General features: G+C 41.1%; 3 protein-coding genes across 3 annotated transcripts; 1 reads left to right on the top strand and 2 right to left on the bottom strand.

Moving 5' to 3' along the window:
- Positions 1–6,577: 6,577 nt before the first annotated feature.
- LOC121412450 lies at positions 6,578–9,151 on the top strand. The gene is made up of 2 exons (XM_041605261.1): positions 6,578–6,944; positions 7,323–9,151. The coding sequence occupies exon 2, from the start codon at positions 8,009–8,011 to the stop codon at positions 9,149–9,151; it is 1,143 nt and encodes a 380-aa protein (XP_041461195.1). The 5' UTR covers positions 6,578–6,944; positions 7,323–8,008.
- Positions 9,152–17,918: 8,767 nt separating this feature from the next.
- Positions 17,919–20,615, bottom strand: LOC121412525 (cytochrome P450 1A1-like). The gene has a single exon (XM_041605318.1). It carries the CDS (start codon positions 20,149–20,151, stop codon positions 18,595–18,597), a length of 1,557 nt encoding a protein of 518 aa, XP_041461252.1. The 5' UTR covers positions 20,152–20,615; the 3' UTR covers positions 17,919–18,594.
- A 4,354-nt stretch (positions 20,616–24,969) lies between these two features.
- On the bottom strand, positions 24,970–64,881 carry LOC121413291 (5'-nucleotidase domain-containing protein 1-like). Its single transcript, XM_041606062.1, has 8 exons — positions 64,802–64,881; positions 34,533–34,617; positions 33,345–33,519; positions 32,672–32,769; positions 31,773–31,891; positions 28,118–28,267; positions 26,723–26,951; positions 24,970–25,676 (listed from the first exon to the last, which is right to left on the bottom strand). Exons 1-8 carry the CDS (start codon positions 64,850–64,852, stop codon positions 25,579–25,581), a joined length of 1,005 nt encoding a protein of 334 aa, XP_041461996.1. The 5' UTR covers positions 64,853–64,881; the 3' UTR covers positions 24,970–25,578.
- Positions 64,882–72,089: the final 7,208 nt, after the last annotated feature.

Raw genomic sequence — 72,089 nt, 5'->3', positions numbered from 1 at the left:
TGCATAATCCATTTCATTTTTTTTCATTGTTTTTGGAAATGCATCGCAGTATATGAAGAAGTGTTATTTGGTTATCACCTTTTTAAAACTTAATTTCCACTGATATTTTGGAAAGAGTTCATTGACCTCTGACCCCTAAATACATTCTCCATGACCATACTTCAGACTGAAATTATGAAACCTCCATGTTTTCATTACAAATTAGCCATCTTTATTTACATTGTCACAAATATGAACACATAGGATAATTTTTTTTTATTTTTATGTCATACAGATTATACAGACACACATATGTATGTATGTATGTATATAAATATATATATATGTATATATAATATTTCATCTGAACTTGGAATTCAAGGGTGAAACAATATTCTGTATACTGATTTTGGTGTTGTTTAATCTACTGGTACAAATCTTTGCATTTTGGCACCAAGATTATGAACCTGTGATGTTTTATCTCAGAGATACCATTATCATTATCTTATGTTAAAAAGGACATTGACCTTTGTCCTTGAATTTTAAAGGTGAATGTAAATTCTTGATGCTTAATTTTATTTTATTTAATCTTCCTGTAAGAATCTGTGTATTTTGACACCAAGAACACCAACCTCCGCCGTTTTATCTTAGAGATACCATTATACCGTATAATATGGTATATAATGTATAAAAGGTCATTGACCTTTGGCCTTAAATTTTATGGGTGAATGTGCATTCTAGGCACTTAATTTTATTTCATTTGGTCTTCTGGTCAGAATCTGTGCATTTTGACACCATGATCACCAACCTGTGCCTTTTCATCTCATAGATACCATTATACCATTATACAGTATGGTAAATATAATGTAAAAAGGTCATTGACCTTTTAAAACCTTTGACCTTAAATTTCATTGGTGAATGTCAATGCTAAGTACTTGAATTCATTATATTTTATCTTCTTGTAAGAATCTGTACATTTTGACACCATGATCGCCAGCCTGTACCTTATCATCTCAGAGATACCATTATGCAGTATGGTATATAATGTAAAAAAGGTCATTGACCTTTGAAAGGCTTTGACCTTGAATTTTATCGGTGAATGTGCATTCTAGGTACTTAATTTTATTTTGTTTGATATTCTGGTAAGAATGTGTGCATTTTGACACCATTATCACCAACCTGCACCTTTCCATCTCAGAGATACAATTATACAGTATATATGAAAAGGTCATTGACCTTTGACCTTGAAAAAAAGCACTTTCCCCAACCCGTATTCATCCTAACTTTTTTTTGGTAAATGTTGACACCCATACCTACTCAAATCAGTCAAAAAACCATTTCCAATAATTTTATTCCAGATTGGCTACTCTGAGGTCTAATTTAGGGATACTACTACTTCTCTTTCTTCTTTTTTATTCCTATTATTGTGTCGTCTTATTCTTCATTTTCTTCTTCTCCTTCATCCTGTTTTTCTTCGACTTTTCAATTTTTACCTTTATTTTTAATTCTCCAATTCTTCCATTTATCCTCCTTTTTCATTTCCCTCCTCTTCCTTTTCGCCCCCTTCCTTTTCTCTTTCTTCTAAGTCTTCCCCCTTTTTTCATCCTTCTCTTCCTCTTATTCTTTTACATCCTCCCCTCAATTTTCTCTTCTCAGTTTCATTTTTACTCCCCTTATATCGTCCTCCATCTTCTTTTTTTCTTCTACCTCTCCTCCTCCTTCTTGCTTTTCTTCTTTAGCACTTTTTTCCTCTCCCATTTTTACGTTAGTGTAGAACAATTAACAAAGAAAGGGAGAAGTAATTATTAATAATGGTATTATGAAATTGGAGCACCTCACTATGCTTTTATGAAGGATACCACAGACTTCAGGAGAAATCCTCCAAAGCAAAATCGAGAGTAGCCTTTCCTCCTTTTTCTTCTTTCTTCATTCTTTTTCTCCTTTCTTTCTCCTTTCTTTACTTCTATCTTTCTTTCTTTTTTTCTTTATTTCTTTCCCCTTTTCTCCCTCTCTCTCCCTTCCTTTCTCCCCCCCCCCTCTCTCTCTCTTTCGGGGGAGCCCCTCCCCCGCTTCCGCGACCTATGGCTCTAAGGTTTAATTTGGCGTGCAATGGTCAATTTACGTGTAGGAATCATTTCACCAAATGAAATAGTGAATGCTTCCAGATTGTTCCGTGTTCCAGTAAAACAGTATTATGATATTCGGCCTTAATCATGAATATTTAATATGTCATTGAAGCCCTCGCTGGCGCGCTCATTCATTGGATGATTTTCACCGACCAAAAAACAAATACATAAGAGATTCAGTGAAATTCAAGTTATATAGATGTCAAGAAGCTAAGAGTGTCTAGAGATCAAAGCACGGCCAAAAAAAAAAAAAAAACACGGCTTGCACAAGAACCTTTTTAAGGATAACTTAGACCTTAAAACTTCATGTGTTTGTGACCAATAACTTCAGTTCAGTACCGATACCAAATCGAGTGTGCGGAGAGAGAAGTACATGTTGGAGTATATGAGAGATAACGATGTGGGATGTAAACAAAATCAACAGAAATCAGGTCAAATGTGTGGAATGTGATTATGTTTTTGTTATGTTAAAACAGCAGTCGAGTACATTTTATTTAAGGCACTTAATTGCCGGCTTAAAACGAAACTCGACTTTTAATTTCATTTTTTATTTTCCCAGCGTATTTGTCCCATTGAAGACACCTACCTTTATAAAAAAAAAAAACGTCAAAAATCCAAAACCCGAGAGATTACGAACGCGCCGGAAGCGCGTTTCCGTTTTACACCCTGGCGAAGGCATTTTCCGGAAAAGTAGCCAAAAAGCGACTAGTGAAGAGTCTACACACGTCGCTGGTTGCACGCAGCGTGCGACACAGGCGAGTCCACCACCGCATGCAATTTGCACAGTTACTGATCAGAGCACAGAGTTCCTCGGCACTTCATGTAGGGAGAGAGCGGCAGTCAGGAGTGAAATCCGAACATGCTTTTGCAGTCGCGTTGTTTATGATAGTTTTTTTTTCTAAAAATAAATTATTAACTAAATGAATAGAATGACAGACAAAATCAAAATAAACAGATACTTATAATGGAAAGACAAATTGAAGTTTGATGGATTGATACACTTAGAAGCTGCCGAAAGATAGATATAGAAGACTGATAAATAGATAGAGACAAGATAGACAGATAGATAGAAATAGAGAGGGAGAGAGGTGGATAGATAGAAAGAGAGAGAGGGAGGGAGAGATGGATGGATAGATAGATAAATAGAGAGAGGGGGAGAGACAGAGAGGTCGATATATAGAGGGAGAGGGGAGAGAGAGAAAGAGAGAGAGAATGATAGATAGATAGATAGATAGATAGAGAGAGAGGGAGAGAGATGTTGTAGATAGAAATATGGACGGACAAAGAGAAAGAGAGAAAAAAGACAGACAGATGCTCGAGAAGGAGAGAGATAGAGAATTTGAGAGACAGATAGATAGATGTTAGATAGAAAGATAAAGAATGAGAGAGACAGAGAAGATTAACAGATAGATAGATACATAGATAGATATATAGATAGAGAGAAATAGAGAAAGACAGACAGATGGATAGATAGATAGAGATAGATAGATGAGAGATAGATAGATGTTAGATAGATAAAGAGGGAGAGAGACAAAGAATATTAACAAATTAACAGATAGATAAGTTAAAAAATAGATTAATAGATAGAGAGAAATAGAGTATAGACAGACAGATGGATGGATAGATAGAGAGAGATAGAGAATTTAAGATAGATAGATGTTAGATAAAGAATGAGAGAGACAGAGAACATTATTAGATAGATAGATACTGCAGTTATAGATAGAGATAGAATTTGAGAGATAGATATCTAGAGAAAGACAGACATCAGCAAATCGGCAAGGCAAATGATCAAGGCAAACATTCGTATTGAACCTGGAAAGTATAAGCTCAGCTGCAATTGCAAGTACGGTATGTTCTGCGGATAACTTCGGTGCGGACTTTGGATCGCGCGCCCAGCTGATAATGTAAACAAACAGACTCTTCACTAGTCGCTTTTTGGCTACTTTTCCGGAAAATGCCTTCGCCAGGGTGTAAAACGGAAACGCGCCGCCCGGAACGGGTGCTTTTTATATTGGGCCTTTTCTTTGTCCTCTGCTGCATTTTTTGTACTTTTAAATATTTCTCTGGGGGTGGGGGATCAGTGGGGGGTTCTCGCAACTGCAATGGTGAAGAAAGCCGTGGACGTATTGAAAATTGCAAGTCAAATCACTTTGAACAACTAAGCACGTTTTATCGAAAACTAGTCAGCCGGAAAAAACAGTTTCGTCCGAAGTTTCGGAACCGACGAAAAAATGTAAATTTTCGTTTGTCCAAAGTCCAGGTATAAACTGATGTTTTGATTTACTTTCTTTGTCCTTTGTCATGACAGGCATTTCAAAAGTAATTTTCTCTTTCTTGAATTTTGCGTTGGTTGCTTAGCGAAAACGCCATATGCCGTTATTTTTGGTCCTGAACATAATTGTTGATACTGACCTGGGTCCATCTGCGAGCCATCTATGCAGACGAATGTACCATTCTCTTTCTCGTATTTGCATCCAATCCAGACATTAATTCTGGACCCCGACTCCTGTCGTTGTTGAACGTAAGAAGATTTGGCAAACTCCACCTCGTGGTAGCCGTTTGGAACGAATAGATGGCCTCCGATCAATTCGCATATCGTAATTGCAGAGGCATAGTCATTTAGAACAGACGGCGGAAAGCTATAACAACCAGATCCTTCGCTGTCCCATCCACGAGGACACGTTTTGTCTGGAAGATCAAAGTAAAATCCATATGAGAGAGTTTTCGAATGAGAAATATAATAATGATAATAATATGCAACATTTATTTAGCGCTTAATACCCGGGGGGGGGGGGCCAGTTCCATTCACGAGTGGATACCATGCGCGACCATGGGGTCTCGAAAAGCACCCTAAACACGTAATTTCCATATTCTGAAAATGCACCCCTTAACAAGTATTGGCGTGTGAAACCCTACCCTTAACAAGTATTGGAAACAAAACGATACTCTTGGCAAATATTCCCTGAAATGAACCCCTAAACAAGTACAGGAATTATTGTTACGGGTCCTTTGGTTGTCGGCTTTACCTTATTTGGTTTAGTACGACCCCACTTCTACACCTCGCGCAAATCGGACTCTAAACACGTAGTATTGGGGCAAAAAGGACATCCTTTATAAAACATTTTAATTTTGTTTTATCATCCACGCTAATTTGACCCTAAACACGTAATTTTACTAGCGAAATAGATACCCTTTTTTCATTATTTTTGTGTTTTTGACACCCTTTTCACGTTACGTACGTAACGTGCCCTATCGTGAAAAGGACATCCTTTTTACGTGTTTTTTTGGTCGCGCATGGTATCCACTCGTCAATGTAAGTGGCCCCCCCCCCCGGGGCTTAATACTAATGTTTCTAAGCGCCTCTTACTATTGCCGCGGCTTTAGCGAGGCTAACCTGGTAGGGCGCATCGAGCATTCAATGAATTCCTTCTTATCGGGTACCCATTTACTAATACTATACCTAGATCGAGAATGGTAAGTGTAGATATATGCCTAAATAATATATTTAATCGATTGGAATTATCCACCATCTCTACACCACAAACTACAATACACGTTCTTGATGGAAATATGTTAATTACAATGAAATTTATATTGTATTAATTACTGGATATTTCTTGTAAACTCATAGCAGGTGAAACTGATTTATTGTAACAATATGACCTAGGTTTCGAAGTACTAGACGTTTAACAATGCTACAAAAACTAAAACAAAACTAATGCATGGCATTTGTATATGTCATTGCAATTATCCTGGCTCAAATGATTCATAATTCAAGGAAAAACTCCATAAATAGAAACTCGCACTTGATACCCTTTACTGCGCATTGTGTAAAATAGCCATTCTTAATGTTTTGGTACAGAGAAACAAAATTATCTAAACTCTGAAAGCACTTCCTCAAGACTTGCAGTCCGAGAAGACAAGGTGTACGTATGGTATTTTCCTTGATTTTGATTTTAACCTCTTCATGAAATGATCTGTCAAGATATGACTGTATTTATTGTATGTATCATGTGATAATGAGTTTATAATTGTGTAATTATAACTGTGTATTAATTATAAGACTGTTCATATTATGTGTTATATGAAATGTTATTACTGCAAATGTATAACATTCTGTTATGTATTTGATTTTTTCTATATGTATCATCTATGATATTGTATGTTCTATAATGTAGTAGTAAACATTCCAATGTTATGAATGAAATTCATACGAAGGAAATAGAAAGCTTCCGGTGGAAGGTTTTCCCAGTAATTATGACGATGGTCAAACGTCATACAGGTACCACTTGTGAGTCAGGTTTTCTTAGTATTTATCCCTGAATAGGAAGCCTCATGACCATAAAAGGAGAAAGGCCCAACATCAATGGGGTAAAACGTAAACATTTACCGTTGAACGGGTCAGACACTTTCCAAGAAGAATCAGAGTTCTGTTTCTGACCATTTCCGGTGGTAGAGGGTAAATAGCTCTTAACCAATCAAATACAAGGGACAGAATGAGTGACCCAGCATTAGCCAATGATATTTAGAGGGGCGTATACTTCAGAAAACTTTCCAAGAATATCAGAGTTCCAAACTCTTGACCACTAGGTCTATGAGATAAAATTATTATAAATTTAGCTACAATTTGATTCTAAATCAGAAGCTGCTGTAATTCAACAGAGATACTACTTGTTAGAGATACTGCACAAAAGTATTACAAGTTTTCATCAGAATACTATATTCAGCTCTCGGTGAATACAACAAGGTGTTGTTAAGGACAACCTGATAGTCCGGGTCTTGGGATTCCACATTGGCAAAATTGGAATCGTTATAAATCAGTAACACCAACGAGAAGTTGTGAGTACACACTATTTTAATATTATAGCATTGTTAAAGTTATGCATTGTTATTGTATAATGTAAAGGATATAATATCATTCTGAGTTTACTGTACTGAATATTGTTGTGATACCTTTCCATGTTACTACATGTGTATTACATACCTATGTTTAATTATTATGTAAAGAATATTGTGTTAGTATCATTTACAATGTTGATTAATAATTATCATCATCTACTGTAAGAAAGTGATGGATGTGAGGAAACATACTTTTGGAAAAGAATATATTCTAAATAAGATGTTTAACCTGTCAAGATTTAACTTGATATATCTATAAATGTTTGGGGTTTTGAACAAATCACTAGAAGTGGGTTATATTTATATCTAATTTGACAGGGTGTTTAGATTTATGATCTGTAACTGGAGTTAAAGAGACGGGGACGGAATCATTGGTCTAGGTCTATATCCAGGAGACAGGAGCTGACGTCAGACAGATAGTCATCGTCAGGGAACTCAAGAGTGAAACCAAGAATCAAAGAAGAAGAAGAATAAGCTAAGCATCGTCATTATCATTGAATTGTAGAAACTGTTAATATTTCATATGTTTATACTTCGTTCATAATCTGTAACCCTTGTTAGAGTAGTTTGTTGTAATAAAGGTTTTCATAAACCTAATTACTGGTGTGAATTGGTATTCTGTTTAACAAGTTTATAAGAGTCTGTGGGGTGGAATAACACTGCAGTTAAAACGATCCCATCACAAGGTGGATCAAGTTCAAATTGAAAGTAGACCCTGTGACATTTGGTGGAGAACCTGCGGGCAGTGTTTTAATCCACTAGTAATTAATTACTAAAACAAGGAGTGTTTTGAACCTCTTTACAAATTCCCAAAACAGACTTATAACTTGTGACAGGAAACCAAAGCAAACTTTGCAAGTTCCAGCTATTATAGTGTTGACAGAATTATACCACTTCCAGCCAGACCATACTAATTCATTGAAGGTTAACAGTGGTTGCCATAACAACCGGTTTCAACTTTGTGTAGTAGTATTGAGGAGGGAGTTTAACACTAGTAGGGCATCATGGAATTTTCTCAATACATGGAGCTGGGTAAAGAGGCAGGTTTGTCTGGCAAAGAATTGATAGACTTTGCCAAAGAAATGGAGAGTAAACAAAGGGATGAGAGACGAAAGGAAAGGGAACATCAAAAGGAACTAAAAGAATTAGAGCTAAAGCTAGCTAGTCAAAAAGTTCAAGATGTTAAAACAAGTTCTCATCCAGGTAGGGATAATTTGAATATCAAACTTCCCTTGTTCAATGAAAAGACTGATGATATGGATTCTTTTCTTAGACGATTTGAAAGGTACGCTAGAAGTTTAAATTGGGAAGAGTCCCAATGGGCTTTGCCCCTTAGTACTTTATTAACTGGCAAAGCGTTAGAGGTATATTCCAGGATGCCTGATGAAGAGGCATGTGAATATGACACTCTGAAGGCAGCACTGCTGCGACGTTATGATTTAACAGCAGAAGGGTTTAGGAGTAAATTTAGGTTTTCGCGGGTAGAAGCCGGTGAAACTTATACACAGTTTGGAGACAGACTAAAAAGGTATTTGCATAGGTGGGTTGAGCTGTCAAGTATGACAGAAAACTTTGAGGGCTTAGTAGAGCTCATGACTGTAGATCAAATCTACGCAGGCTGTGGAAAAGAAATGAAACAATTTCTGAAGGAAAGGCGTCCCGAGGGATTGGGGGATTTGACAAAACTTGCCGAGCAATATTGCGAGGCCCATCCTAACATGAAAGAAAACAAGGCTAAGGACTCAAGCTCCAAGCGCCCAGTAAATGGACAGGCGACCTCTGGAGAGCAGAGGAAGGGGCATAAATCTGGGTCAAGTGGATGTTTTATATGTGGGAAAGGGGGGCACTTAGCAAAAGCTTGCCCAAGTGCAGCAAGGTCAAATTTCAAGAAAGGGGCGGCCTTAGAGGAAATACCCTCAAACTCAGAGGAGAAGGGGGGTGCCTGCAAAGAAATGAACACAGTCATGTACTCAGAAGCTCGGCAACCAGGCTCTTATGTAAAATTGTCTAGTGGGGACGAGTTGCCCTTACTAGAGGCTGGGGGAGTCTCGGGGACTGTGAAGGATGAAATGCCTGTCGTTCAAGGCAAGGTAGGGGGCATATTGTCTCTGTACTTAGGGATAGTGGATGTAGTACGACGATTGTAAAATCCAAGTATGTAAGGCCAGATCAGTACCTGAATATTAAGAAGAGGGTAGCCTTAATCGATAGGACGATAAGGGAATTCCCTGTTGCTAGGATATGGGTGGATACTCCTTACTATATTGGGCAGTTAGATGCGTTAGTGCTAGAGAACCCACTATATGAGTTAATACTCGGTAACGTCACCGGGGTGAGGAAACACACCGATCCTGACCCTGATTGGACGTTAGAGTTAGACGATGATGATGATTTCGATGCCGAAATCGACATCGATTCGGAAATCCCATCCGAGGGAGGCGCAGTAGAGACGCGGGGTCAAAAAGCACAGAAATTAAAGCCACTAAAGCCATTACCGACTGCCAAAGCACTTTCTCTTGCTACGAGCAAGGCTGATTTTCAGCACGCGCAAAAGGAGGACGAGACACTTGGTAAGTATTGGAAAGCGGCAGAAACAGGGGCTCTGTCTATTACTGGAAAGGGTAATGAGACGCGCTTTTTGGTAAAACGCGGACTATTGTATCGAGAATTTAGAGCTGCCAAGCAAACTCAAGGCGGGCTGATTACTCAACTTTGTGTGCCTAAGGGATTTAGGGAAGGAGTTATGGCACTAGCCCATGATGGTATCATGGCTGGTCACCTTAAGGGAGAATGAAACCATTGGAACAAGATAGCTTGTGTGAAAACAGAAAAAACAAAGAAACAGATCAACGAAAGTTTGAGAAAAATCGGACAAATAATGAGAAAGTTATGAGCATTTGAATATTGCGATCACTAATGCTATGGAGATAGCAAATTGGCAATGCGACAAAGATGTGTGATGTCACTTGTGAACAACTCTCCCATTACTTCAGTAAATATTTCACTAGAATTGCCTCTTTTATCACATCTATCCATAAATAATGTGTTCTGTTTTCATGAGGGCATGTAATACATATTTTTTAAGAATACATCATGGATAAAGAGTTTGTATCATCATAAGAAAAAGCAAAAAGAGACATTTTGAGGGTATTTTATAGTCCACCAAAGGGAAAGTTGTTCATCAGTGACATCACACATCCTTGTCGCATTGCCAAAGTGAGGATCACCATAGCATTAGTGATTGCAATATTCAAATGCTCATAACTTTCTCACTATTTGTCCGATTTTTCTCAAACTTTCTTTATTCTTATTCTTTGATTTTTCTGTTTCTACACAAGCCTATTTGTTCCAAAGGTTTCATTCCCCTTTAAGGTACAAAAAACTCTTGATCGCCTACAGCAAAGTTTTTGCTGGCCGCGCATGGCAGAAGATGTGCGCTGCTATTGTATCTCTTGCGACATTTGTCAGAGGACAATAAAGAAAGGAAGTGTTGGTCGCGTGCCACTCGAGAGCACACCCCTCATTGACACTCCCTTTAAGCGCGTGGCCATTGACCTCGTAGGGCCATTAGATCCGAAGACTGACAGAGGGAATCGCTATATTTTGACATTAGTTGACTATGCGACGCGATATCCTGAGGCAATACCATTGCCTAATATTGAGACCGAGCGGATTGCCGAAGCTCTTCTCGAGATTTTCAGTAGGCTAGGCCTACCGGATGAAATTCTCACCGATAGAGGGAGCCAGTTTACGAGTGGGCTTATGAAGGAGTTAGGGCGGTTGCTGTCCGTCAAACAGTTAACCACAACTCCTTACCACCCAATGTGCAATGGGCTGGTAGAGCGCTTTAATGGGACGCTTAAGACGATGCTTAAGCGCATGTGCGCAGAGCGACCCAAAGATTGGGACCGATACATTCCAGCGCTACTATTTGCATACAGGGAGGTGCCGCAAGCTAGCCTCAGCTTCAGCCCATTTGAACTTCTATATGGTAGAACCGTGCGTGGGCCTCTCTCCCTAATTAAGACTATCTGGGAAGAAGAGGATGCATCTGAGGAAGTTAAGACAACGTATGAATATGTTGTAGATCTGCGTGCAAGAATGGAAGAAACTTGCAAGCTTGCGCAGGAAGAGCTGAAACGCGCATCAGCTCGTTATAAGAAGTATTATGATACCACAGCTAGAGATAGGAAGTTTGCCGTGGGGGATAAGGTCCTTATTCTCAGACCCACAAGCGCAAGCAAACTACTGATGCAATGGCAAGGTCCGTATGAGATCAAGCAGAAGGTAGGCCGATGCGATGTCCGTATCGAAGTTAATGGTAGGCTAAAAACCTACCATGTTAACCTCCTGAAGAAATACATTGACCGAAGCGACGTAAGCGATCTCAACCAAGCCGCATCAATCTCTGTGGTCGAAGAAGAACATGACCATGATAGGCCATGTATTGGATTTCCTGCGCTAATCCAGACCGAGGATCTCCAACATGTGGTAATCAGTGACAAGCTGACCGACACACAAGGTGCACAGGCTAGACAGGTATTAGCCCAATTTGAAGCACAACTGACAGATGTGCCAGGGAGAACTAATACTATGCAGTGCACAGTCAAACTGACAAGTAATGACCCAGTGGTAAGCAAACCATACCCACTACCTCAGTCAACACGCGAAGCAGTCAAGTCTGAGATAACTGATATGCTCCGACTAGGTGTGATTGAGAAGTCGGAATCGCGTTTCGCTTCACCAATCGTCTTGGTGAAGAAGAAAGACGGCACAAACAGATTCTGCGTAGACTACAGGAAACTGAACGCGGTAACAGTTTTCGACCCAGAGCCAGTGCCTAACGCGGATGACTTATTGTCGAATCTAGCAAAAGGGCGCTACTTCTCGAAGCTAGATCTGAGCAAGGGGTATTGGCAGATACCAATGGCAGCAGAAGACAAAGAGAAGACTGCTTTTGTAACTTCTGAGGGGCTATTTCACTTCACTGTGTTACCTTTCGGAATGGTCAATGCACCAGCTACATTCTCACGTCTTATGCGACGGGTTCTATCTGGGCTAGACGGGGTAGTCAATTACATTGACGATATCTTAGTTTATTCAGAAACCTGGGAGGGTCATGTCAGGACATTGGTCCAAGTGTTCACAAGACTTGCCGAGGCTGGACTGACAGCAAAACCGAGTAAGTGTCAGATTGGATTCCAATCTTTGGATTTCCTAGGACATGTTGTCGGGGAAGGCACACTCAGGCCTGATCCAGCAAAACTGGATCAAATTCTGCATGCAACTCCTCCAACTACCAAGAAGGAGGTACGCGCATTCTTAGGTTTGGCAGGCTATTATCGGAAGTTCATCCCAAACTTTGCGACAATCGCGGCGCCACTGACCGATCTCACAAAGAAAAACGGGCCAAATAAAGTGGAATGGGGTCCAATTGAAGAGCGAGCGTTCCAAACACTAAAGTCACGTCTGACTTCATCACCGATCTTGCATCTCCCAAATCAAGATGAGCCATACATATTGGCAACGGATGCTTCAGATGTAGGCATAGGGGCCGTTCTGATGCAGCGCGTAGGGGAAGAAAAATTTCCAATCGCATACGCGAGTAGAAAACTGTCCGACACAGAAAGACGCTATGCGGTAATCGAAAGGGAATGTCTTGCGATTGCTTGGGCAGTGAAAAAATTCAATGTCTACCTCTATGGCACTGAATTTGAATTAGAAGTAGATCACAGACCACTGATGTACTTAGCACAAGCGAAATTGCAAAATAGTAGAATTCTGAGGTGGGCTCTTGCGCTTCAGTCATATCGTTACCATGTGACTGCAGTAAGGGGAATAGATAATGTAGGGGCTGATTTTCTTAGCCGTTGCCCTGAACAATAGGCAGGGGTATCCACTCATATTTTAACAGAGTAATAATTTGGTATCTAATATGTATTGATCACATATCTACATGATCATACAATGTTGTAGATAGTGCTACTATCTTAAAATGGGGGGTGGTGTCAAGATATGACTGTATTTATTGTATGTATCATGTGATAATGAGTTTATAATTGTGTAATTATAACTGTGTATTAATTATAAGACTGTTCATATTATGTGTTATATGAAATGTTATTACTGCAAATGTATAACATTCTGTTATGTATTTGATTTTTTCTATATGTATCATCTATGATATTGTATGTTCTATAATGTAGTAGTAAACATTCCAATGTTATGAATGAAATTCATACGAAGGAAATAGAAAGCTTCCGGTGGAAGGTTTTCCCAGTAATTATGACGATGGTCAAACGTCATACAGGTACCACTTGTGAGTCAGGTTTTCTTAGTATTTATCCCTGAATAGGAAGCCTCATGACCATAAAAGGAGAAAGGCCCAACATCAATGGGGTAAAACGTAAACATTTACCGTTAGACGGGTCAGACACTTTCCAAGAAGAATCAGAGTTCTGTTTCTGACCATTTCCGGTGGTAGAGGGTAAATAGCTCTTAACCAATCGAATGCAAGGGACAGAATGAGTGACCCAGCATTAGCCAATGATATTTAGAGGGGCGTATACTTCAGAAAACTTTCCAAGAATATCAGAGTTCCAAACTCTTGACCACTAGGTCTATGAGATAAAATTATTATAAATTTAGCTAAAATTTGATTCTAAATCAGAAGCTGCTGTAATTCAACAGAGATACTACTTGTTAGAGATACTGCACAAAAGTATTACAAGTTTTCATCAGAATACTATATTCAGCTCTCGGTGAATACAACAAGGTGTTGTTAAGGACAACCTGATAGTCCGGGTCTTGGGATTCCACATTGGCAAAATTGGAATCGTTATAAATCAGTAAACACCAACGAGAAGTTGTGAGTACACACTATTTTAATATTATAGCATTGTTAAAGTTATGCATTGTTATTGTATAATGTAAAGGATATAATATCATTCTGAGTTTACTGTACTGAATATTGTTGTGATACCTTTCCATGTTACTACATGTGTATTATATACCTATGTTTAATTATTATGTAAAGAATATTGTGTTAGTATCATTTACAATGTTGATTAATAATTATCATCATCTACTGTAAGAAAGTGATGGATGTGAGGAAACATACTTTTGGAAAAGAATATATTCTAAATAAGATGTTTAACCTGTCAAGATTTAACTTGATATATCTATAAATGTTTGGGGTTTTGAACAAATCACTAGAAGTGGGTTATATTTATATCTAATTTGACAGGGTGTTTAGATTTATGATCTGTAACTGGAGTTAAAGAGACGGGGACGGAATCATTGGTCTAGGTCTATATCCAGGAGACAGGAGCTGACGTCAGACAGATAGTCATCGTCAGGGAACTCAAGAGTGAAACCAAGAATCAAAGAAGAAGAAGAATAAGCTAAGCATCGTCATTATCATTGAATTGTAGAAACTGTTAATATTTCATATGTTTATACTTCGTTCATAATCTGTAACCCTTGTTAGAGTAGTTTGTTGTAATAAAGGTTTTCATAAACCTAATTACTGGTGTGAATTGGTATTCTGTTTAACAAGTTTATAAGAGTCTGTGGGGTGGAATAACACTGCAGTTAAAACGATCCCATCACAAGGTGGATCAAGTTCAAATTGAAAGTAGACCCTGTGACAGTTTCTAACAATACATGTATCACCAATAGCATTATCACTACCATAACTAACACGGCCATCGCCACCATCATCATCATCATCATCATCGTAAATTCTGCTCTCATCATCAATTACAACAAAGAATAAGATCACAAGAAAGAAAATATCTTCTGATACATACTAGTAGTTGAAATTCCACATGACTGCATCGCAAAAGAAAACAGGGCTATCAAGATAAACACAGCTGACATTCTTGGAATGAATTTATTTTGACAGCTATTTCGACTGTCGTTCGAGAGAAGAGTAACCTACCTGATTATAGTGAAACAAAACATTAAACAACATTTATATTTAAATCGCATCGCCCGAAGGAAGGGGGTGTAGACACGATTTAATACACATAAGACGAGGGGCACCTCAAGGGAAATTAGAAACTTGTCATCATTTGAATTGCATCATTTGAGCAATACGATTTTTCTACAAATAATATTGACGCCTTTTCGAAATGAAAAGAAAGTAAAAAGAGTACACAAAAGAAACGTCAGGCACCAGAATATCATTGATAATGCTTTACCATACGACCTCAAAAAAAATAGAAATAATACCTAGTAGAATTTTGTGCACTTTTTTCCCCTTAATTTCTACAAGTATCAGATTGAATTATAACAGGCATTATTGTTCTCTTTATGTATTTGAAAAAATGTGAAACTAATGTGTTCGATTGAAATAAAATAAAATCACAAGCGTCATGGATTGAATTATTCAGCATACATAGTGTGATGATGTTTATGAAACGTGCAGTTGCATAACTACCGCCATTTCCTTTTGTATCGAACGTGTCATTTCAACTTGTTCTTTCTTCATTAATCATCCGATTAATTCAAGTAAATAAAACATATTTAAGTGCATTGCACTTGGCATCGTCTTACAAAAAGTTAAAATGGCTCTGATCAAATACAACTATGGAAAGCATGCAACGACAACATATAAAATGCATGTTTATTTAAATTGTTGTGCAGATTTTAATTTTATTACTCATGAATTCATCTCCGTCTTGATAATGCAGTTGGCTTCCATGTTGAACACTGAGCGAATTTCTGGTCGAAAAAAAATTATGAAAGTGATGCATTAATTTCCACAGGGTTGAGGTTGATCGATTTAATCGCAACTCTTCCTAAGACGGAACCCGCGTGGCATCAGTTCATGCGATGAAATAAGCAGCATAATAATAATAATAGGCATTTATATAGCGCCATCTATCTAGAAATATTCTATTCCGAGGCGCGTTGTCATTATTATTATTACCCCGGCTTTAGCTCGAGCTGCCTTTCAGCGCTCATGCGTTCAAGGAATCAATCCTGCCGGGTACCCATTCACCTCACCTGGGTCGAGTGCAGCACAATGTGGATACATTTCTTGCTGAAGGAAATTACGCCATGGCTGGGATTCGAACCCACGACCCTCTGTTTCAAAGTCAGAAGACTTATCCACTGGGCCACAACGCTCCATAAGTATATAAGTTTCAACAAAAAAAGGCCCGTGTTTCTTGTTTAAATTGCTTGTAAAATACACGTCTTTACATGCACAGAGTAAAAAGAGTAGGCCTACATATTTCAAAAGGTTATATCAAATTCTACCGAAAAAAAATTAATTCGTGTTGGTGGTAGCTTTCATCCCCTTTTGAATCGGCTCCCATAAAGCACGCATGCACTCACACACCCATATAAACTGAGGACTATTTTGTTAAAGGAGAATGAAAACATTGGAACAAGATAGCTTGTGTGCAAACAGAAAACTCAAAGAAACAGATCCAACGAAAGTTTGAGAAAAATCGGACTAATAATGAGAAAGTTATGAGCTTTTGAATATTGCGATCACTAATGCTATGGAGATAGCAAATTGGCAATGCGATAAAGATGTGTGATGACACTTGTGAACAACTCTCTCCATTACTTTAGTATATATTTCGCTTGAATTGCCTCTTTTATCACATCTATCCATAAATCATGTGTTCTTTCTACATGAGGGCATGTAATCATATTTCATAAGAATACATCATGGATAAAGAGTTTGTATCATCATAAGAAAAAGCAAAAAGAGACATTTTGAGGGTATTTTATAGTCCACCAAAGGGAAAGTTGTTCATCAGTGACATCACACATCCTTGTTGCATTGCCAATGTGAGGATCTCCATAGCATTAGTGATTGCAATATTCAAATGCTCATAACTTTCTCACTATTTGTGCGATTTTTCTCAAATTTTCTTTATTCTTATTCTTTGATTTTTCTGTTTCTACACAAGCATATTTGTTTCAAAGGTTTCATTCCCCTTTAACAAATTTTCGGCATTACTCCTATAGTTTGTATAAGATCAGTATGCTCGATCTGTAATGAAAATCATAAGATCGTAAGTCAGAAAAAAATTGGAACCAGTGGGATTCGAACCTGCCGTCTACTGCTTTCCGGGCAGCGACTCAACCACCAGGCTATCACTTTCATGATACCTTCTATATCATAGCTTGTAAACAAACATTCTAATCCCCCAAAAGCTGCATGTATGATTTCAAATAAACATGTAAAACCCGGTCTCTAAGATTCAATCAAAACGATAATTTAAAGACAGACATTTTATATTTTATTGGCATGTTTGAGCACAAAAATATTAAATAGAATTCCTGTACATTCATGCAGCATAGTGTAACTATATTACACAATCATAAACGATTATACATGCTCGTTTTGCACTGTAAGGAGTGTTAATGTAATTCCACTTGTTAATCGATCAAACAAAATCGAATAAAAAAAAGATAAAAACATACTTCTACTTTTGCTGCATTCAAAGCTAGACGAGTAACTTCGGCCAACACTCGACCTGCGAAATAGGTAAAATATGGCTTAGCTTTCGACATAGTTCCCTTTTTTCGTTCCTCGTAACAGTCAAATACGATCTTACCATAGAGCTATCTGTAATAGCTCTATGCTCTTACCTTGTCAGATTGTGGTAGAGTACACGTGGGTTTGATTTTTGTCAAGGCATCTGAACAACTCTCCCCCCCCCCCCTCTCTCGCTCTCCCTCTCTCTCTCTTTGTCATTCACTCACTCTACCTCGCATCTATACACATGAACACACCCTCACATATCAAATATCCTTCCTCATTTCTAACATTTTAATATTGTTTGTTTTATTCAGATTTCAGTTTACACTGTTTGTGTATATCATACATGTAGTTATAACAATGCAGATAAATAAAAAAGATGAAAATAAAGAAGCATAAAATGGAGAGAATATAAATATTCAAAAAACGACTTGATAAGTAAAACCTCTAATTAATATAACTGATAACACCGGAAAAACATTTTGGTTAACATTATTAAGATTAAGGATTCCCTTGAGCAAAAAAAAGAAAAGAATTATGTAAATTCATGCAGTGGTTATTTTAAGGCCTCAAATTTATTGGAGACATGCTGAACTAGCTTTATGATGAAGACCAAATAAATGTCAGTATGTCAGATAATATTGGAGGCCATGAATATGAGAAGTCTGTAACAATTATGTTAACATTACGGAAAAGCAGCTTTCATGTCCAAGAACTGGCCAAAGTAAAATAGGTTAAATACATGATACAGAGGAAATAGACCAGATGTTAAATGGTCATAGACTTTATTGGTGTAAGACATTTTATAATGCCCTTACTTTCAATGAAAGAATATAACTTTAAAGCAAACACGTAACGTATATACCATATTCCTACTAACCTGGCTAATGATTCAAGTTACATCACTAAAACAATCATAGTTTGACAAAAAAACTAGCATGGTTTAAAGTGTTTCCAAGATCATGCAATTATTAGAATAATCATAAGATAAACAAGCCAACGGCCACTGCCCATACAAGATTTGACGTGAGTACAAAACAGTTAGCACACGATTTTACAGGAAAGTGAAAGCCTGATAAAGGCCTATCGGGATTCAATGTGTACGTTGAAATTCACCGGGCGTAAGTTGAGCCCATACTCATAACCCATATTGATTTCTTCATCTTCATGTCGAGTAAATCTTAATTTTTGTAAGAACGTCGTGAAATATATAAACAGAGACAGTCGTCCCAAGCTTGATCCTATACACTGTCTCCGACCTAGACCGAAAGCTATCAAAAGATTCTCTTTCTCCTTGTCAAATGTTCCATCCTGCGACAGGAAACGCCGAGGGTTAAATACGTCTGGCTTGTCCCAAACTTCTGGGTCATGATGAGCTGAATGAAGATTGAGAAAAACTAGCATGTCCTTAGGAACAAAGTAGCCATCAAGAATAGTATCCTTGGTTGTGCTATGAGGAATGGTCAAAGGTCCATCTCCTCGGATCCTCAAAACTTCAAGAATACAGGACTGCGTCAATGGAAGCTTGTCAACGTCGTCCATGCTTGGCAAACGATCACGACCTAATACTCTGTCTATCTCGCGTTGAATATCAGATTGATCTTCTGGGAACAGAGCCATGTAAACCATGGCCCACTCCATGATTGTCGCTGTAGATGTATATCCTGCTCCAAATAATTCGAACGCATTCTGAAGAGCTTGTGGTCCCGAAATATCCATGCATTTAAAATCGTTATCGTCAGTATCCTGGTGGGTGGTTTGTACTTCCTCCATAAGATACTTAAGTGATTTCTGATCATATAGTTCATGCTGTTCATTGATGAGTCCACGTGTGCCTTGGTTGAACCTCTTCAACGCTTCTAAAAATACTGTGGATGGTTTGAAAGGAAGAAATCTAAGCCAAGGGAGATAGTCTATGAGTTTTCCACTTCCGGTTTCCTTCATGAATTCATCAAAAAACCTCATAAATTCTATATACTTCTTGTCGTTGTAAGCAGCACGCTTCTTAAACATAAACCAAAGCATGATATTACTGAGAGATATACGAATTAGACATGGAATGTCTGCAGTTGTCTCATGTTTAGAAACTGTCAGGTACCTGATCAGCTCTTCAACCTCTCGTTGCGTGACTTTTTCAAGGAAATATACCTGACCTCCTGTAGTAAACTTGTGGAGGGTTGTTTCTACAATTCTCCGATGGTCTTTCCACTCCTCGCTGTATGTCGTAAAACTGACGGTGGGCCCATAGCTGGTAGCTCTATTAATAGCTTTAAAATTAAACAGGTAAGGGCGACCAGAAAATACGACTGCTTGTTTTGCAAATGCATTATAAATCGCCTTTCGTCCGTTCAATACAAGTACTGGTTTGCTACCCAACCGAATCTTACAAATGTTTCCGTAGACTTTGGCCAGTTTCATCAAGGAAAGGTGTGGATTCCTTTGGTCGAAGGAGAACAAGTTCCCAAATACAGGGATGCCCCATGGTCCCGGCAACGGACGCCCTTCAAAGTTGCCACTCTCTGATTTTCTATTGATCCAATACCAAGTTATGACAATGGAGAAGATTAGCACAAGACACGTTGTAACTGAGACAGAATCAGTGAGGAGACTAACTACACCATCAGGCATAATGGGATCCATTTTAACAGGTAATTTCCACCAGAGTGATTTTTGCAGCTTTCATCTGTTGAGTAGTTGTTTGTGATACAAATCCAGAACTTTATAGACAGCAGGATGAGAAAGAATGGCAAGGTCTTTGTTATAAATGACTAACTTCCGTCCATATTTCCCGTTTATGCTTCCGAGAATAAGGACGGTCAGGTTTTATTTTCAGGGCCATGGGAATGACTTTTAAATCGAGGGTGCTGATTTTGAAACGTTTGACAAGAAAAAAGGGGGTTCACTTCGAAATAAAATAATTTTGAGTTGATTTCCATTGCTTATCATACCTATCACATTTCCAGGGGGTGCTACTTATGGTAAATGACACACAGAGCACCCCCATTTCCCAGGGCTATAATGTTTATTTTGTTTCAGTTTATCTCTGAATTCTCATGTCGATCACTCTTTTGCATTCTAGAACAGCAACAGTGAAAATGTAAGTAATTGACGTTTATTACAAAATATAGTGTTGGAGAATGATAAACCTACTATCCATTATTCATTTCTCAAGTCATTCTCGGTAAAAAAAACCAAAGTTGATAATGTCGCAAGTGTGGAAAAATATTTGTGATTCCCTTTCTCTATTTCTTTAACCCTTCCCCTCTCATTCTCTCTCATAATTAACATTCTTTCCATTACCCACCCCCCACTCTCTCTCTCTCTATTTCTCTTTTAATAATCTTACAATATTGTTCATCACAATTTCTTTTCAAAAATCCACTATTCATTAACATAGTGTACATTCTGGTAAGAATTTATTCACATTCTGTCTCACCCATCAGCTCATTACCGGTGGCAAAATTTTACAAATACATCGTCAGTGTTTTGAAAAACAGCACAGATTCTAATAGGACCTGAAATAGTATATTGTACACTAAAAACAATAACATTATTCTCATTGCAAATTACATGTACATGGCGGGTCCAAGGTTTGGCGAATGGGGGGGGGGGGGGCGAGTGGTGCAAATGTTTTTGTGTATCGGCGGCGCCTATCACAAAATCGTGAAAACATTATCATATCGGGGAAGGGGATGCCAAGTGTCATTAATCAAACAATACAATATCATTCGATTGAAGCAAGACATGAATATACACTGATTAAATGTAAACCCAAAGGAACAGTAAGGTAATGCGAGCGCGAAGCGCGAGGTCAGATCTGTGGATATTTCTTCTTCTTTTTTGTCCTGAAAATTAAACTTTGCGATCGCGGAGCGCGAGCCGATTTTTAGATATAATATCAATCTGAAAACTGGACATTCTAATCACTTTTTGTGATTATGAACAAGATAGGCATGTGTAACTGACATATATTTATATATAGACCTAAAAATGGGGAGCCATAGTCACATTTCGTAATCTTGAAAAGAATCTTAAATTCCTCTGTGAATATAATGGGTTGACCAAGTGCGAAGCGCGAGCTGGAGATTATTTTTTATTTTCCATTCTCAAAATAAGAATTTTATATGAAATACACGAAGAGGTATAGTTCTTTGTGGATCAAATAAGGCGAGCTGAACAAAACAATATTTTTCAGAAAATAATGGAAGCTCGGTGTTCAAGCTGAAATACGCCATCAGTTTTGGAATTAAGTTGCATCAATATGTTTCCCTGTGCCGTTAATTATCATTACCAATAGGCGAGGATTGGTTTTCATAATCATGAGACGCTAATATTTTTTTTTCAATTAGCTGCGTTGCTGTTAAAAAAGGCGTGGTTTTGACCAGCACCGTTGTTTTACTCAATAGGCGCCAATTAATTCAAACCAGCGCCAGTGTTTGAAATGAGTAGCGCAATTAAGTATCCACTGGCGCCGATATTAGAATGAAAATCTAGAGGCTTTGAAAAGATTTTCTCGGCTCTGGTTGAGAGACAGGAATGAAAGTTTTCTTGGGAGCGACACAGTCTTACATTTAGGTGGCGCTAATTTTTCGTGATCGGCTCCGGTTCAGACTCAAGCAGCGCCGATTGTTATTGACCGGAGTCGGTTGAGATGAAAGCGGCGCCAGTTTTATTTCATTTTTATTAATTTTTTTTGAGCAGCGCCGACCTAAGTGGTGGCGGTGGTGATTTTTTTTACCTGATTGCTAAGAAAGCATGAATGCTTGTATAAAACAAGCAACGAGAGGACCGACGGCTTAAAGTCCACTCCGAGGGAATGCCTTACCAAAAACATGTATTTGTTTTGGGGTGGTGGTGGCGCCAAAGGCGGCGCCGATGAAAAAACAATTGGGGGAGCGACCGCCCCCACCTGGATCCGCTACTGAAAGATGATATGCCTATTAAAGTATCCAAAGAATTGGATTGAGATTGCTGCAGTTTTTCTTTTGTGAAATATCATAATGTTCCTATTACTAACAATTGACCCAGGGTAGCTATTTCAGCTCTTATAATCTGTTCTTCCAGCAGGCTATAGATAACACAACCATATGATATTACTACCCTTTTCAATGCTAAAATGCAGTGTGCCAAGAAGACATAAGGACCCATCTTTACAGTCTTTAGTTGGACCCAGCCAGGGATTGAACCATTGACCTACTTGTACATGAGGCGGGTGCTCATCTGATTGACCCATCATATTCAGTTAGGAATGAGTTCACTTAAAATATTTAGAAAATACACATTTTGTTTGTAGCATATTAATCTATTCACTTTTAACTAGATTTAATAGCCTCATTGATTTTCAACCTGATTCTCTTTGGTGTTGTTAACAAATGAAAACTGTTGATATTAAGAAGAGTAAATGATAGAATGCCTTTAGATATACTATGTGAGTAAAAAAAAAATGACACCTCATTAAACCCAATTATAGGAAAAAATATGTCATGATCACATAATATATAACATATTGCAGGAGAGGGTATCTTCTCCCAAATGTGGTATGTGTTAACGCTTGGATAGTCAGGGGATATTTCATACTGTGGTGTAAAGTAAGGCACGACTGCAATCAGTGAATCCAGATGCCAATGATGTCATAATCCTACAAGGGTTGCATTAACATCAATTGTAAAAAATAATTAAAATAATTGTCTAATAAACACTTTTTAGTATCAATTCTCAAGTTAATTTCATTGAAAAGGGACTGGCAAATATGTTTACTAGTTCATTAGGACATCACTGGCATCTGGATTCATTCATTGGAGCCATATAATTTTTTTTTCTTAAATTATTGATTAGTGAGGTGTATTTTTTTTTACTCACACAGTATAAATCTGTATAATACTGACTGAAAATGGTCAGGAGGGTTTGAATAAAGTTATATCTTATATCTGCTTGACTTTTCTTAATTGTAAAGGATGTTTGACTGTTCTTAATATCTAACTTGAAAATATAAAAGCATAGATATTTTCATCTCTTGCCAATGGGATAGCTCACTAATTTCCAGATTTGTTTTTCTGTGTACATACTAGCAGAGCTGCCAACCTGAAAAAGAACATTTCAGTATTTTTAAAGCTGAAAATCAATATTTTGATGATGACATCAGTATTTTCAATAAAATACCATAAAACACATAAAACAGAAACTTTAGAAATCAGTATTTTGCATGAAACCATCAGTATTCTTCTTATTTTTCAGTACGAAATACTGAAAATCCGTACTACGTGGCAGCTCTGACATAGTAATAGCTTACATGCATTCAGGTAATGGATGTTACCTTTAATAACGAGCCTTGACACATAAACAATTCTAAATATGTCACAGTCTCACCAGCGAAACAGAGTCCAGAACCGACTTGGAGTCCATTTCATAAAACTTGTAAATATAACAAATTTACAATAGCAATCAAAAGCTACTAAAACCCTCCAATCTGATTGGCTGATAGTTAAATTGATATAGAAATTGGTCATTTGTTATTATAACAAGTCTTTATGAAATGACACTCAAATCTGTTATGACATACCATCAGTCTGTTTGGAGTCTGTTTCATTGTGTGACTTAGCACTATCCTCTTCTTTCTTGTTAAACCTGGGTCCCATCTAACAACCAATCCAATCAATCTCAACTCTATGGAAATCCATCCATACCATAATTTTTTCTACATGAAATTGTTATATTATGTATTATGCATTATTATAAACCAAAACCAAATTGTATATCTTCATGTCAAAAGAAGATCAAAGATATATCTGCCTAAGCGTCAAGTTGTTCAGACCAAGTTCTATGGGGAGAGATCATTTTGACATGTGGCCCCTAAACTTTGGAATACGTTCCCTTCTTCCATTAAAGAGACATCTACATGCTCTGAATTGAAAAGTCGCCTCAAAACTTATTTGTTAAAGCAATTTTATGATTGAGATGGTCATCAAAATAGTTTTAATCCTCTCTCTTCGTTGTCTATTTTCTATAAAGCGCATAGAGACGCCCATGGGTAGTGATATGCACTATACAAGCAACATCGTATTATCATTATGAAATTGCAAAATCTCCTACTTAAACAAAGAGAATCACACTGAATCTTCAAGAGAATGATGAATGAATGAATGAATGAATATACATCTTATCTAGAAAATATTTTGAACAAACTTGCATTTTAGATGTTGATGTTGGTAGCTGTCAATAGTTGTGGTTGATCGGATCAAAGATGGGCCCCTGGTTGTATTTGAATATTAAGATCTCTTTAGATGTGAATATTTCACAATTGATTCCTTGTTTTTCTTGCTCAATAAATAGTGGTAACAATAATAAATTATTATAAACCCAAACCAAATTGTATATCTTTATGTCAAAAGAAGATCAAAGAGATTAGACCTTCATATCCCCCCCCAAAAAAAAATAGACTTGAATAGTTAGGGGAAAATATATTTAATGATTATTAAATTAGGTTCTGACATACCTAATCAAAATTGGAAATTCATTACCTGATAATGTAGGAGCAAATATACCCCCTTCGATGACCCTAACTATAACCCATCAGGTTTCATACAATAGTTCTTAAGTTAATCTTTCTTTCAAAAACGAAACTGTATGGAAGGCTATTGCATTCTGTGAAAACATACAATTAAAACACACAACATGATATTGATACACCAATCTGAACCAATCATTTACCATTGCTGTAACTTTTATTTTAAAACAAGGTACAATTATTAACCTGGGGGCTACAGAAATCTAATGCACATGTATGTGATTCAAGGCTTAACACCAAAATAGCGAGGGGGGGTGGCTAAAAAATCCTCCATCACATTCCATGATAAATCTTGTGATGCTAAATCTTCTGATAATGCTGTTCAAAAAGGATTTTCCAGCCTAAAAAATTACCCCGGTCTTATAAGGATAAAGAGAGCACCCACTTTGAGGTAACTACAGATCATGAGCGATCAATTAATGCTGAATAAAATCAATGATTACTGCTAAATGTAATCACACACCAAACACAAGTACTGTTATCTTTTTTGTTTTGGTTGACTTTCATTTTTTCTTGAGAGTTTCTGGAGGTTGAGGGTAGAAGCCTGCCGAATGGTGTGTGGTGTCTGCAAATGTACCAAACTGGTGGTCAAGTGGAAGATCTGTAAAAAGGGTTTAAAAAAAAGGATTTAATTGATTATGACTGCTAAAGATTTCCCTTTTAGAACAATGCAGAGAAGTGACATAACTACATTAAAGTAGGTTTTCATATCTTTTTTTTATCTGGGTCCCACAAAGTGATCTTTTTAACAAGTGACCACGTTTCGACAAGTGTGCTCTTGTGGAGACAAGAACACACTCAAGGAAACGCCAAGTTTGGGTGGTCATTTTTCAGGACCAACATATGCCCACGAAAGAATAGATGGTGTCAAGGGTGGAAATCTTTTTCCCTAAATGTAAGAGGGACCGGGGACTGGAAAAAAATTTCGACAAGCAAAAAAAAAAGGGTTATCACCCTAAATGTCTGGCCATTTCGACCGACATTAATTTGACAAGCAAAAAAAAAAAATTATCACCCAAGTGTAAGGTTATCACGTCCAAAATACATGTATTATTTTTATTTTTAATGATGTATTTCTTTCCATTATAAAAGACTGAAAATAGTAGGGGGACATTGAAAAATTGTGTCCCTTCCCCCCCAGGATTTCCACCCATGTATGGTGTACCGAAAAACCACTACACTCAGTGGGTTCATAAAGAGGACTCTGTATAGTACTTTAGCAGTGTGACAATGATTTCAAATTGGTTAATGCAGGCATGATATTCATATATTAATACACCCATCTGAGTAATGAACCAAATTTACCATTGCTGTATCTTTTTTCAAATTGGTTAATGCAGGCATGATATTCCCCTTTGAAAAATAAAATCTGAAAAATAGCCAAGGGTCGCTAAGTCACCGACGAAGTCGGTGGCGCTCCGGTGGAGGTTACAAGCTTTTTCATAGTAAAGAAATCAAAAGTGATTTTCAAGGTGAGTCTGCCAGATAGTTTTATCATTCTACTTTAAAAAGCAGTAAAACAGCATGAGAATGTTCTTGGGCAAAGGATTTTGTAAAAAAGAAAAATTATTCAAAAAATCAGAATTCCAATTTTAGTAGAGAGAATATCATGCCTGTTAATGACCAAAACCAAAATCATTCACTTACCTGCAATATAGTCAAGCTGTGGTATTGCTACATCTGCGTATGTTTGGATGAAATAACCCCATAATGTGTTCAGACTCTCAAACTGACGATCAACTTGACCATTCATACCATCCTGTTCATCCCCTCCAGTGTGAACGCTCCCATCAGGTAGGTTTAACACTGTCTGGTCGGTGAAGAATGACCCCCATATGCTTGATGTAATGAACTCTTTCTCGGTTGTTGATGGACCCTACAGGTTGCAAGAGGCAGGAGAAGAAGTGAAATATGTAATCATCTTTTAAAGGATAAATATTCTGAGTACATGTCACAAAGAATTAAACTTAAATGGCCACAACAGGTTATTAAAGATTGAATATAATGTTTTCGCATATAATTCATTATTATTATTTATTCAGCCATTAAAAACATGCAAAAATTGTACAATGTAATTACAAAAATACAATCTGAAATTGGATAGTTGAATATGGGTAAAGTAGAAATGAAAGAAAAGAAAAGGTCCAGAAAACGTTTTTTCCATGGGCCAGGGCTCGCAAAAAATTCAGTACTATTGCCCAGAGGCATGCGAGCCCTCATGGAAAAACTGTTGAGAAAATATTGCACATTCCAATATATATTAATCTACACATTATCAAAATTCAAATAAAATAATTCAACAAACATTATTTGAAAAAGTATGTGATACCAGGCAAGATGAAAAAATAAATGAAAAAAAGAGGGGTATCGGAAGAATTAGAATACCTATGCTGGACTGATTATGTGAGTAACATATAATTGACCTTTTAGCAAAGCAACAGATGGGCTTACAGTGATCTTGACGGTTATCGGGATAGGTTAGCGTTAGGGTGTGAGTTTTGACACACAGGCGTTTATAATTTAAGAATTGGAAATATTAGTTTTCACTTTCAAGACAAGTTAAAATCATATTTAAGTTACTAATAAAGAACTCGTGGACATGGCTACATCTTCAGCAAAAGTTTGGGAAAGATGCAGGTTCATTTATTACTTTGATTTACAATGAATATATATTACTTGACTAGAAATATTTTCTGCATGAACAAGAATGATCACATACTGGAAATGTTTTCAACCATTATTTTGAACTCTTTAATGATGAAAGTCAAGGTGGATTTCAGAAAAGCTGGGCATTGGACTTAACAAGGAAAAGAAGAAGTGGGTATCAGAAGTTCAATGCCGTTACTAAAACATTTGGGCTCACCACATCAATGCAGAAACAACCTTTCACAATGCACTTTTGCACGCAGTGAAAGGGCCTTTTTGCTAGATAAGACAGGGTTAAATCTTGGTTAAATTATCAGAATATCAGCCTATGAATATAAACGATAGCAAATAACATGTTTTATGAATAAAATTCTGATGAATACGTTGATAACTCACAGTGATCTTTCCTCTCTTAGTTGGTGGTCCATCTGTTTGATCTTCAATCAAACCTTCTGCTTCCATTTCTTCTAAGATGAGGAATGGGTGCCATCCAACGGATTGAGGCGGGAGAACATCGGAACGGACACTGTCACCAAAATATGCCACCTGAGAGAAGATAATAATGATACACTCCTTAGGAATACACATTCATTTGGCCAGAAACTCCAAGGTCAAAGACTAGACGTCAAAGGTCACGGTCAAGGGCCTGGAGGAGCATCATACTGACATTTGGATGAATGCTTGACTCTGACTTGCCTGTGTTCAACTTTTGTTACAAATCTATGTTTCCTATCCATGAACATAGGTTGGGTAGGACCTACAAGTTTCTATCTTCCAAATCTAGGATTTCAATCTATGGTGCTTAATTAATTTTGAGAATTCACTAGTCCTTTTTGCAAGAACCTACAATTCTAGATTTTGTAATAAATTGCAAACTGTTAACTGGAATATGGTTCTTGAATCGCCAGATGTTGATATTAAGTACTTCTAGATTTTGTAATAAATTGCAAACTGTTAACTGGAATATGGTTCTTGAATCGCCAGATGTTGATATTAAGTTTGATGCATTTATGTTAAGCCTTACTAGTATTTACAATGAATGTTTTCCTCTCCAAACAGTAAAACAAACTATATCTAATAAAAATAAACCCTGGTTTGATTCAGGATTAAAGAAAATGATTAATAAAAAACATCTTTTGTATAGGAAGTATCTCAAAAACCCAACAACCTATCGAAAAAATGCGTACTGTACTTACCGAAATCTAGTAACTTGTGAAATTCGTAGGCACAAGAGAGAATATTATTTTGATTTATTTAAGAAATCTTGTAATAACACAAAAAGTACTTGGAAAATAATTAATCATATTTTGAATCGAGTGAAGAACAAGTTAGATTGCCTACGCATTAAGATTAACGATGTACAAATTTTTGACAAAAATACTATTGTAAATGCATTTAATAACTTTTTCGCTGATGTTGGGAATGACATTGAGAGAACTTTACCAGTTGTACAGAATCATTTTTCAGAGTTCTTTCCTAAAAAATATTACATACATTATATGTTTATGAATCCAATTGAATGTCATGAAATACTGGAAATCGTAAGACATCTAAAATCTAGTAAAAGTCCTGGATATGATGATATAGACATTGACATTATAAAAAAGACTATTCTTTTATTTGTAAAACCTTTGTGCAATATTTTTAATTGTTCTTTACAAAACAGGATTTTTCCAAGCAAGCTTAAGTTAGCGAAAGTTATTCCTGTCTACAAGAAAGGGGATAAATGTGTATTGAAAAACTACTGTCCAATATCAGTACTCTCTACATTTTCTAAGATTTTTGAAAAACTTGTTTATACTCGCCTCATGTCATTTCTATGTAGTAATAATATTTTGTATAATAGACAATATGGTTTTAGGAAAAAATATTCTTCGTATATGGCATTACTTGATTTTATCAATACCATTTCTGAAACATTTGAAAATAAGCAATTTTTTATCAGAATATTTTTAGATTTATCAAAGGCGTTTGATTGTATCAATCACAATATTTTAATAGAAAAACTGAAATTCTATGGAATTAGAGGTTCTTGCTTGGATTGGTTTGTAAGTTATTTAAATAATAGACTCCAGTATGTATCAATTGACAATGTGTCCTCTGAAATAAAATCAATTTCTTTAGGCGTACCCCAGGGATCAGTATTGGGCCCGTTACTTTTTCTTTTATACGTTAATGATATTCAATATGTAAGTGATATACTCAACCCAATTGTTTTTGCAGATGACACCAATTTATTTTTAACAGGGGACAACGTACAGACGCTGAATAACACTCTCTCTACTGAATTATCTAAGGTTAATTTGTGGTTTTTAGCAAACAGACTTAAATTATATCTTGAAAAAACTGTTTGTATGTTATTCCAACCTAAAAATAAAAATATTAATTGTAATGAAATAGATGTATGTATCAATGGTTGTAATATACCATTTGTTCATTTTACTAAATTTTGGGGGGTTACCATAGATGATAAATTAACTTGGAAAGAACATATTAACAGCGTGTCTTGTAAAGTAGCACAAACATTAGGTGTCATGAACAGACTTAAACATATATTACCTCTGAATATCCTTCTTAATCTGTATTATACAATGATTTTACCTCATCATAACTATTGTAATATTGTTTGGGGAAATTGTTCTGATTGCCATCTGAGTAGATTAAGAATACTTCAAAAACGTGCAATAAGAATTATCACAAACTCTAACCCTCGTACACACACTGCACCATTTTTTGCCAAATATAAAATACTCACTATGGATCAAATTAATAATCAATAAACTGCTATTTTTATGTATTCTTATTACAATAATCTCTTGCCAAACTTTCTTAATAAATGTTTTGTACAGAATAAATCACTTACTGGTCGTCTAACTAGACAAGCTAATGATCTTTTTATTCCAAATTTCAAATACACATTTTCACGAAACACTATTCAATATGTCGGACCTAAACTTTGGAATTCTTTATCAAATGAACTCAAACATTCCCCCACACTCCTGTCTTTCAAACGGAAATATAAATTTTATCTATTTACTCCATAAGATAGTTTTATATTTGCCTCTCCCTCCCCTTTATTTGTCTTTTACTTTCTTTTGCTTTGTCTGGGGTTTTTAGGTTAAGTATCTTTTTTTTCTTATGTAATTTATGTATTCCATTTTTTTTTTCTTTCATTGGGGATTGACCTTGATAGATCAATATGGCCTTTGTCAATCCCCTCCACATTTTGATTTTCTATCTTCTTTTTTATGTATATATTGTTACTATTTATACTTGTATTTGTTATTATCTATGTATGTGCTCGATTGTAATGTTTATTACATGTTTTTTACTCAATATGTGGAAATAAATTGAATTGAGAACCTACAAATATGGATAAGATCCAATGGGACGCCACTAAAGGTATGTATATCAGGTATTTATACAACTCCCAAAAAATGTTCTGTAATCTGATTGGTCCAAATCGGATAACGATATTCAGCGAATTGCACTATTGCATTCAAAATGCACTATCCTACACTCTGACGTCATACCAGAAGTACTATCCTGCACTCTGACATCAGAGTGCTGGATACTACGAGGTCTGGAATGATCTAGAATTATTTAGAATTTAGATCAAATATAGCATTCGGGGAAAGTAAGTAACATGGGAGAGGAGGGGGTCGTATAAACAAACAATGCACGCATTCTTGTGCATAGAGGACCTAAGTATGAACTCTGTACTCGACTCCCCAAATGGATATATCGCACTCGGTCCTGTGGACCGCGGTGCGGTATATCCATTGGCTCTTCTCGCACATCGTTCATTATTTGGCCCTGCATGCATGCGCTTACGTGCATTATTTGTATAATGGCTGCTTCTCATTTAGTTTATTCCTTAATGACACACCAAAAAAATGTATACTTAATTATTTCCAAGCAAATAATTTCTTATTTCTACCACTGCGATGGATACTTCTGCCTGATATAAAATTAATACATAATTACAAAGTGAATCTGCATCATGTTTGCAACAACAGTTTTTGGCTGAATGAAATGACAATACACTTACCTTTGGATTTTCTTTTCCACTCATTTTCTTGAGGTATGAATGAAAAGTGTGAACACTGCCTTGTAGATACTTGCATCCTGTCTGAATCTCATTCACCTCGTCTCCTTCCTTGTTATTAACTAAAAACATAACAAAAAAGGGACAATTTGTTAAATTGTATCATAAATTCTTGAAAACAATGTGTTTCTATTTTACAAGAAAACTTGTATCACTTATGTTATAATTTTTTTATAGAAATGTGCACACAATGCAATCAGCAGTGCATTTTCATTCATTTGCTGTACAGAAGAGCAATGCAAAAAAATTAAATACCATTCCTAACACTGTGATTGAACCCCAGGCTTTTCATGTGTGAAGTCAGGTGCCTTTGACCAATAGGCTAAAGTTCTTCAACTTTTTTTCCATAACTGATAAAGAGAACATTATTTATTGACTTCAGATTTTGAAACAATTGGTGAAATCCAAGACTCAACACTTATAACTGAATCCATCTCTTTCAGGGATGAGTGGATCCCTATTCTTGTTATCAGAACCTACCGTATTTGCCGGCGTAAAGGCCGCGGCGGCGTATAAGCCACACCCCCGATTTTGCGAATCATCTTTGAAAAAAAAATGCATGACAGAATTCCCGGCGAAGTCGGAGACAAAATCTTGGTTGGAAAATTGTTCAACAATCGCCGCGGAATGGGAAAAACTAAACACGCATGCCTTAATTCTATATATGCATTTAATGCAGTATTGTTGATAGTTACCCATAGAATAAAAAAAGTATGTGCCAGCTCTTGGGCGGAGTATCTTGGAAGCGTTTCGTGAAACAAGATTTTCAGTGATTTTCACTTACAATTTTTCTCTGAACCAATCAGAAGCAAGGATTTTAGTAGCTTATAACACATAGTTACCAATAGAATAGAAAGGTCTCTCTGTTTGCTCCTTGGTGAAGTATCCTGGTTTCCTGGCATACATCATAGCAACATGGAAGTAATCTTGCCAATCTTTCCTGTAAAAGGAGGAAAAAAAATTATTGCATGACTCAAATAGAGGTCAAAGTAGGTAAGTCTGCTACACTCTACATGGGACCTTCTGGAAGTGATTTTATTATGTTGTATGTCAATTTATTCATATAGAAGTTATGATGCTCTCAAAATATAATGGTTTGGGCAGTTCATGAAGTACATGTACGAATGACCTACTATTTGAATCCCAGCTAATGGGTACTTTTCTTCAGCAAGAAAATGATCCACATTGTGCTGAACTCTACCCAGGTGATGTGAATGTGTTATTCCTTGAACGCTTCAGCGCATATAGGGCGGCTAAGCTACAGCCGGAATAATATGATACCAAGCATCTGAAAGCATAGTTCATTATATGCACACATTGGAACAGCGCTTTATAAATGAACATATTCTTTGTATTATTATTATTACATTACATTCCTTAATTTAGAATTTTCACTAATAATGACACTTTATATGGTAAAAAATTCATGACCCACAAGAATAAGTCGGAATCTAATAATAGGAAACGTGGGTGATGTTTGTCCTGTAAAACACAAAAATTATGAAAGGAACATACCCTAGAATATTTTCCAGTAGAGACTCTGCGTAATCAACATGTGAACTTGTGAGTAGGAATGTAACCTTCCCAGCATCCTTCAGCTTCTTAAACCAGCCTTTCACTGCATCACTACAGGGTTCAACATACTTTAATGGATCTGCTTTGTAGGTTGGAAAGTACCCTCCTTTACCATCTTCCAGAGTCAAAGGAGAAAAAAATAAATGTAATTATAACATACTCAATTACTCTACCACATTAAATTGAAATATTTTAAATGTTGATTGTTCCAAAATTGCTCTCATAACTCATCTGTTTGTACTTGCCTTCCATTAGTTTGCATTCTTTTTCAAATCCCTCTCCTTGTATTTTTTTCTTCACTCAGTGTTTTAAGCATGCAGTCCATATGGATTAACTTGACGCTTTAGAAATCCTTTACATTATCATGTCTATTGTTATTTCATTTATAGCAACATTCAAATGTAAATTCATTGAAACTGTACAAGTATTCTGAATAATTACGGGTGTCTAATTGATGTGGTTCACTTTATAATCACCAGACAATTCTTACAATTTCCTTTATTATACAAAAAAAGTCTTTTAAGTCTGTTCAACATAAAGTTATCACCACATGAAAAATATGCGTTTTTCCAAAAAAGACGCAACCTCAATCTAAATAATGACCCTACTACTTACCCTCTGATCATTTTAAATCAAATACCCCCATTATAATCCTAAATGAGTTCCCATAAATAATGCCTTTACTGACGGTTGCCTACTGAAACCAGGTTTCCTACATTGGTAGTGATATTTTACCTGATTGCTAAGAAAGCATGAATGCTTCTACGCAAGCAACCAGAGGACCAACGGCTTAATGTCCTCTCTTAAGGACCTGGTAATGAGGATTTAAGCATTTGGACACTGGCACACTAATTGGAATCAAGCCCGGGTCACCAGAATATAAAACCCCCGCTCTACCAACTGAGATATCGCGCCTCCATTGATATGGCCATTACAGAACTCGGAAGTCAACAGGTTAAGTGTTCTTTATCTTTCTTAGCAAGAACTATCATAAAACATGAACAGACATTCTAGTGTTTAGTAAAGCCCATCAGATAATAATCAGAAATTGACACTCTACAAATTCCTGGATTGGATTTCATTTGACCAAACAGAATCTTAGAGGTATCTTATTATTTCTCGACTTACCAGCAAAGTTTTCCCTCTGATATACATGGCCAAAGCATTCTAAGACATCAGGCCAAAACGTGTACTCCTCTTGTCTTTTCCCTGCCTGAAGAATAAACAGAAAATCAAGGATAGATGCAAGGGGAAGAATACAAGTAATGAAGGTAAATGACGATGAGGGTTTGAATAGCACATAAGTGGTTAAAACTTTCAGATTTCATGACAGCTTTCATTGAGACCACTGGGTAAAACTTCAATCATGTTGATTACCTAATCTCTAGGGGTATATGTAACACACTACTACTGCAACATATCCTGTACAAATCATTTAATAAGCAATGATCGAACCATTTATCACATTCTCTATAAGAATGAGTATTTGCTGTAAACATGCTCATCTAATACATTTCACATGTCACTTTACAGAAAACGGCTTTGAAATGTTTTTTTCCATAAAGTACATTAGTCTAATGATAATTTCAGACTGTGACTAACTGTGCAAAGTGGGTGTCCACAGTGCTTTCACACATAGTGACTCAGTTGCGCATCCAGGTGGGGGCAAAAGGGGAGCAAGCCGCTCTATGTTTTGAGAATTACACATATGAACTATGAAAATACTTACCATGATTTTCTTATTTACGAGATAACTGGATATACCCATTTGATTTGCTAGTTCATTACGATGAACCTGCGTGCCGAATATAGAGTACACAATTTTTCCTGCGCGCGCGCTGCATCTCCCTACCAACGCACTATCCCAAGATCGTCGCGCAATTTGGCGTCCATTTCCTCTCATGAGCCTGCGGGCAAGACATGTTGTCACACAAGGCGAGGGGTAGGAGGGAGGGTTCAAATGGGTATATCCAGTTATCTCGTAAATAAGAAAATCATGGTAAGTATTTTCATAATTTACATCAATAACTGGGATATACCCATTTGATTTGCTAGACCAACACGGATTCAACGTGAAGGGAGGCATGTCTAGACTAAGAAGTGCGTTAAAATAGGGAGATGAAGACACAAAGGCCGTTGCCTTACGGACAGGGGAGGCGATAAAGCCTCATGTGAAGAAGTCCTTAAGAGCAAGGAGTGAAGGAAAGAGGGGCGTCAATAGACGGACCTCGAGAAGTCGTGAACGACGATTCCAAGAAAGAGCCCAAGAAGAATGATACTAAGTATCATGGGCCCTCGGCCTAGTGTCAGGAGAACAACATCACCAGCTGACTAGAGCGTAACATTCGGAATTTGTTGAAATTTTCAACAAGAATCGTGATCGGAAAACTGTAGCTTTAAGGCTCAGTAAGTGATCCATCGAACAATCTGAGAAGGCGAGAGATCTCAGAAGCCTCCGCGTGGGAGAAAGCGCCCAGAATTCGATATCCGTCTCAAATGCGTGAGGGCAGACATCTGCAGAATTCTGATAGAGAGCTGTGGCAGAAAGTTACTAGCGGTCCGAAGAGGACTAGGAACGACGGAGAGTAGGGATTTAAGAAGAAAACCACTCGTAAGGCAGTCAAGGGTCGAGAAAGCGACTGAGTGCCATCCTTTTAATAAGAAATACCGCGGACCTGCTGCCTATGTAGAATAAAGCAGTCTGGTTAAAATAGCTCAACCGGGCGTGTCAGAGAAACAGCGCGGTACACATCACGACAAAAGTGTGATAGACCGAGTGATCGAGAGAGAACTCAGGATCCCCTTTCTCCCGTACTGATCGAAGCACCCATCTGAGGGTGCAGTGCACGCGGTGGAAGAGGTGGCTTGGCTCAAGCCACCATTGCCGAGAGAGCCCGTGAGGCTAGGCTGCGATGGATGACCGCCGGGCGGGGGAATCCCTAGCAGAAGCAAGTGTACGCCAGAGGGAGCTGGCGAAAAGTCTCTGTCATGATCCTACGTGAAGGCGACAATCAAGAGATGTTCTAACGAACAGACATCGCCAGATATGATACCTCAACAGTACGTTCCCAACGGAATCGAATGAGGTAGCAACGGCCCTGTCCTATCAAGTTAGGGACGGAAACTGGCTAAGAGTGTCGATGTCCTCGCTTGAAGAAACAAGCGAAGGAGGAGGGAGACTTGAGGAAAATAAACACAAAAATTTCCATCAGTCTGCGGTGAGAACCAGTTGTTTATGAAAACAGCCACAAGGCCTGGTCTCTCAGGTGATCGTAAGAGCAAGCACCGCCGGCGCCGGTTGCGGCAGCGTGGAACAGTCCGATATCGGAGAATAAGGAGTTCCAAAAAGCTGCGGGGGGCGGCAAAAATGACGCCCTAAGCAGTGGGGGATGAGCATCTAAGTTTCTAAAAGAAGAACTCCAGTGAAGTAAATCACTTACATGGAGAGACTCATCCGCAGTCGGCCCGAGAAAAAGCGGGTCGTAGTGATTGTGGTTAGGTAGGCATAAGCATACATGCATCCACGGTTACATCATCCTCGGTCGTGCGGTGACCATGGCCACATGCATTGCATGGAGGGAGGATGAAAGCAGCATGCGAGGCGACTCGAGTGTGCCGAGTGAAAAAGCTTCTAAATAAGAAGACGATTCGACAAATGGGCACGGTAAGACATCCACCGTAGACCACTCCACACAAGGAGGAAACGGCGGAGACGCCCGCAAGCTTGACCCACATAGAGAGCAGTCTATAACATAGACTGTTAGAGCTCGACCGATGGTCTGAAGGTGTACTGTTTGGTGTAAACTCGCCGACCCGGTACGGTGGGTGTGCCCAGAAAATAGGCATAGAATGCCGACAGAGAAGTCTGGGGCTTTAAACAAGCTTGAACGCACGTACATAGCCAATAATCTCATGAGATGTACGGCGGTTTCTTTCCTCCGAGATGATGCTTACCCGACCGGGAAGGACTCGGGGAACAGCTGTGAATGTCAACAGGAGGGATATCTAGCATATGAAAAGCTGATTCCCTCCAGGTATTCGGTGCGGGTGCTTTCGGCGGTGTCCGGCTGGACGACCGGTGATGGCAGCTCGGGCAGGGCTCGAACGAGCCGCCCGAATACGAGACAATAGGTTAACATAACCATAATGCACCGGGTGGTGAAGGCGTAGCGATTACTAAGCACAGGAGAACTTTAAATCGCCGTGACATTCAGATCCGATATACATACTCATAAGTTCGGAGAGCTATGAGGTAGTGAGACATACCGCTGAGCGGTGATGGTGCTCATATCGGAGTCGCCCTCTCTTCAGTGGCGATCGCTGGAGGACGGGTGTCTGTACTAGCCCTGACTCTGGCCTTGCAAGGGTAGGAGCTAAGTAAGACAGGGCACCCTTACTTTCGAATAGAAAGTGAGGTTCAGGCCAGAAACCGACGGTCCCGTCGCCTGGGCGGACGGACCGCGGACGTGATAGGTTGCCCCCTCAAAGCAGCCAAACATTCTCACGAGAGAAGTGCGGCATGCGGTATGTAAGAGATTCTTACCTCCGATCTACGGGCCCGCTTAGGGGGTAGAATGGAGAGAGTTACCGCTGAAGGAGTCGTCGCCGTACGTGGGCTTGACGTAGAGGGCGAATTCGGGAGTACCTGCATAAAAAGGGGAATACCCATGCAGGTAACTCGCCGATGGCTCCCCGGAGTGCGGGTTGGCGAGAGAAGTCTCAATCCGCTCAATACCCGACGCCAGCAATAAGACCGCGGCGGTCTTATAATGACGGAGAACACGAGGATAAGAACCCGTAATGCTCGGGGACGCATAGATGCAGCCTGAACGGATGCAAAGTCCAGCCGTCGGTCACCGAGAGCTTGCCGACATATTGATGCTTGAAAGCCGTATGTCGGAAGCACCTGCATAGAAACGGGGGTCACCGTGTAGGTGAACAGCGTTTCAATAAATGCCCGGTGTGAGAGGACAGGTGATTGCTTGAGCCGCACAGTGCTTAGCAAGGCGGCTGAAGCTGATATGAAGCGTGGGTGAATTACCCGCACTGCTCATGGGAGTATGTGCGACGCCTGACCCACAAATATCGGGAGTCTGGTGACATAATGGAGGGCGATGCCCGTATGTCGATAACACCTGTGTATTAGCGGGGATTTCCCTTGCAGGTGCGTGAGCCGGCGAATCATGAAATCGCCGGTGACTCTCCGAGGTGCAAGATGGCGAATGTCTGCTTAACCTGCCCGGTGCTCGACACGGCGGTTTTAGCTGACAGGGAGCATGAGGATAAAGATCCGTGATGCTCGAGGGCGTTCTGTTGTAACATGAAGTTACGACGCCTGGCCATCGGCACAAGAATCAGAAAGAAAGGTCTGCCCGCAAAGTGGGATTAGCGACCTAGACTTTCTTCTTGTTATTCCTCTTCTGTGCGGCCCCCGCCGGGGGGCAGAAGAGGGAACAATCATCGGGAGTCTGGCGACATAGTGGCGGGCGACGCCCGTATGTCGATAGCACCTGTGTATTAGCGGGGATTTCCCTTGCAGGTGCGTGGGCCGGCGAATCATATTGCCGGTGACTCTCCGAGGTGCGAGACGGCGACTGTCTGCTTGACCTGCCTGGTGCTCGACACGGCGGTTTTAGCTGACAGGGAGCATTAGGATGAAGATCCGTGGTGCTCGAGGGCGTTCTGTTGTAACATGAAGTTACGACGCCTTGCCGTCGGCACAAGAATCAGAAGGGAAGGTCTACCCGCACAGCGGGGTTAGCGACCTAGAATTTCTTCTTCTTCCTCTTCTATGCGGCCCCCGCCAGGGGGCAGAAGAGGGTATAATGATCGGGAGTCTGGTGACATAATGGCGGGCGACGCCCGTATGTCGATAGCACCTGTGTATTAGCGTGAAATTCCCTTGCAGATGCGTGAGCCGGCGAAACATGATATTGCCGGTGACTCTCCGAGGTGTGTTGGATGGCCGGTGTCTGCTTGATCCGCTCGGTTGGTAGTACCGTCGGCTGAAGCAGGCAAGCCTGAGGGTAAAAACCCGCAGTGCTGGAGGGCACTCTAGATTAGCTTGAGAAGCTGAGAGGCCTGGCCATCAAAAGAATCAGAGGACAGACCGCCCGACGGAGCGGGGCTTATGTCTGTGGTTCTCCTCTTCTTCTTTTCTTCTTCTTCGGTTGCTCCGGCGCCGGAGCGGAAGAAGGGACAAGAGGCTGGGCTGCGCCTGTCTTCCTCTCCTTAGCTCTCCCACGGGGAGAGCTAGCCGAGCGAGAGGAGGCGTCGGCCGAATCTGACGGCGTCAGATTGAATTGAGAGTCCGACACGGTCGGACTCAGGTGCCTCTTCCGACTAGGGGCTGGTAGCCCTTTGCCGACGCTCCCTAGAGGGGTCTTACACGGCATCGAGCCTAGTCTTTGCCGGGTGGAGAGACCCGTGCTCTCCCCCCGGACTTTAGGTGACCCGATGGCCGGTGGGTCTGACAGCCCTAGAGGAGTCGCCGTTTTCTGTACTAGTGCGACGCTCCCCAATAAGGTTCAGGTTCCGGGACGGAAGCCTTGGCCATCACCGTGCGGGCACGTGGTCGCAAATCCACGGTTCCACCCTTATTAAGCGGGGCACGTGAACGCGCGTCCACGGTTCCACCCCTTTGAGAGCCCACGGGGCTCTGACTCTGTTCTCGCTATCTATACTACCTGTGGTGGGGGATAAGACCCCGGTGTCGGGCCCCGAAACAGCAGCCGCCTGAGGCTCTTCAGAAAGAGAGTCCGAAAGGCTCATTATTGCCGTAGGGTGATCTAGTAGTAAGATAAGAAACAGAGAAGCAAGGGGGTAGGGGGGTAACAAACCCCAACCCTGAAGTCAAGAGACCTCAAAAAACGGACTTTTGAGAGTCAAAAACGGATCTCACAAGGATGATACAAGGTAAAATCCCAGAACAAAGGAAACAGTAATAATTAAGAATTATTAAGAGACACTGTCCCTGAAGTCCGTTAGAAAATTTAATTATTTGATTATCACAACAAGAATCTGCTTCCGCCAAAATTCTGAAAAGAAGGAAGGGGGGAAGCATCTAAAAAGAAGAAAACACTAAGTTTTTTTTTTTTTTTTTTGTTGTGTCCACCTGTTCAAAAGAAAAAAAATAATTTTTCTTGAGGTGAGGATCAGCTAAGGAAAAAAGGGGAGCAAGATTCCCTTTTTTTTTTTTTTTTTTTTTATAAACAAGAAGTTTAAGAAAAAAAAAAAATATAAGTCCAGAGACCGGTAGCTGACTTGAAAAGGAAGGGGGAAAAACAAAGATAGCTTTCCCGAGAAGGAAGGCCGAGTCAAAGGCGACGAACGCTGACAGGAGACGGCTTCCTAAAAAAAATTCTAAGTATTCTTGTGAAGGAAAGAAAATATATATTTTTTTTTTTTTTTTTATAATTAATTGAATAATTAATCAATTAATAAACACAAGAACAAAGGATTGATTGAAACAAAAGAACAATCAACTAACTCGAAACAAGAAACAAAGAACTTGAATCGAGGCAAAGGAGCAAGTCAAGAATTAAAAGAATCAATCAGTTAATTAATTAATTAACCAATTAATTCAATTAATAAATACAAGAGCAAAGGATTGATTGAAACAAAAGAACAATCAACTAACTCGAAACAAGAGACAAAGAACTTGAAACGAGGCTGGAATACGACGCTCCTAACGTCCTACAGAACCTATCTGAGGAGAAATAAATCAATTAAATTCACGACGAGTCGTATAAACGAAGAAGTCAGTGAATAAAAAGAATTAAAAGGATTAAAAAGGAGCGAAGACAACGCCCGAGCAGGAAGGCGCGGAGCTATGGGGCGGAGAGGTGAAGACAACCCGCCTGTGAGAAACGTATCTTTAAAAAACAAACTCACGAAGAGGGACAAGAAACGTTAAAATAATATCACGGAAGCTCTGCGCGACGTGATAATCCTATAACAATCTTAGATGAGAGAAAATAAGATTGAAATAAGGGAAGAATTGCACAATAAAGTATCCAAACGGAAAACAGAAATGCAATTTTGAGAGTGTACTTAGCTTGCGACTGCACTCGACCGCAGGCGAAAGTAAAAGAGGAAATGGACGCCAAATTGCGCGACGATCTTGGGATAGTGCGTTGGTAGGGAGATGCAGCGCGCGCGCAGGAAAAATTGTGTACTCTATATTCGGCACGCAGGTTCATCGTAATGAACTAGCAAATCAAATGGGTATATCCCAGTTATTGATGTAAATATATTAATATAAACATATTCACATATTAATATAACACATATGAACATTTTAGATTAACACATATGAACATATTAGAATTACACATATGAACATATTAGAATTACACATATGAACATATTAATCTCTACACCCTCTATTTTAAAATCCTATATATTAATGATAAAATAAAACAATGAAAGGAGGTTTCACATTTTGTTCCACACTGTGAACACACTGTGAAGATACTGTGTCCATTCCAACAGGCATTAGGGGCTGTTTTTCTTTTCCACACTGGGGCAATTGCATAATTTAAGGGGCTATTTCTTTCATTAGAAGGTATACTTTTAAGGCCTATTCTTCTGTCACACTTGAAATACTGATTTTTTTACATAATCTTGAATATTGGAGGTGCACACTAATTTTGATTATATAGTTGTATTAGTTTGTTTGGTCCCCCCCCCCCTCCAAGTTTTGCATTTTTCACCCAAGAATAAATCACAAACAGAACATAGTGCATTTAAAAGCACCTGTAGTGAGCACCTTATCACTGTTATGCATTATTATTACAAATATGTCGATTGGAACGGGGTCCACCCGCCAGTCATAAGGACCACTGGTCATAATACCCGCTAGTTATAAGGACCGCTAGTCATAATAGTCATAAGGGTCGCTATTCATAAGGGGCTTTGTTCATAGAGGTCGCAAGTCATAATCAACGATGGGGTTCGCCATTCATAATCAAACAAGAGGGTCGCTAGTCATAATAAAGGAAGAGGGTCGCCAGTCATAAGGAGGAAAAGGGTTCGTTGATCATAAGGGTCGCCATTCATAATAGTGGATGAGGGTCGCCAGTCATAATAGTAGAAGGGGTTCGCCAGTCATAATGGTAGATGAGGGTCGCTATTCATAATAGTAGAAAGGGTTCGCCAATCATAATAATGTATGAGGGTCGCCAGTCATAATAGTAAAAGGGGTTCGCCAGTCATAATGGTAGATGAGGGTCGTTAGTCATAATAGTAGATGGGGTTCGCCAGTCATAATAATGGATGAGGGTCGCCAGTCATAATATTAGAAGGGGTTTGCCAGTCATAATGGCAGATGAGGGTCGCTAGTTATAATAGTAGATGGAGTTCGCCAGTCATAATAATAGATGAGGGTCGCCAGTCATAATATTAGAAGGGGTTCGCCAGTCATAATGGCAGATGAGGGTCGCTAGTCATAACAGTAGATGGGGTTCGCCAGTCATAATAATAGATGAGGGTCGCCAGTCATAATATTAGAAGGGGTTCGCCAGTCATAATGGCAGATGAGGGTCGCTAGTCATAATAGTAGATGGGGTTCGCCAGTCATAATAATGGATGAGGGTCGCCAGTCATAATATTAAAAGGGGTTCGCCAGTCATAATGGTAGAAGAGGGTCGCTAGTCATAATAGTAGATGGGGTTCGCCAGTCATAATGGTAGATAAGGGTCGCTATTCATAATAGTAGAAAGGGTTCGCTAGTCATAATAATAGATGAGGGTCGCCAGTCATAATAGTTGAAGGGGTACGCCAGTCATAATGGTAGATGAGGGTCGCTATTCATAATAGAAGAAAGGGTTCGCCAGTCATAATAATGGATGAGGGTCGCCATTCATAATCAAACAAGAGGGTCGCTAGTCATAATAAAGGAAGAGGGTCGCCAGTCATAAGGAGGAAAAGGGTTCGTTGATCATAAGGGTCGCCATTCATAATAGTGGATGAGGGTCGCCAGTCATAATAGTAGAAGGGGTTCGCCAGTCATAATGGTAGATGAGGGTCGTTAGTCATAATAGTAGATGGGGTTCGCCAGTCATAATAATGGATGAGGGTCGCCAGTCATAATATTAAAAGGGGTTCGCCAGTCATAATGGTAGAAGAGGGTCGCTAGTCATAATAGTAGATGGGGTTCGCCAGTCATAATGGTAGATAAGGGTCGCTATTCATAATAGTAGAAAGGGTTCGCTAGTCATAATAATAGATGAGGGTCGCCAGTCATAATAGTTGAAGGGGTACGCCAGTCATAATGGTAGATGAGGGTCGCTATTCATAATAGAAGAAAGGGTTCGCCAGTCATAATAATGGATGAGGGTCGCCATTCATAATCAAACAAGAGGGTCGCTAGTCATAATAAAGGAAGAGGGTCGCCAGTCATAAGGAGGAAAAGGGTTCGTTGATCATAAGGGTCGCCATTCATAATAGTGGATGAGGGTCGCCAGTCATAATAGTAGAAGGGGTTCGCCAGTCATAATGGTAGATGAGGGTCGTTAGTCATAATAGTAGATGGGGTTCGCCAGTCATAATAATGGATGAGGGTCGCCAGTCATAATATTAGAAGGGGTTCGCCAGTCATAATGGCAGATGAGGGTCGCTAGTCATAATAGTAGATGGGGTTCGCCAGTCATAATAATAGATGAGGGTCGCCAGTCATAATAGTAGAAGGGGTTCGCCAGTCATAATGGCAGATGAGGGTCGCTAGTCATAAAAGTAGATGGGGTTCGCCAGTCATAATAATGGATGAGGGTCGCCAGTCATAATATTAAAAGGGGTTCGCCAGTCATAATGGTAGAAGAGGGTCGCTAGTCATAATAGTAGATGGGGTTCGCCAGTCATAATGGTAGATAAGGGTCGCTATTCATAATAGTAGAAAGGGTTCGCTAGTCATAATAATAGATGAGGGTCGCCAGTCATAATAGTTGAAGGGGTACGCCAGTCATAATGGTAGATGAGGGTCGCTATTCATAATAGAAGAAAGGGTTCGCCAGTCATAATAATGGATGAGGGTCGCCATTCATAATCAAACAAGAGGGTCGCTAGTCATAATAAAGGAAGAGGGTCGCCAGTCATAAGGAGGAAAAGGGTTCGTTGATCATAAGGGTCGCCATTCATAATAGTGGATGAGGGTCGCCAGTCATAATAGTAGAAGGGGTTCGCCAGTCATAATGGTAGATGAGGGTCGCTATTCATAATAGTGGATGAGGGTCGCCAGTCATAATAGTAGAAGGGGTTCGCCAGTCATAATGGTAGATGAGGGTCGTTAGTCATAATAGTAGATGGGGTTCGCCAGTCATAATAATGGATGAGGGTCGCCAGTCATAATATTAGAAGGGGTTCGCCAGTCATAATGGCAGATGAGGGTCGCTAGTCATAATAGTAGATGGGGTTCGCCAGTCATAATAATAGATGAGGGTCGCCAGTCATAATAGTAGAAGGGGTTCGCCAGTCATAATGGCAGATGAGGGTCGCTAGTCATAAAAGTAGATGGGGTTCGCCAGTCATAATAATGGATGAGGGTCGCCAGTCATAATATTAAAAGGGGTTCGCCAGTCATAATGGTAGAAGAGGGTCGCTAGTCATAATAGTAGATGGGGTTCGCCAGTCATAATGGTAGATAAGGGTCGCTATTCATAATAGTAGAAAGGGTTCGCTAGTCATAATAATAGATGAGGGTCGCCAGTCATAATAGTTGAAGGGGTACGCCAGTCATAATGGTAGATGAGGGTCGCTATTCATAATAGAAGAAAGGGTTCGCCAGTCATAATAATGGATGAGGGTCGCCATTCATAATCAAACAAGAGGGTCGCTAGTCATAATAAAGGAAGAGGGTCGCCAGTCATAAGGAGGAAAAGGGTTCGTTGATCATAAGGGTCGCCATTCATAATAGTGGATGAGGGTCGCCAGTCATAATAGTAGAAGGGGTTCGCCAGTCATAATGGTAGATGAGGGTCGCTAGTCATAATAGTAGATGGGGTTCGCCAGTCATAATAATGGATGAGGGTCGCCATTCATAATCAAACAAGAGGGTCGCTAGTCATAATAAAGGAAGAGGGTCGCCAGTCATAAGGAGGAAAAGGGTTCGTTGATCATAAGGGTCGCCATTCATAATAGTGGATGAGGGTCGCCAGTCATAATAGTAGAAGGGGTTCGCCAGTCATAATGGTAGATGGGGGTCGCCAGTCATAATATTAGAAGGGGTTCGCCAGTCATAATGGCAGATGAGGGTCGTTAGTCATAATAGTAGATGGGGTTCGCCAGTCATAATAATGGATGAGGGTCGCCAGTCATAATATTAAAAGGGGTTCGCCAGTCATAATGGTAGAAGAGGGTCGCTAGTCATAATAGTAGAAAGGGTTTGCTAGTCATAATAATAGATGAGGGTCGCCAGTCATAATAGTAGAAGGGGTTCGCCAGTCATAATGGTAGATGAGGGTCGCTATTCATAATAGTAGAAAGGGTTCGCCAGTCATAATAATGGATGAGGGTCTCTAGTCATAATAGTAGAAGGGGTTCGCCAGTCATAATAGTGGATGAGGGTCGCTATTCATAATAATAGAAAGGGTTCGTCAGTCATAATAATGGATGAGGGTCGCCAGTCATAATAGTAGAAGGGGTTCGCCAGTCATAATGGTAGATGAGGGTCGCTAGTCATAATAGTAGATGGGGTTCGCCAGTCATAATGGTGGATAAGGGTCGCTATTCATAATAGTAGAAAGGGTTCGCCAGTCATAATAATGGTCGCCAGTCATAATAGGAGAAAGGGTTCGCCAGTCATAATGGTAGATGAGGGTCGCTAGTCATAATAGTAGATGGGGTTCGCCAGTCATAATAATGGATGAGGGTCGCCAGTCATAATAGTACATTGTAAAGAATTAGGTGCCAATTTAGCGCTTACAGTGATTGTATAGTGATTGCACTGGGAGTGTTGGTTTTCTAGTTTAAATTTGAACTAGAAAATCAGCACTAGTAGTGCAGTCACTATACAAGCACTGTAAGTGCTGAATTAGCAATTAATTTTTACAGTGTAGTAGGGGTTTGCTAGTCATAATAGTAGATGAGGGTCGCTAGTCTTATTAGTAGAAGAGGGTCGCTAACCATGATAGTGGAAGGGGTTCGCCTGTCAGTAGAAGGGAACTTTGCTACATAATAGCTGAGGTGGGCGCAAAGCGTGAGAACACAAAAAAAATGTGATTTTCAAGCCTAATATGTATTATATTGTAGTTCAAAAAGGGTATTTAATTTCGAATAAGAGCACATTTTTATTTTGAAAAATGGGATTTTTTTTAAATCATAACCAGCAGGAGCTATTAAAAATGACACCCTTTAGAAAGATAAATTATCTCATGTTATTGACATTACTTTTGTGACCATCCTGAAATGTTTTGTTGGACTTCAAGAACAGTATTTAGTTTTGAAAAAAGAGCACATTTCATTTTGCCAAAAGGCTTTTTCCTTTTGAAAAAGGGCCTTTTTTTACCTACGGCGATTTTTTTTTTCATCATAACCAGCAGAAGTTGTTAGAAATGACACCCTCCCCTAAAAAAATCAAATTATCTTTAGGCGAAAAGGTGTAGATTGTGAATGATTCCAATAACAAGGAAATCTTCTTTGAATATATGCATTTAAGATAGTGTTGACCTAAACCTGTACCACAGTATTTTCTAAAAGCCTTTTTTTTAATAGAGGGTTTTTTTTAAGAAAAATGTCTTTTCTATCTATATTATACTTTTTTTTAGTTGATGTTGAATATGATATGAGCATGAAATTATTCCTTCATATTATATATTTCATTTTTTGAAAAGGAAAAAAACAAATATTCATTGTTTACAGGACACTCATTTTGTAAAGGATTTGGAAGAAAGCATCTTAAAGGAGTGGGAGGAAGGTTTTTTTCTCATATATATCATCTAATGCAATGCTATATTATTTGATAAAAACATACAACTTGTTATTAAGAGAGTAAAATGCGACACTGATGGAAAGTATGTTCCTTATTTCATTGATTTCATTGTATGGGCAAAATGACCCTAAATTTTTTAGATGTATTGAAAGTATCTTATTGGACTATGATGATCCTCATAAAATCCTATGTGGTGATTGGAACCTGGTCCAAAGTTTTGAGTCAGTGAGTTAATTTAGTTGATCCATGGCGTCAGTTAAATCCAAATCCAAAATGTTATACTTGGAGACAGCCCACACCATTGAAGCAAGTAGAAAACATTATTTTTTGATATCTTCAGATATTATTTCTTTGGTTAGAAAATGTGATATTTTTTTTTTTCATTTATTTTTTTTTTAAAACAAGTGCACACCTAGTTACCAATAATGCATACAGCATTTCCATTTATTTGAAAGCAGGATAAAAGAGCATTGTAGATTAAATGCCTTGCTCACGGGCATAGCTGCTGCGGCCGGGGATCGAACCCCGGACTTTCCATGTATAGCCAGGCGCCTTAGACCACTCGGCCACGGCACCTCCACGATATCCTAAATATTGATTTAGGATATCGTACCGATCACACAATGATCAGTTTAGAGATTGTGTTAGCTAAATGTTTTTACAGTATCTTGATATTGTCTTCATGGTAAAGCTTTTGAAACTGTTAGAAAAGAGAAACTCAGATTTATTATTGATTATCAGTTGTTTTTTATACACTGTTCATAGGCGGATCTAGGGGGTCCGAGGGGCCCACCCCCCCCCCCATTGGCGGAGCAAAAAAAATAAAAGGGGGGAAGAAAGAAAGAAAGAAAGAAAGAAAGAGAGAAAAAAAAAGAAAAAGAAGGGAAAAGAGAGGAGAAAAAAGAAGGGGAAACACAAGAAGAGGAAGACGAGTGAATAAAATAAGATGAGGGGAAGCCTAGGAAAATGATTTTTAAAATCCTTAATGTCACTATAAAAAAAATCGCTTGCGCTTCTCGCTTGCATTGCATGTAAGGTGATTTACATATCAATATGGAGATTGAAATATTAAAATTTGAAGTCAACATAGAAAACATATTTCAGCTCAGAAATCGTACTTTCATTATTTTGTTTGATTTACAAAGTGATTTTTAAAAAGTGCTCAGCAAAACTTTGTTTTATGGTCTGAATTTTTAAAAATTTCGGCTCGCGATTATAGCTCGCATTGATTATTGAAAATCTATCAACTCATGCATCTTCTTCATAAATCATAAATACAAAAGTGCTTTAAATGTATAGTTTTCAGGTCATAATATTAATAGATTTCACGCTCTCACATTAGGCTTATTAGGTTAATAAATAAGATATTAATTTAAGAATCAAATTGTCCCTTTTTTCTTATAGTCATAATTTTCATATGATGACACAATGCTCTTGGAATGTCCTGGTCCTATGTCAAAACTCAAAGTAATAATAATGAAACTTTTGAATGAAATTAAAATAATGAAACTCTTTTTTTTAAATCTCATCCATATCCACCTCACAATTTTTCCTACAAAGTGCTTGAAATACAGAGCTTAAATTGACCCTTTTCAGATCGGAATATCAAATGTTTTAAGCTCGCGCTTCGCGCTCACACTTTATCGATTTTAACGATGACAAAAGGTATTTAGAATGCCAACTCAGATTCTAGGTCTTAATCTGAAACACGCGCGCGTTTATTCAGATACGCAGCTTGTTCTCTGTATAAATCATTATCCAGTTTTATTCCACAATATAAAAAAAATTGTGCTCGCGCTTTGCGCTCAATGTAGAAAGATATCCAATTACTCATCCTTTTCATGATTTACAAAACATGAATGGAGTGTCCCGTTTTTAGGTGTAAACAGCGGCGTAACAGGGGTCGGTGGCCAAGGGGAGGGGGGGGGGGCAAGAGACAAAAATTTCCCGGTCATATCATGGAATAAACAGGCGCAATGGTGTAATTAGGCGACGATTTCGAAAGGGCAAGACATTGTGTATCAGGCAGAATTTATCTTTAAAAAAAAGTTGCGATGGAGCGATGCGAGCGAGCAAAAATTTTGACATTTTTAATACAAAAATCCAATTTTGTGATAGATTTTGACATGATATCCAGAGAATATATTTCACTCTTCTCTCTTTCCATCCCTTTTTTGTGATCTGTACGCCACTGTTAACAGGATTATTTGCGGCAGTAGCGTGCAGAGTAAACAAAACCAAAATCAAGGGGCGCAGTATGGCGCATGTGCTAAAAAAGCTGCTTAATATAAGTCCCGAGCGAGCGAAGCGAGAAAAAAATCACCTTTTCATGAGAATCTAAATTTGAGATATCTTTTTTTACATGGTAAAACTTTTGGGGACCATGGCCCAACCCTTCCATACTCATATACGGCAGTGCTATGCGTTTGGGGTCTGGGGCGGAGCCCCCGGAACTTCTTGATATCAAAGCCATTTAAACCTCGCAGATTGCCGCTATTTAATCAAATTGCGGGTATATACAGAATATAGCTTTTACACAACACATTTATTCAACCCAGTTGAACCAAATATTTTGAGGGGGCAAAACATAGCAATGTGGGGGGGGGGGGAAGTCGCCAGCGAGCAAGCGAGCTGGAAAAAAAATGCCTATTGAAATTAAATTCTAATTATGTGATAGATTTCTCCATTATATTCAGCAAATAACACATTTCATTGTTTCCATTCATTTCATTATACGTTGTCTCCCATAAATTCTTTAATTTCCTCTTGGGTGTTGAACCAAGACCCCCCCCTGCGCCTGTACGCCAGTGATTGAAAGTAAAGCTTAATGTAGGAAGGGTCCCTAAAGGGGGGGGGGCGTAATAGAGCCATTTGAAGGTCATAGATGAAGAGCCCCTACTGCTTGGGGTCTGGGGCAAAGCCCCGGTAGCTTTTTTTGCATAAAATTTAGCAAGCTAATAGCACAATGTTGTATGCAGTTCCTCTTTCTTCTCGCTCTTTATTTTCTATCCTCGTCAGCCCGGTCGTGTTATTAAGTTTTTATTTCTTGTCCCTTTTCTTTGTTTTCCAATTTAGCTTTTGACTAATTCCATTCTACCTTCATTTCCCGCTATTGTTTGCCATCTTTTAATTTATTTCCCATCATGCTATTGCACTATATAGGTCTATTTCAGAATGATTTGTTCTTTCTCAAATGTTTTTCTTTCGTTCTTCCCGCTTTCCTTCCTTTTCCATTTCAAAAAATATATTTTTCCTTGTTTTCTTTTTAATATATTATATTAACAATTTCTGCTCGCGCTTTGCGCTCGCTATATTAAAGGAAACCAAAACCCAAGAAGAAAAGCAATTTTACTTGAAAGAGTAAAATGAAAGGATCATTTAAAAAAAAAGTTTCATCAAAATCGGTTATGAAATAAGCAAGTTATGGGAGTTTGAAAACTCTTGTTGTACTTTCTAAGGGCATCCTTAAATTGGCAACGTGCTTCAATGGACAACTCTCCATTTGTTTTGTACACAAATTTTCAGATTTTCCTCATTATCTTTCAAGTTGCATCTTGCCTCCTTCTGAGCACAACATATGTCATGGGAAAATATAATCCACACCATATATGTCAAGGTCAGGAGGTGATAATGTGAAATATGTAAAATAAAGGGGAAAATCTGAAAATATGTGTACAAAACAAATGGAGAGTTGTCCACAAAATCAGCCATTCAGTCATTTCTGCTCGCGCTTCACGTTCGTAGTAGTTATTCATTTGCATGCACATCTTTTTCAGAAAAAATACAAAGGATTTCCAAAAAATTAGCTCGCGCTTCGCGCTCACATTATATAAATAAAGATGATATTGTCTATAAATGTTTATTCATAGGAATAAAGCTAAGAAGTGAGTATTAGGATTACCCCTTCAAAGAAACCAAAAATTATCTTCGAGTGGCCGATCGGGGAAAATATGTCTGAAAAAAAATCCGCCCCCCCCCTATTCAACATTTGTTGAATTGATTCATGATAATGGTACAGTATTGCAAGAACAAACAGACATCTTAAGAGAAATTGGGTCATATAATGAACAGTTATATAAATATAAATATCATGGAAATAGTGATGCTGAAGAACTTTTTTTTATCTTATTAGAAAAGAGAGTTTCCATAGTCTTACAGAGGAAGGCGATTCTTCTTTAGAAGGAGAAATATCTTACAGTGAAGTTGATTTTGCATTAAAAAAATATGAAAAATAATAAGCCTCCTGGACGAGATGGATTTACAACTGATTTTTTTAAAGCATTCTTTCAGGACTTAGGTATATTCTTGGTACGAAGTATGAATTTTGCTTATATTTCTGGAAAATTATCCATCTCACAAACAATAATGGCTTGATAACATTAATTCCTTAAGGTGACAAAGTAAGACATTTCATCAAAAATTGGAGATCAATTTCATTGTTGAATGTTGTTGGTAAACTGTTGTAAAGTTGTATTGCTCACAGACTTTAAAAAGTATTACCATATAATTATTCATGTTAATCAATCAGGATTCTTGTCTGGACGATTTATTGGTGAAAATAGGAAAATTTTGTATTATTTAATTGTGTATATGGAGAAGAAACATATTCCTGATTTCTGATTTTTCATGATTTTTTGTTTAAAACGCTTTCCATTTTTAAATTTGGCAAATCTTTCATGACATGAATAAAAATACTTGATCAGAATGCATTTTCTAGTGTTATAGTCAATGGGCAAATGACATTAAGATTCGTTTTTGTTAAGCGCTAAAAGTCTTGGGTTGTTGATTCGAAATTCACACTCTGCCAAACGAATTTATGTTGGCTTAAAAGAATACAAAGTTCTTTAAAATGCGGATAACACAGTTTTATTTCTCAATGGTGCAGCTGCCAGTTTCTGTAATGTACTAAATATTTTGGATTCATTTGCTAAATGTAGTGGGTTGAAGGTCAATACGCAAAATCTACCATCTACCTCAGCTACCATTTTGACTGGCGAACCCTTTCTCCTATTATGACTGGCGACCCTCATCCATTATTATGACTGGCGAACCCTTTCTACTATTATGAATAGCGACCCCCATCTACCATTATGACTGGCGACCCTCATCCATTATTATGACTGGCGAACCCTTTCTACTATTATGAATAGCGACCCTCATCTACCATTATGACTTGCGAACCCCTTCTACCATTATGACTGGCGAACCCCTTCTACTTTTATGACTGGCGAACCCTTTTTAGTATTATGACTGGCGACCCTCATCCATTATTATGACTGGCGAACCCTTTCTACTATTATAAATAGCGACCCTCATCTACCATTATGACTGGCGAACCCCTTTTACTATTATGACTGGCGACCCTCATCTATTATTATGACTGGCGAACCCTTTCTACTATTATGAATAACGACCCTCATCTACCATTATGACTGGCGAACCCCTTCTACTATTATGAATAGCGACCCTCATCTACCATTATGACTGGCGAACCCCTTCTACTATTATGAATAGCGACCCTCATCTACCATTATGACTGGCGAACCCCTTCTACTATTATGAATAGCGACCCTCATCTACCATTATGACTGGCGAACCCCTTCTACTTTTATGACTGGCGAACCCCTTTTAGTATTATGACTGGCGACCCTCATCCATTATTATGACTGGCGAACCCTTTCTCCTATTATGACTGGCGACCCTCATCCGTTATTATGACTGGCGACCCTCATCCATTATTATGACTGACGAACCCTTTCTCCTATTATGACTGGCGACCCTCATCTACCATTATGACTGGCGAACCCCTTCTACTATTATAAATAGCGACCCTCATCTACCATTATGACTGGCGAACCCCTTCTACTATTATGAATAGCGACCCTCATCTACCATTATGACTGGCGAACCCCTTCTACTTTTATGACTGGCGAACCCCTTTTATTATTATGACTGGCGACCCTCATCCATTATTATGACTGGCGAACCCTTTCTCCTATTATGACTGGCGACCCTCATTCCTTATTATGACTGGCGAACCCTTTCTACTATTATAAATAGCGACCCTCATCTACCATTATGACTGGCGAACCCCTTTTACTATTATGACTGGCGACCCTCATCTATTATTATGACTGGCGAACCCTTTCTACTATTATGAATAACGACCCTCATCTACCATTATGACTGGCGAACCCCTTCTACTATTATGAATAGCGACCCTCATCTACCATTATGACTGGCGAACCCCTTCTACTATTATGAATAGCGACCCTCATCTACCATTATGACTGGCGAACCCCTTCTACTATTATGAATAGCGACCCTCATCTACCATTATGACTGGCGAACCCCTTCTACTATTATGAATAGCGACCCTCATCTACCATTATGACTGGCAAACCCCTTCTACTTTTATGACTGGCGAACCCCTTTTAGTATTATGACTGGCGACCCTCATCCATTATTATGACTGGCGAACCCTTTCTCCTATTATGAATAGCGACCCTCATCTACCATTATGACTTGCGAACCCCTTCTACCATTATGACTGGCGAACCCCTTCTACTTTTATGACTGGCGAACCCTTTTTAGTATTATGACTGGCGACCCTCATCCATTATTATGACTGGCGAACCCTTTCTCCTATTATGACTAGCGACCCTCATTCCTTATTATGACTGGCGAACCCCTTCTACTATTATGAATAGCGACTCTCATCTACCATTATGACTGGCGAACCCCTTTTACTATTATGACTGGCGACCCTGATCTATTATTATGACTGGCGAACCCTTTCTACTATTATGAATAGCGACCCTCATCTACCATTATGACTGGCGAACCCCTTCTACTATTATGAATAGCGACCCTCATCTACCATTATGACTGGCGAACCCCTTCTACTATTATGAATAGCGACCCTCATCTACCATTATGACTGGCGAACCCCTTCTACTTTTATGAATAGCGACCCTCATCTACCATTATGACTGGCGAACCCCTTCTACTTTTATGACTGGCGAACCCCTTTTAGTATTATGACTGGCGACCCTCATCCATTATCATGACTGGCGAACCCTTTCTCCTATTATGACTGGCGACCCTCATCCGTTATTATGACTGGCGACCCTCATCCATTATTATGACTGACGAACCCTTTCTCCTATTATGACTGGCGACCCTCATCTACCATTATGACTGGCGAACCCCTTCTACTATTATAAATAGCGACCCTCATCTACCATTATGACTGGCGAACCCCTTCTACTATTATGAATAGCGACCCTCATCTACCATTATGACTGGCGAACCCCTTCTACTTTTATGACTGGCGAACCCCTTTTATTATTATGACTGGCGACCCTCATCCATTATTATGACTGGCGAACCCTTTCTCCTATTATGACTGGCGACCCTCATTCCTTATTATGACTGGCGAACCCTTTCTACTATTATAAATAGCGACCCTCATCTACCATTATGACTGGCGAACCCCTTTTACTATTATGACTGGCGACCCTCATCTATTATTATGACTGGCGAACCCTTTCTACTATTATGAATAACGACCCTCATCTACCATTATGACTGGCGAACCCCTTCTACTATTATGAATAGCGACCCTCATCTACCATTATGACTGGCGAACCCCTTCTACTATTATGAATAGCGACCCTCATCTACCATTATGACTGGCGAACCCCTTCTACTATTATGAATAGCGACCCTCATCTACCATTATGACTGGCGAACCCCTTCTACTATTATGAATAGCGACCCTCATCTACCATTATGGCTGGCGAACCCCTTCTACTTTTATGACTGGCGAACCCCTTTTAGTATTATGACTGGCGACCCTCATCCATTATTATGACTGGCGAACCCTTTCTCCTATTATGAATAGCGACCCTCATCTACCATTATGACTTGCGAACCCCTTCTACCATTATGACTGGCGAACCCCTTCTACTTTTATGACTGGCGAACCCTTTTTAGTATTATGACTGGCGACCCTCATCCATTATTATGACTGGCGAACCCTTTCTCCTATTATGACTAGCGACCCTCATTCCTTATTATGACTGGCGAACCCCTTCTACTATTATGAATAGCGACTCTCATCTACCATTATGACTGGCGAACCCCTTTTACTATTATGACTGGCGACCCTGATCTATTATTATGACTGGCGAACCCTTTCTACTATTATGAATAGCGACCCTCATCTACCATTATGACTGGCGAACCCCTTCTACTATTATGAATAGCGACCCTCATCTACCATTATGACTGGCGAACCCCTTCTACTATTATGAATAGCGACCCTCATCTACCATTATGACTGGCGAACCCCTTCTACTTTTATGAATAGCGACCCTCATCTACCATTATGACTGGCGAACCCCTTCTACTTTTATGACTGGCGAACCCCTTTTAGTATTATGACTGGCGACCCTCATCCATTATCATGACTGGCGAACCCTTTCTCCTATTATGACTGGCGACCCTCATCCGTTATTATGACTGGCGACCCTCATCCATTATTATGACTGACGAACCCTTTCTCCTATTATGACTGGCGACCCTCATCTACCATTATGACTGGCGAACCCCTTCTACTATTATAAATAGCGACCCTCATCTACCATTATGACTGGCGAACCCCTTCTACTATTATGAATAGCGACCCTCATCTACCATTATGACTGGCGAACCCCTTCTACTTTTATGACTGGCGAACCCCTTTTATTATTATGACTGGCGACCCTCATCCATTATTATGACTGGCGAACCCTTTCTCCTATTATGACTGGCGACCCTCATCCATTATTATGACTGGCGACCCTCATCCATTATTATGACTGGCGAACCCTTTCTACTATTATGAATAGCGACCCCCATCTACCATTATGACTTGCGAACCCCTTCTACCATTATGACTGGCGAACCCTTTTTAGTATTATGACTGGCGACCCTCATCCATTATTATGACTGGCGAACCCTTTCTCCTATTATGAATAGCGACCCTCATCTACCATTATGACTGGCGAACCCCTTCTACTTTTATGACTGGCGAACCCCTTTTAGTATTATGACTGGTGACCCTCATCCATTATTATGACTGGCGAACCCTTTCTACTATTATGAATAGCGACCCTCATCTACCATTATGACTGGCGACCCTCATCTACCATTATGACTGGCGAACCCCTTCTACTATTATGACTGGCGAACCCCTTTTAGTATTATGACTGGCGACCCTCATCCATTATTATGACTGGCGAACCCTTTCTCCTATTATGACTGGCGACCCTCATCCATTATTATGACTGGCGACCCTCATCCATTATTATGACTGGCGAACCCTTTCTACTATTATGAATAGCGACCCTCATCTACCATTATGACTGGCGAACCCCTTCTACTATTATGAATAGTGACCCTCATCTACCATTATGACTGGCGAACCCCTTCTACTTTTATGACTGGCGAACCCCTTTTATTATTATGACTGGCGACCCTCATCCATTATTATGACTGGCGACCCTCATCCATTATTATGACTGGCGAACCCTTTCTACTATTATGAATAGCGACCCTCATCTACCATTATGACTTGCGAACCCCTTCTACAATTATGACTGGCGAACCCCTTTTATTATTATGACTGGCGACCCTCATGTATTATTATGACTGACGAACCCCTTCTACTATTATGACTGGCGACCCTCATCACCTATTATGACTGGCGACCCTTATGATTAATGTAGCCTCTTCCTTTTTATGACTAGCGACCCTTATCTAGTATTATGAATACCGACCCTCGTTGTTGATTATGACTAGCGATCCTTATGATCAATTACCCTTATGGTCCATTATGAATAGCGACCCTTATCTTGCATTATGAAAATCGGACCTTATGACCCATGGTCCTTATGACCTTATGACTAGCGACCCCTTTTGCCTATTATGACTAGCGAGCTTTTGGGTATAGGATTTTACACGTTATGACTAGCGGTCCTTATGACCAGTCAGTATTATGACTTATGGTCCTTATGACTGACGGGCTTATCCCATTGGAACAGATCTTGGGACAACTACAGAAAGAACGGCCGCACTAATGTATTTTCTACGCTTCCAGCAGGTATGTAATACACCTACCTGTTTGTAAATTAAGAGGCTTTTTTATAGGAGGAAATTATAATTTGTTTTAACAAATTTTCGGCATTACTCCTTTTTGTTTAAGATCAGTATGCTCGAAAAAAAGCATACTGATCTTGAACAAATAGGAGTAATGCCGAAAATTTGTTAAAACAAATTATAATTTCCTCCTATAAAAAGCCTCTTAATTTACTATCTATTGTCCACGGCGGACAGCATTTGAATAGTAATGAGTCAGAAAGAAGAGGATCAAGGGTATTTGAATTCCAGTTCATCGTGGCTTAGCCGTGAACCAGAATATGAAAATACCATGATTTTCTTATTTACGAGATAACTGGATATACCCATTTGATTTGCTAGTTCATTACAATGAACCTGCGTGCCGAATATAGAGTACACAACTTTTCCTGCGCGCGCGCTGCATCTCCCTACCAACGCACTATCCCAAGATCGTCGCGCAATTTGGCGTCCATTTCCTCTCATGAGCCTGCGGGCAAGACATGTTGTCACACAAGGTGAGGGGTAGGAGGGAGGGTTCAAATGGGTATATCCAGTTATCTCGTAAATAAGAAAATCATGGTAAGTATTTTCATAATTTACATCAATAACTGGGATATACCCATTTGATTTGCTAGACCAACACGGATTCAACGTGAAGGGAGGCATGTCTAGACTAAGAAGTGCGTAAAAATAGGGAGATGAAGACACGAAGGCCGTTGCCTTAAGGACAGGGGAGGCGATAAAGCCTCATGTGAAGAAGTCCTTAAGAGCAAGGAGTGAAGGAAAGAGGAGCGTCAATAGGCGGACCTCGAGAAGTCGTGAACGACGATTCCAAGAAAGAGCCCAAGAAGAATGATACTAAGTATCATGGGCCCTCGGCCTAGTGTCAGGAGAACAACATCACCAGCTGACTAGAGCGTAAAATTCGGAATTTGTTGAAAATTTCAACAAGAATCGTGATCGGAAAACTGAAGCTTTTAAGGCTCAGTAAGTGATCAATCGAACAATCTGAGAAGGCGAGATATCTCAGAAGCCTCCGCGTGGGAGAAAGCGCCCAGAATTCGATATCTGTCTCAAATGCGTGAGGGCAGAACATCTGCAGAATTCTGATAGAGAGCTGTGGCAGAACGTTACTAGCGGTCCGAAGGGGACCAGGAACGACGGAGAGTAGGGATTTAAGAAGAAAACCACTCGTAAGGCAGTCAAGGGTCGAGAAAGCGACTGAGTGCCATCCTGTTAATAAGAAATGCCGCGGACCTGCTGCCTATGTAGAATAAAGCAGTCTGGTCAAAACAGCTCAACCGGGCGTGTCAGAGAACAGCGCGGTACACATCACGACAAAAGTGTGATAGACCGAGTGATCGAGAGAGAACTCAGGATCCCCTTTCTCCCGTACTGATTGAAGCACCCATCTGAGGGTGCAGTGCCCGCGGTGGAAGAGGTGGCTTGGCTCAAGCCACCATCGCCGAGAGAGCCCGTGAGGCTAGGCTGCGATGGATGTCCGCTGGGCGGGGGAATCCCTAGCAGCAGCAAGTGTACGCCAGAGGGAGCTGGCGAAAAATCTCTGTCATGATCTTACGTGAAAGCGACAATCAAGAGATGTTCTAACGAACAGACATCGCCAGATATGATACCTCAACAGTTACGTTCCCAACGGAATCGAATGAGGTAGCAACGGCCCTGTCCTATCAAGTTAGGGACGGAAACTGGCTAAGAGTGTCGATGTCCTCGCTTGAAGAAACAAGCGAAGGAGGAAGGAGACTTGAGGAAAGTAATCACAAAAATTTCCATCAGTCTGCGGTGAGAACCAGTTGTTTATGAAAACAGCCACAAGGCCTGGTCTCTCAGGTGATCGTAAGAGCAAGCACCGCCGGCGCCGGTTGCGGCAGCGTGGAACAGTCCGATATCGGAGAATAAGGAGTTCCAAAAAGCTGCGGGGGGCGGCAAAAATGACGCCCTAAGCAGCGGGGGATGAGCATCTAAGTTTCTAAAAGAAGAACTCCAGTGAAGTAAATCACTTACATGGAGAGACTCATCCACAGTCGGCCCGAGAAAAAGCGGGTCGTAGTGATCGTGGTTAGGTAGGCATAAGCATACATGCATCCACGGTTACATCATCCTCGGTCGTGCGGTGACCATGGCCACATGCATTGCATGGAGGGAGGATGAAAGCAGCATGCGAGGCGACTCGAGTGTGCCGAGTGAAAAAGCTTCTAAATAAGAAGACGGTTCGACAAACGGGCACGGTAAGACATCCACCGTAGACCACTCCACACAAGGAGGAAACGGCGGAGACGCCCGCAAGCTTGACCCACATAGAGGGCAGTCTATAAGATAGACTGTTAGAGCTCGACCGATGGTCTGGCGGCGTACAGTTTGGTGTAAACTCGCCGACCCGGTACGGTGGGTGTGCCCAGAAAGTAGGCATAGAATGCCGACAGAGAAGTCTGGGGCTTTAAACAAGCTTGAACGCACGTACATAGCCAATAATCTCATGAGATGTACGGCGGTTTCTTTCCTCCGAGATGATGCTTACCCGACCGGGAAGGACTCGGGGAACAGCTGTGAATGTCAACAGGAGGGATATCTAGCATATGAAAAGCTGATTCCCTCCAGGTATTCGGTGCGGGTGCTGCCGGCGGTGTCCGGGGGGACGACCGGTGATGGCAGCTCGGGCAGGGCTCGAACGAGCCACCCGAATACGAGACAAATAGGTTAACATAACCATAATGCACCGGGTGGTGAAGGCGTAGCGATTACTAAGCACAGGAGAACTTTTAATCGCCGTGACATTCAGATCCGATATACATACTCATAAGTACGGAGAGTTATGAGGTAGTGAGACATACCGCTGAGCGGTGATGGTGCTCATATCGGAGTCGCCCTCTCTTCAGCGGCGATCGCTGGAGGACGGGTGTCTGTACTAGCCCTGACTCTGGCCTTGCAAGGGTAGGAGCTAAGTAAGACAGGGCACCCTTACTTTCGAATAGAAAGTGAGGTTCAGGCCAGAAACCGACGGTCCCGTCGCCTGGGCGGACGGTCCGCGGACGTGATAGGTTGCCCTCTCAAAGCAGCCAAACATTCTCACGAGAGAAGTGCGGCATGCGGTATGTAAGAGATTCTTACCTCCAATCTACGGGCCCGCTTAGGGGGTAGAATGGAGAGAGTTACCGCTGAAGGAGTCGTCGCCGTACGTGAGCTTGACGTAGAGGGCGAATTCGGGAGTACCTGCATAATAAGGGGGAATACCCATGCAGGTAACTCGCCGATGGCTCCCCGGAGTGCGGGTTGGCGAGAGAAGTCTCAATCCGCTCAATACCCGACACCGGCAATAAGACCGCGGCGGTCTTATAATGACGGAGAACACGAGGGTAAGAACCCGTAATGCTCGGGGACGCATAGATGCAGCCTGAACGGATGCAACGTCCAGCCGTCGGTCACCGAGAGCTTGCCGACATATTGATGCTTGAAAGCCGTATGTCGGAAGCACCTGCATAGAAACGGGGGTCAACGTGTAGGTGAACAGCGTTTCAATAAATGCCTGGTGTGAGAGGACAGGTGATTGCTTGAGCCGCACAGCGCTTAGGAAGGCGGCTGAAGCTGATATGAAGCGTGGGTGAATTACCCGCACTGCTCATGGGAGTATGTGCGACGCCTGACCCACAAATGTCGGGAGTCTGATGACATAATGGAGGGCGATGCCCGTATGTCGATAACACCTGTGTATTAGCGGGGATTTTCCTTGCAGGTGCGTGAGCCGGCGAATCATGAAATCGCCGGTGACTCTCCGATGTGCAAGATGGCGAATGTCTGCTTAACCTGCCCGGTGCTCGACACGGCGGTTTTAGCTGACAGGGAGCATGAGGATAAAGATCCGTGATGCTCGAGGGCGTTCTGTTGTAACATGAAGTTACGACGCCTGGCCATCGGCACAAGAATCAGAAAGAAAGGTCTGCCCGCAAAGCGGGATTAGCGACCTAGACTTTCTTCTTGTTCTTCCTCTTCTGTGCGGCCCCCGCCGGGGGGCAGAAGAGGGTACAATCATCGGGAGTCTGGCGACATAGTGGTGGGCGACGCCCGTATGTCGATAGCACCTGTGTATTAGCGGGAATTTCCCTTGCAGGTGCGTGGGCCGGCGAATCATATTGCCGGTGACTCTCCGAGGTGCGAGACGGCGACTGTCTGCTTGACCTGCCTGGTGCTCGACACGGCGGTTTTAGCTGACAGAGAGCATTAGGATGAAGATCCGTGGTGCTCGAGGGCGTTCTGTTGTAACATGAAGTTACGACGCCTGGCCGTCGGCACAAGAATCAGAAGGGAAGGTCTGCCCGCACAGCGGGGTTAGCGACCTAGAATTTCTTCTTCTTCTTCCTCTTTTATGCGGCCCCCGCCGGGGGGCAGAAGAGGGTATAATGATCGGGAGTCTGGTGACATAATGGCGGGCGACGCCCGTATGTCGATAGCACCTGTGTATTAGCGGGAATTTCCCTTGCAGGTGCGTGAGCCAGCGAATCATGATATTGCCGGTGACTCTCCGAGGTGTGAGATGGCGACTGTCTGCTTGACCTGCCCGGTGCTGGACACGGCGGTTTTAGCTGACAGGGAGTATGAGGATAAGATCCGTGATACTCGAGGGCGTTTAATTGTAACAGGAGGTTACGACGCCTGGCCATTTATTTGAGGGCCGGCGGTTCGTGAGAATCGCTAGAGGCACCTCGGTGTGTTGGATGGCCGGTGTCTGCTTGATCCGCTCGGTTGGTAGTACCGTCGGCTGAAGCAGGCAAGCCTGGGGGTAAAAACCCGCAGTGCTGGAGGGCACTCTAGATTAGCTTGAGAAGCTGAGAGGCCTGGCCATCAAAAGAATCAGAGGACAGACCGCCCGACGGAGCGGGGCTTACGTCTGTGGTTCTCCTCTTCTTCTTTTCTTCTTCGGTTGCTCCGGCGCCGGAGCGGAAGAAGGGACAAGAGGCTGGGCTGCGCCTGTCTTCCTCTCCTTAGCTCTCCCACGGGGAGAGCTAGCCGAGGACCAGACGCTGGACCAGAGGCTGGACCAGAGACTGGACTGCGCCTGTCTTCCTCTCCTTAGCTCTCCCACGGGGAGAGCTAGCCGAGCGAGAGGAGGCGTCGGCCGAATCTGACGGCGTCAGATTGAATTGAGAGTCCGACACGGTCCGACTCAGGTGCCTCTTCCGACTAGGGGCTGGTAGCCCTTTGCCGACGCTCCCTAGAGGGGTCTTACACGGCATCGAGCCTAGTCTTTGCCGGGTGGAGAGACCCGTGCTCTCCCCCCGGACTTTAGGTGACCCGATGGCCGGTGGGTCTGACAGCCCTAGAGGAGTCGCCGTTTTCTGTACTAGTGCGACGCTCCCCGATAAGGTTCAGGTTCCGGGACGGAAGCCTTGGCCATCACCGTGCGGGCACGTGGTCGCAAATCCACGGTTCCACCCTTATTAAGCGGGGCATGTGAACGCGCGTCCACGGTTCCACCCCTTTGAGAGCCCACGGGGCTCTGACTCTGTTCTCGCTATCTATACTACCTGTGGTGGGGGATAAGACCCCGGTGTCGGGCCCCGAAACAGCAGTCGCCTGAGGCTCTTCAGGAAGAGAGTCCGAAAGGCTCATTATTGCCGTAGGGTGATCTAGTAGTAAGATAAAAAACAGAGAAGCAAAGGGGGTAGGGGGGGTAACAAACCCCAACCCAGAAGACAAGGACCTCAAAAAGCGGACTTTTGAGAATCAAAAACGGATCTCACAAGGATGATACAAAGTAAAATCCCAGAACAAAGGAAACAGTAATAATTAAAGAATTATTATGAGACACTGTCCCTGAAGTCCGTTAGAAAAATTAATTATTTGATTATCACAACAAGAATCTGCTTCCGCCAAATTTCTGAAAGAAGGAAGGGGGGAAGCATCTAAAAAGAAGAAAACACTAAGTTTTTTTTTTTTTTTGTGTGTCCACCTGTTCAAAAGAAAAAATAATTTTTCTTGAGGTGAGGATCAGCTAAGGAAAAAAGGGAAACAAGATTCCCTTTCTTTTTTTTTTATAAACAAGAAGTTTAAGAAAAAAAATTTATAAGTCCGGAGACCGGTAGCTGACCTGAAAAGGAAGGGGGGAAAAACAAAGATAGCTTTCCCGAGAAGGAAGGCCGAGTCAAAGGCGACGAACGCTGACAGGAGACGGCTTCCTAAAAAAAAATTTCTAAGTATTCTTGTGAAGGAAAGAAAAGAAAAAAAATTTTAAGACAAGGTCAGAATTTTTTTTTTTTTTTTTTTTTAATTAATTGAATTAATCAATTAATAAACACAAGAACAAAGGATTGATTGAAACAAAAGAACAATCAACTAACTCGAAACAAGAGACAAAGAACTTGAATCGAGGCAAAGGAGCAAGTCAAGAATTAAAAGAATCAATCAATTAATTAATCAATTAACCAATTAATTCAATTAATAAATACAAGAACAAAGGATTGATTGAAACAAAAGAACAATCAACTAACTCGAAACAAGAGACAAAGAACTTGAAACGAGGCTGGAATACGACGCTCCTGACGTCCTACAGAACCTATCTGTGGAGAAATAAATCAATTAAATTCACGACGAGTCGTATAAACGAAGAAGTCAGTGAATAAAAAGAATTAAAAGAATTAAAAAGGAGCGAAGACAACGCCCGAGCAGGAAGGCGCGGAGCTATGGGGCGGAGAGGTGAAGACAACCCGCCTGTTGAGAAACGTATCTTAAAAAACAAACTCACGAAGAGGGACAAGAAACGTTAAAATAATATCACGGAAGCTCCGCGCGACGTGATAATCCTACAACAATCTTAGATGAGAGAAAATAAGATTGAAATAAGGGAAGAATTGCACAATAAAGTATCCAAACGGAAAACAGAATTGCAATTTTGAGAGTGTACTTAGCTTGCGACTGCACTCGACCGCAGGCGAAAGTAAAAGAGGAAATGGACGCCAAATTGCGCGACGATCTTGGGATAGTGCGTTGGTAGGGAGATGCAGCGCGCGCGCAGGAAAAGTTGTGTACTCTATATTCGGCACGCAGGTTCATTGTAATGAACTAGCAAATCAAATGGGTATATCCCAGTTATTGATGTAAATTAGCCTGGTGGTTGAGTCGCTGCCCGGAAAGCAGTAGATGGCAGGTTCGAATCCCACTGGTTCCAATTTTTTCTGACTTACGATTTATGATTTTCATACAGATCGAGCATACTGATCTTATGATTTTCATTACAGATCGAGCATACTGATCTTAAACAAATAGGAGTAATGCCGAAAATTTGTTAAAACAAACCTACCTGTTTGTCAATAATATCCACTAATCTGGCACACACCACACATCCCGGCATGTCAAAATAGTTCTCAAAATACCGGAAACTTCCTGCATAAGAGAAAACATCAAACAAGAAAAGAAAAAAATATTAAATTTGAGATGCATAAAAAACAATTATTTTCAAAATCAAATAAATAAAATATTAGGAACAAATGTTACCCTTTGTGGTTATCCTCGTTGCAATTAAAATGAATCTAGATTATCGGTCTGTAGGAACCATTTACATGACATATTGCATAAAGATAAAATTGAATTTATTATCAAATAATAAGGAACTGACAATTCAAGAAAAGATGAATAGTAAAATCCAATAATGAATTACTATTGTTTGCTTTGAAATTCACATTAATGTAATCATGAAAAAATGAGAATCATGTGCCCCATTATAAAGATTATTCATTCATTGATATTTTTTTAACAGACTAAATTAAATACAGGTTCGATAAGATTATTTTCATTGTATCCTGCCTAAATGGTTAATCTGAAATGGTTTAACATTTATGCACATCTTAACAAAAAAGTTTGGGCAATTACAAAATCGTAGCCAATGGCAGCTAGCTCCTTGCTTGCAATTAAGGGAAAACTACCATAAAATATTAGGCTTGTAATAAATTTCTCATGGCTTCAAGCCAAATAAGAACAGTAACATTGCGTGACAGCTATGCTTAAGTGAACATCGAAACTTTGTTCGTAGACAATAGAAAATATGAGGCATATAAAAAACAAGCTAATAACAAATACAATTTTGAAAATTTTATTATAGGTGGTTTCAAACCGCCTCGATCATAAGAATCTCCGTTAAATTATGAGAACTTTTTAGGCCCCCAAAATACCCATAAATTATTCCTACATTCACACCGCCCTGAAACATACCCTTCGGGATAAATTCCTGAAGTTAGGAGCATGCGCAGTATGGTCTGATAAGCAAGCGAGGCACAATATTCAAAATCACTGGCTCAGCAGCCACCCAAGGCGCCCGTGCCCAACTACACGCTGGGCTAAAAGTTCCTGTAAATTGCTTTCACATTGCCAAAATACCTGTGACCTTGGAAAAATCCCAGCGAAAATTCTCATAATTTTGACAAGTACCTACTATTTAGTGGGTATTTTCTTTCGGGGAGATTATGCGTAATTTGCTTTCATATTGCCAATATTACCTGGTATTTTCTGATCGGGAAATTTACCCCGATCAGAAAATATCTGGAACTGATCGACTTTGAGGCGGTCTGAAACCACCTTTTGAAAAATCATGGGATTAAGTATGTGAGAGAATGCTACACAGAAACAAGATAAAAGATATTAACCCACACTCACACACATTTCCAAATGAAATCTATCATTATGCTATTTCAAGCTGTATACTTTAAATACCTTATGACAAACATTAATGACACTCCGAAGAATACATATAGCTTTTAATGCAAAAATAGCTTAATTAAATTAGCACACATCAAGTTATCAATGTCAAAACAACATTGTCACTCTTAGACACAAGCAATATATTTCCAGGTAAGTGCAATAAATCATATCCAGTTCAGTTTAAAGAAGTGACCAAACAAAGAATTACAAGCACTTCACAGCTGCTTGAAAATAATCACATAAGGGAGCAGTATCAGAGCACTTTGTAAGCAGAGGAAGCAACATTAAAGCTTGTGTATAGTTTTGGTAAATCCACCAAAATACACCTATCACCATTCCAATTCATTGCTAGCTAATATGAATGGATATGCCCTATAACAGTTATGATGTGGAGGATATGAAATGAAAATGTGTTTTACAGGATAAATTATGAAAATACTTACCTGATTTTCTTATTTACGAGATAACTCATACATCTACTTGATTTGCTAGTTCAGCCCTCTGGACTGCCATACCCGAAAAGAACTCCCAAGAATTTAAAAAGCGCGAGCGCGCCCTCTCCCGTTCAGGCTTACTACCCATGATCACCGCGCAATTAGCGTCCATCTTCCTCAACTTTTGCAAGCCCATACGTTGAAACATGTTGCTACGCAAGGCGGAGGGTCGGTGGGAGGGTATCAAGTAGATGTATGAGTTATCTCGTAAATAAGAAAATCAGGTAAGTATTTTCATAATTTACTTCAATAACTCCATACATCTACTTGATTTGCTAGACCAACACGGACTCAAACCGTAGGGAGGCATGTTTTCAATTGTAAGCCTAAGAAAATTTAAAAAACAAAAACAACGAAAATTAGGGAGAGGGGGAAAAAGCCGCAGCTGCTTTAAGCGCCGAAGCAGAGGAATGCCCTGAAAAAGGGGCCATGACGAACTAATACCCCTAGTATCATGGGCCTTAGGTCTGGTTGTATCAGACAATAACGCACCAGCGCCCGCTGAGTTGATGGCCTCAACAATCCATCTAGAGATGGTGTCGCGGGATGCTGCTGAAAAGGGTTCACGTGAAATTACAAATAATTGATCTGAACTCCTAGACGATTTAGTGCGATCCAAATACCACTTTAACGCCCTCACGGGGCACCGCAATCTATCCTCTGAAATAGACGAAAAACTAGACAGAGGGGCCAGAAAGACTTCAACTGAACCAGAGGACATGGTTTGATTCTTTGCGATGAACGAGGGGGTCGGAATTAACCTAACACCCCGTCTCTCCCAGCGAATGTGTCCCGGCGAAACACACAGGGCATGGAGAGAACTTCGCCTTTGGTCCGAAGCGATAGCCATTAAAAACGCTGTTTTGATAGCTAAGTTATGGAGAGAAGCCTCCGCTAGGGGCTCAAAGGGCGGTTTGCAAGGGCCCTAAGAACTGCAGACAAACTCCACGACGGGGCTAGGGATTTGACTGGTGGACGCTTCAAGAAAAAGATTTTAATAACTCCGTAATGACTGACGAGTTAGATACTGAAGAGCCGTCCGTGAAACCGCGGTGCGTCGCTGTAATCGCGGACCGATAGCCCCTGATAGTTGCGATCGCTTTGCCTTTATCAAAAAGGCCAACCAGAAAATCTGCAATCGAAGCAGAACGAGGATCGAGTGAGCGTTGACTGCACCACTCCGATAAAATGCCAAGTCTGGAGTTGTATAAGTCCAACGTGGAAGCACGCCTGCTTTCCGAAACAAACTTGGCTGCCCGATCCGACAGACCTAGGGCCCGGGCATCCTCCCCGAGAGCGGCCACGCAGTCAAGTGTAGTGACTCCGGCCGCGGATGCCTGATTCCCGAGAGGGGCTGAGAAACTAACTGACTTGTCGGAGGTAGAGTGAAAAGATCCCCCACTAACAAATCCAGTAGTTGTTGAGGAAACCACGCCCTTCCCGGCCAGTTGGGTGCTATGAGAAGTACCCACGCCCTGTCCGCCTCCACCTTCCGGAGGACTTGCGGGATCCGAGAGAAAGGCGGGAAGGCATAGCACCTCTGATGTCCCCAGTTCATTGAGAAAGCATCGAGATGTGACGCTTCCGTCTCGTTTACTCGAGAGCAGAAGACTGGGAGCTTCCGGTTCAGCGCTGTTGCGAATAGGTCGATGTCCAGTGGCGGAGAATCAACCTAAAGATTTCTGGATTTAGTGTCCCCCTCGGAGGGGAGGCAACGCCCCCGAGAGAGGAAGTCGGCTATGAGGTTGTCCCTGCACGGTATGTACGAGGCAATCGGGACAATCTCTGCTGCACGCCACCACTTCCAAAGATCCGCAGCCAACGCGTCGAGAGAATCCGACCGCGTGCCCCCTTGCTTGTTTATGTATGCTGCCACAGACCTGTTGTCCGTACGGACCAGCACTGTCCGCCCGGTCAGCTAGTGCTGAAAGTGGCGGAGTGCGCTGGACGTCGCTTGCATCTCCAACACATTGATGTGAGGGAGAGCGCCTGGATAAGCCCAAGCTCCGGACACCATCTCCCCTTCGCAGTGGCCACCCCAACCGGAGAGCGAGGCGTCGGTGGTCACTGAGGCTGACGGGAGCGGAGTCTGTAGTGGCTTGCCCTGAGCCACGAATGCTGGGCGAGTCCAGGGCGCTAAACTGCGACTGATAGACAGTGGCAGAGGAATCCGAGACTGCAGTGAGTCTACCCCGGGGCTGCAGTAGCGGAGATGTCTTTGGAAGGGCCTCATGTAGAGACGACAATCTTGTATTATGTCTACTAGACTGGCCATATAACCTAGCAACTGAAGCCAGACGCGGGCTTTCACGTGACTGCGCCCCCTTACGGAGTGGGCGAGAGACGTGATCGACCGCACCCTGTCTGGGCTGGGCCGCGCGAGTTGGTTCGGTATATCTATCCTCGCGCCCAAATACATGGGAACGCGGGAGGGAGTGAGCTCCGATTACTCCCAGTTGATCATGAACCCGAGGCTCTGAGTCACCCGTAGTAGCAAGGAGAGGTGAGCTTGCAACTTTGCCACCAAGTCTGCGACAATAAGCCAGTCGTCTAGATAGACGAAGAGTCGCAGGCCTTGGTTTCTCAAATAGGCTGCCACAGTGGTGACTATGCGAGTAAACACTCGGGGCGCCGGTCACAGCCCGAACGGGAGGGCCCGGCGCGAAGCTGGATGGTTGGGAATGTGGAAGTACGCGTCGCGTAAATCCAGAGACACGGCCAGGTCCGACGCCTCCAGTGAGGGGAGGATCGTGGCTAACGTTTCCATCCGGAAGTGTTCGGCCGGAATGAACGTATTGATTCTCTTCATGTTGAGAATCATTCTCAATTTGCCCGAGCGCTTGGGAATGACGAAAATCGCGGATAGACAAAGATTGGGGTTGTCTGTCGCCCTCTCTATCGCGTCCTTCTCCACCAGTGCGGTGATTTCGGCCGCGATGTACTGATGGTGGAGGGTGGAGGAAGGCGGTGAGGCGATGCGAATCGCACCGTGCGGGAAGGCTTCTATTTCTATAGAGAAGCCGTCTCGCATGACGGATAAGATGTATGCGTCTTCCGTGATTTCCTCCCAAGCCGGGAGAAAATGACGGAGACGCCCGCCTACCTTGCCTAGCGCTCGGGACAGCATGTCAAACCGACTGCTTCGGTTTGGGCGGCGCCCTCGAAGCGGGTCGCCCCCCTCTTCCCCTGCCTCTGCCTTCTCGCTGGCCTCGAGAGACTTGAAAGTTTCGAGACGGCGGTGCCGGAGCCTGGCGCTTCCGGGCAGCAGCAGAGCGGGGGTGGGTTTGCACCCTCGGAGCTGGAGGCTTCCTCGTCGTAGGAGCCGCCGGGCGCTGGGCGACCCCGTCACTCTCCGAGACCCCCAATTCGGCCGATTGAGCTCGGAGCGCCTGAAGAGGCGGGGCGAAAAATAAGGACTCCCCTGCTTCATCAATACCCCCGCTCGGAGGGTAGATGTGAGGTAGATACTTGTCAAGCAGCGCCTGAGCGCTTACTGAAGAGTCGACCGCGGGATAGGGGTTATCCTCGCACTGGTCGCCTTCGAGAGACTCCTCGTAAAGGGAGTCTCGCTCCATGGACTGAACCGGGAGGTTGTCCCCATGACAAGCTTTCTCCCCTGGAGGAGCTCCGAGAGCCGCGGGAGCCGTACGGCCTCTCGGCCGGCTCTCATGAAGGCAAGGGAGTCCAGTAAGCGCCGGGGTGGCCACGCGTGTCGGCTGGGACACGTGCTCTGAGATCGACGAAAATGCTGGAAAGCACACGCGATCTTGAGGTGCCCGGTTAGCCGGTGCACTGGCTGGCGATTCAACAGAATCGCTCGAGGATATCCCGGGTGTCTGGTGGTTATTGCCCACTTGTCTCGCTTGATGCTCGGGGGCATCAGCGGGGTGAGTAGACGTCGAGGGTGGGGTGAACCCGCACTGCTCGAAAGCAGAATGTAGCAGCATGAATAGCTGTGACATCTGACCACCGACACAAGGGTCTGAAGGAGGAATGCCCATGGCAACAGGGCTGGCCGACCTCTCCTTCGACCTCTTCTTCTTCTTCTTTTTTGCGGGCTCCGCCGGCGTGGCCGGAGCAGAAGAAGGCACAAGAGGCACGGGTGATTTCTTACGATTTGCCGCCCCTGGCAGGGCGGCCGCCAACAACGAAACTTCACCCGAATCTGACGGGGTCAGATTGTGGTCACAGTCTGATGTGTGACGCCTCTCGCGGTAGCAGAATGTAGCAGCATGAATAGCTGTGACATCTGACCACCGACACAAGGGTCTGAAGGAGGAACGCCCATGGCAGCAGGGCTGGCCGACCTCTCCTTCGACCTCTTCTTCTTCTTCTTTTTTTGCGGGCTCCGCCGGCGTGGCCGGAGCAGAAGAAGGCACAAGAGGCACGGGTGATCTCTTACGATTTGCCGCCCCTGGCAGGGCGGCCGCCAACAACGAAACTTCACCCGAATCTGACGGGGTCAGATTGTGGTCACAGTCTGATGTGTGACGCCTCTCGCGGTCAGGGGCTGGGCAATCTCTGCCGATGCTATCACGGAGGACGACTTAGACGACAGAGAGCCTGACCTGTGCCGGGGGGAGAGAACCGCACTCTCTCCCCGGACTTCCGGTGACCCGGTAGCCGGTGGGTCGCATAGCCCTTTGGGTGCTGCGGCGGCAGAACCTGGTTTAGGCTTGGAAGCCTTGGCTACCACTTTTTTCTTTGTCCGAGACCGTGGCACCACAGTCTCGGCCTTCCTACTCTTAGCATCCGACCGCACATTCGGAATGCTGATTGACGCACCCTCATACTCACCGCCGCCGGGGGAAGCGGCCGACTTCTGTAAACTTGCAATCGGGACGGTCCCCGTGGAGGGCACCAGGTCCTCTGGGGCTGTGTTAGTCCCACTCATCGGTACCTCTCTCTACTCTGAAAAAAGAAAAACAAGAATTTTTTTTTTTTTGTTATTATTACAAAGATCTCGCTTAGATTAAAAGTGGAGACCGGAGTGGTCTTTCCATCCTCCTATAAGAATTTTGTTTGAGCAAACAGAACAATTCAAAAGGGGAAGGGTAGGGAGGAAGAAGAACCTAAAAATAGTTTAGGTATCTACCTGTAAGAAAATAGAAAGGAGGTCGGAGACTTTAAAAAAAAGAAACTCCTACAAGGTTCCCCTACTATATTCTCTTTTTTTTTTTTTTGTGCCCGAAGGAAAAAATCGAAGCAAGAATTCAAAAATGAATGCAAGCTCAGAAGGGAACGAAGTTTCCACCTGCGAAGAAACACTAAAACAAGAATTTCAGAGCAGGAAGAAAAGGGATTGAGAGGCAAACAATTCCAGATAAGAGAAATTTTACGATAATTTCCAAGAGGAAAAACGTAACCTCCTGTGGAAAGGTAAAGAAATTCAGAACAGGA

The sequence above is a fragment of the Lytechinus variegatus genome, chromosome 4 (assembly GCF_018143015.1).
Source record: "Lytechinus variegatus isolate NC3 chromosome 4, Lvar_3.0, whole genome shotgun sequence".
Taxonomy (NCBI): domain Eukaryota; kingdom Metazoa; phylum Echinodermata; class Echinoidea; order Temnopleuroida; family Toxopneustidae; genus Lytechinus; species Lytechinus variegatus.
This window is presented reverse-complemented; position numbering and strand designations above follow the sequence as displayed.

Bases quoted from the DNA above. Each gene is read 5' to 3' on its own strand.
- LOC121413291 (XM_041606062.1), bottom strand. From the start codon at position 64,852: ATGCCGGGATGTGTGGTGTGTGCCAGATTAGTGGATATTATTGACAAA. The intron at 34,618-64,801 runs GTAGGTTTGTTT...TTTATTCTTCAG, and splicing joins TGGATATTATTGACAAACAG to GCAGGGAAAAGACAAGAGGA. The intron at 32,770-33,344 runs GTATGTTCCTTT...CTCCTTTTACAG, and splicing joins CTACTGGAAAATATTCTAGG to GAAAGATTGGCAAGATTACT.
- LOC121412450 (XM_041605261.1), top strand. From the start codon at position 8,009: ATGGAATTTTCTCAATACATGGAGCTGGGTAAAGAGGCAGGTTTGTCT.
- LOC121412525 (XM_041605318.1), bottom strand. From the start codon at position 20,151: ATGGATCCCATTATGCCTGATGGTGTAGTTAGTCTCCTCACTGATTCT.